General features: G+C 35.0%; 2 protein-coding genes and 1 pseudogene across 5 annotated transcripts in view; 1 reads left to right on the forward strand and 2 right to left on the reverse strand.

The window, feature by feature from the left end:
- Window positions 1-4,290: 4,290 nt before the first annotated feature.
- LOC128236901 (uncharacterized) lies at window positions 4,291-35,953 on the forward strand. 3 transcript variants are annotated; one of them, XM_052952034.1, is made up of 10 exons: window positions 4,359-4,428; window positions 20,616-20,771; window positions 26,361-26,900; window positions 27,518-27,721; window positions 28,357-28,578; window positions 29,195-29,734; window positions 30,353-30,574; window positions 31,187-31,408; window positions 32,024-32,563; window positions 33,181-35,953. In XM_052952034.1, exons 3-10 carry the CDS (start codon window positions 26,369-26,371, stop codon window positions 33,429-33,431), a joined length of 2,733 nt encoding a protein of 910 aa, XP_052807994.1. In that variant the 5' UTR covers window positions 4,359-4,428; window positions 20,616-20,771; window positions 26,361-26,368; the 3' UTR covers window positions 33,432-35,953. The 3 variants fall into 3 exon arrangements, with proteins under 3 accessions (XP_052807993.1, XP_052807994.1, XP_052807992.1); XM_052952033.1 differs by lacking the exon at window positions 20,616-20,771 and having other exon boundaries at window positions 4,291-4,428; XM_052952032.1 differs by lacking the exons at window positions 4,359-4,428; window positions 20,616-20,771 and adding an exon at window positions 23,487-23,588.
- Window positions 35,954-44,161: 8,208 nt separating this feature from the next.
- Window positions 44,162-48,149, reverse strand: LOC128237922 (uncharacterized; annotated as a pseudogene).
- A 3,346-nt stretch (window positions 48,150-51,495) lies between these two features.
- Window positions 51,496-52,105, reverse strand: part of LOC128239083 (uncharacterized) — a 4,523-nt gene continuing 3,913 nt past the window's right edge. For both annotated transcript variants that reach the window (XM_052955535.1, XM_052955534.1), the window contains exon 3: window positions 51,496-52,105. This exon is cut by the window's right edge and continues 1,051 nt beyond it. The gene's annotated coding sequence lies outside the window, so the exon portion shown is untranslated.

A 52,105-nucleotide genomic window follows, 5' to 3' on the forward strand; every position in this document is an offset into this window, starting at 1 on the left:
TTCACCTCAGATTGAAGTTCAAAGCACAATGAAATATAACAAACACGTCAGGATACGGAAAATTAAAAACATCTCGTGAGTAGTCATCACGATTTACGTATACAGTGTCAATGAAATATAGCGAAAGTCACGTTACGAGAAAAGATCATCATGGTTATCACAGATTAACGTACAAAACGTTAATACAATAAAGCGAAAGTCACGCTATGGAAATCTAGAAATATTCTGTCCGGGTTTACCTATCAGATTGGTGACACGGCGTTAATGAAAATAGCCGACGTCACGATTTTTGAATCTAACAACATCCCATCAGATTGAGGTCCATATAAAACCAATGTTCGATGATATTTTCGTATATGTATTTATAGTGTTGGTCCTATAGTGTTACGAAAACATTGTGTGTTTTGCAATTTGCCTTTAATTCATAGACAACACTTAGCAACGTTTTTTAACTAAATCAATTCAAATCTTTCAGTGCCACTTTTTTGTTCCCACACTGCACGTGGAAACTGCACCTTTTCTGTTTCATTAATGTATTATGTATTGAAAGTGTCAATACACAATGACTACTCACAATAATATGATGATCGAGTGTTTCCCCCTTCCCCCTTGATTTAAGGGCGGACACAGTGCAAAAGTGGGTGGGGAAGGTCAACAATTAAAACGTATAAAGGTTCATGTTTTATTTAGTTTTGAAGAACGATCTTTTTGATAGTAAGACAAACATTTCTGGTAAAATGTTTAGGAGAAGTAAAGAGTTGAGCAAATTTACAAAAGAAGATTTATCAGATTTTGGATAAAAAAGCATTCATATGTTTTCGACAGAGTCTGTCGAATTATTACTTTTATTGTATGTCAAATTGCCCCAGACTACCTAATCGACAATGTTCCGAGAGTTATTGATAATAAATTTTCAAATAAAAAAAAGTTTAAAAAATGATGGAAAATAGTTAATGATATTAATTTTCTGGTAACAAAAATGCAAGTATTTCTTGCATATTGATTTATTTAAACACTTTAAATTTGGTCATTCAAATGACGAGTGGCCGTTTGTGCGAGTCTTTTGTCCAACTTCGATGAAACCTATTTATCCGGTAATTAGTGTTCTTAAACATACTTACCTATACGTATCCGTTGTTTTCCGACCGAGGCTGCCCGTACTTAAACGTAGTTCAACGTAGGTCATCGCAAACCTGTAGAAGCTCTTGGCAAGTTGCCAGCCGCAGTAAAACGTAGTTCAACGTAGAACGCCATATCTATTCGTAATTATCCGCGTACTGTAGAATTGTGTTCCCCGTTTATCGCCTTGTTTGCCGTACTGCGACAATCTGCTACGTATCCATTAGAGCCCCCTACGGACCAATTCCATTCGCGTCGTACCTCAGAGCATGGACATGTTTAAGACATACAAATGCTACTCTATGCATGATATAGACAGTAAAGCAAATGTTTAATAGACACCAACAAATTAATGTTTTTTTTTCAATTTCAATATAATAATTATTTGTGAATTGCTTTTAAAAAAAGGGATTATTCACACTTGAAGGAAGAAGAATGTCCTTTTTGGTCTCAATGTTCAAACATTTAGTTGTATATTGATTAGAAGCTATACATCGTACTTGTTTGGTCACTTTAGTTTGCTCATTTGTTGCTTTTTGTAAAAGTGACGTCTTAAATATGTGCGCTAATGGTTATGTCATGTTAAAAACCAGGTATCTTTATAATCTTTTAAATAGCTTTTTTAACAATCTAGTCGACACATTTTAACTAAATCATAATGAAACTTGGTCAGGATACTTATGTTCTTGAAATCCACGGAGTGTGTACTATGTTTTTTTTTTGTTTTTTTTTAAAAAAAAAATGATATCTGTCAAAATAACAAATCGCTGTTTTTTACTGTTTTGAAATTCTAGCCGGCTCTCATTTCCGAATCAAAAGTCAGCACGCAAAGGGTAGCGACACAATTTCATTTCCAAAATGATGTTACACTCTCGAACTACTACTAAATGCCATTATATATCCTCCTTTTGAATACAATAAAAAGACATACTGTTTGTTACCCTTTAAGACCGCAAAATATTTCATCTCATGAATATCAAAAGTAAACATTTCACTGTTGGCTATCCCACTCGTGAAGAATAACACGTGGTGGTCACTCGGTGAAATATATTGCGATCTTTCAATGAAACAAGCATTTATCCTCTATGTAGGGGCTCAAGCAGTTGAAAACATATCCTCTAAATGACATTAATCCAACAGTCCAGTGTGTAGATACTGGAATGTTTATCTTGTTCTCTATTTGAAAGAAGGTACTTATTTTAGATCTAGATTGTATTATTAAGTGCGTATTATTTAGTGTGTGTTATAAATACGGTTTAAATACTTGCTGTGTTTGTATTGTTTGATCTTATGATATGGAAACATTGTTTCTAAAGAATGGACAGCTATTACACGTATTCTGTAATTATTAAATGACGTTACCGATACCATGCATTGCCATAAAACATTATTGGAATGTGTGTTGTTTTTTTTTAACATTTTCTGTTTATCACTATATATTCGAGATAATGTTCATAGGCCTTTTGAGTCGGCGGCATGCACAAACTTAAAACATGGCCACAACTTTAATCGAAACGGTTGGAAATGTTCAAATACACTATTATGTTGCATGACCAGTAACATAGTGAATCTCAAAGACAGCATATAAAAGCAAATTGTTAAGCAATTTTTAAAAGTTTTGTTTGTCTATTGTACGTTTGCATAGTACAGAATCTAGAATAACATCGTTAATTTTGTTATTCATAATGGCGTTATGTTATTTCCAATCGCGCTACTCTGGTCTTATTCGCATGAGATTGAATATCAACTAAAAACGCACATCTCGAAACAAAATTGTTTTTGCTTGGTTTTATATTAAAAATAAGATAATAAGTAAGTAGTAAAGTAGTAAAGATCTAACTTTAATGTAAAAACTGTTTATTTGGATATTATCACGTCAATATTTCAAGTGTGTACTGAAAAGTTGTCACTTCGATTCGACTACGTACTATTTTAAATTTGGGTTAATGACGTAAACTTCAACTGCCTCAAGACAACCTTAGTTTCGCTTGTATGCGGAGGGAATAGCAAATAATGCAATATAGGCGACTGTACCAAATGATGTAGACCGACAAAATACTCTTTACGAAAATTGTTTTTGTATTCACCATTAGAACTGCTCTGCATGATATTGAGCTACAGATTATTGGGTAAAACCTCGACTATCATTGACCCACACATATGTGCACCTAATGTATTAAGGGGGTTCCTCAGCGCAATAGTCGTTTGAAGGACCAAAACATAAAATAATCAAGTTTTGCGGTTTAATGTTAAGCAAGCATAATACATACATGCATACGTTGCAAAATGTTAAGGTGTAATTAAGAGTTGGGCAAATTTTACAAAAGAAAATTTTATCAGATTTCAATAAAAAAGTATTTCCATTTCTGCACAAATGTCTTTATGCACAATGTTTTGTTTCAAAATAGTCAACTCTACCAAATCAACAATGTATTGGTGCTTTTTGGTGACTGCAACAATTAAGAAGGTTATGTGCATTTTTTAATATTTAATGAATTAAATCAATTTTTCTTTATTACTGACTATTTTCTTTTATTTGAAAAGATATCACTAAGAAACAAGAAGGCATCGTTGATTGGTTAGTCTAGGGCATTTTGACACAACAACATAAATCATATTTTGACAGACAAGTTCAAATGGTTTTTGATCTGACTAAATCTTCTTTTGCCAAATTTGAATACCCCAAAACATGTTGCAAACAATGTATATTTTACTCCTATAAAGACGGTTCCTCAAAACTAAACAAAACTTTTGAAGCATATTAATATTTGGCCCATTTGTGCACTGAGGAAGCCCTTAAGATCAATACCAATGTCATGAATAGTACAGTATCAGAACGTGATCAAAAGGAATCATTCACGCATTACGAGTTCATTAAGTACGTGTACAGAAGCATGTTTAAATGTTACCTCTGTGGTGCTCACTCTTGCCAAACACAGTGTTTAACTCTATCGAAACTTAAATTATTATAGAATTTGATTTAAATAATATGTTCAAATGAAAATATTATTGTTACTAATTGGGTGTTTGTTCAAGCAAGTAAAATTAACAAAGTCTGCACATATCGTTATACATATAACGTAATTCAGTGAGTGAGTCACTTTAAATATCATGAACAAATATTCAACCCATAACAACTCAAATGTGTATATAATTAGATAGTAATTCGATATTTCGTCGGTCTCACAAATGAAATGCATTAAACGTCTATTGATCATGGGCAGTGTCAATATTTCGCTGTTACTTCCGCCTTGATTTCAATTAGGAGATTGATCAACTATACCTTTGTGCGTGGATTTCCATAAACAGGTTTGTTATTTAAGTGTTATAAATGTATGTCTTACAAGGGTCTGGCTTGATATATATTTCTTTTAAATCTATGAAGATTATCAAATGACACAGCATTACAGTATTTGCCACGTTCGTATTCACCTGTTTCAGTTTTCTCTTGATCAGGTTTTAACACGCTATATCATATCGACAACTCTACAGAATCTAACACATAATAATAGCCACCCATTTAAATCGATTATTCGCTTGGTTTGTTTGTAGGTTACCTTTTATATAGTAAATATATTAAACATTGTAAGAAAAAAAAATCCAAAATGCCCCCTTCTTTGACAGTCATCATATAGCATGTTTTAAAATAACTACTAAAGCTTCTTATGTGTGATTCAAAATTAAAATATCTAAACAAACATCGGAATTGCTAAACGAATATTACTTCATATATGTGTTGTTTACTGTAAATTTGTAATGGTTAAAGGTTGATAGTATGTTCTTACAAAGATAAATGGTAATGTAAATAAGTACATATACACTTACAATCTTTAACGTTTTAATTGGTTAACAATATATTGTGTAAACTTCCTGTTGATTGTGCCAGCCACTATTCATTTTTATCGCGTTGCTTGATTTAAATCAATAACAGCTCACTGCTGATTTACTGAAAGAAATGTATAGAAAATCTTGAGAAAAACGGCCTTCTCAGTGAATGAAACAAAATGTTGACCTCTTACAAAACGTTTTGCTGAACTCGTCATTATTCCATATTTAGTAAAAGAAGCGAGGACGTTACTTATATTAAAATAGTGTTCACTATTATAAAACTGTGATGAATTCTTTTTCGAATCGATAAAAGGTTTTGTGTACAGAATTTAGATTCCAAAGTTCGTGAATAACTTTAGTAGCTGGAACGATACTTTATTAATTCTTAAAACCACTCATTGTTATGGAATAGTAATATATATCATGTGCCTCCTGTGTTAGTGCGATGTTCGGCGTGAAAGAACTGATAAGAAAAATTCTTAAAGCACGGCTAGCTTGTAATTATATTTCAAGTATGCCTATTCAGGTTTAAAATACCAATATTTGAATGAAAAGCTTTAATTTGAATACAGTCATTATACGCTATTTCAATATTATATTATGGCAATAGGAAACGATAGAAAATAGTACGTCATCATTCTACATGCTGGTTATATGGAAATGATAACATCAATATTATGCAATCATGCAAATTTGACAAACATGTGATCATCTTTTTGACCCAAAGATAGGTAACATCTATTGCTGTGCATAACTCTAATAATTTCATGTTGTCTAAACAATTAAAAAAGACAGACGTAAATGTCAACTACATTTTCAACAGATGTTTTGTTTACCTGGTTGTTGTATCTAGTTTATTTCCATATATGTTGTGGTTCAATTGTAACGTCTAAGTTCTTGTGTTTTCTGCTGATGCTTTATATGTTTAACGTACGAAATTTGTTATCTGTTATGTAAACCTATGAGTAGGAGGAAACGTGTGGGTCTGGAACAATAGCATTGTGCTCTGATCTAACTGGTTCTGGACGAGCTGGCTGTTTCTTACCCACACACTTAACACTCCTCTCCTAATTTTATTTAAGGGCGAACCAAGCACTCGTACCTGCTTCTTTTAACACGGGTCACAACACCTTTAAGGTAAACCTTCAGTGAAAAGGTTTGCCCGTTAAAAGGGCTTTAACTCACAGCCTCCGGAACACTACCAAAACTACTGAGCCAACCGGGTGACTAGTTCTAACCTGCACTCTGGGCTAGAAATTAGCTATATTATGCTTTCGCATATGTTTGCAAGTGGTATTCAGTGTTAATTATCAAAATGACAAAAGCACTGGCAAAATCTATGTTATAAATGATGATATTAAATAACATTACCATATGTAGGCTGCTGTTTTAACATAACGAAATGAAGGTTCGAAAGTTGCCCATTTTTTGTCTGCCCCCAGACCCAGTGTAACCATCATTGAACCAATGACAGGCAATCATAATTATGTTTTATACTTCTGAGATTATAAAGCGTTTTACGAAATCACACCAAATAACAATACATCCAACAAGTTTGACAAATTATGTTATCATTCATTATATCGCTGATTGGTTGATATATGTAAATTATAGTCCTTATTTTAACCACTGAATACTATTTTCCGTATTCTATTGAAAACTCAATACACACATAATGTTGAGACTGAGACTCCAATCAACCAATGACAAAGCGTCACAACTAATGCAATGTTTCTGGTAACCGAATAGTCATGTTTAACAGCTGCTCTACTTTCAATCTGTGAAAAAGAAGGTAAATGTTACTTGCAATATTTAAATTTAAATCGTATTTGCGAGTATTCGATTACGAATTCGAACCCTGAAACACAGTTCAGCTGTAAGTTTAGGTATATACTAATTCATGTTGTGAATGTATTTTTCACCAAGCCCTAATTTAAACAAGAGGGCCAATATGGCCCTATATCGCTCACCTGAGTAAATCTTCGTGCTATAGAATTGTTGATGGTGAAAGGGCAATAACAGGGATTTGGCTTCTCTGATGTGTTATGCTCATTCACATTCTCACCAAACTTTGTGATGATTGGACAAATGCTTAAAAAGTCATTGATAGGACAAGAGCAATTTTAGGTTATTTCCATAATTGAAGCGCAATACCTCTCCGCTATATACAGCAATTTTGCTAATTATTAAACACGTTCATACACATTCTGATCAAATTGGTCATGATTTGACAAAGGGTTTAAAAGTAATTTATCGGACTACACAATGGATGGTGCCTGTCTACCCTTCCTTGCACCATAGGCGAAATTATGCCCAGTTTCTTTTAAACAGACGTGTTAAAACATGACAAATATGTATTTGTTTAAAAATATACAAAAGGCAATAACTCTGACAATATTTGGTTGGATTTACAGTGAATAGGTTCATGAAGTTTGAAGTTTGGGCCTTCAATGATGTTAAAGCAATAAATAACAATAAACCCCAGTTAACCCTTTTACGAACTTGAGCTAGAAATCAATGATACAACCTTTCTGACAAGTTTCCAGGATATTTGGGCTAACAAATGTTAGCTCTAGAGTGTTAACAAGGTTTTCCCATTTTGGGGTTCTGTGACCTAGTTTTTGACCCAAGATGACCCATATTTGCACTTGAGCTAGAAATCAACAAAAAAGCCTTTCGGACAAATTTCTAGAATATTTGGGCTGAAAATGTTACCCCTAGTGTGTTTACAAGGTTTTCTCATAGTTGGACATTGTGACCTAGTTTTTGACCCCAGATGAACCATATTCAAACTTGACATAAAAAATATCAAAACAACCTTTCTGACAAATTTCCAGGAAATTTGGGCTAAAAATGTTACCTCTAGAGTGCTCACAATGTTTTTTTTCTATATTTGGGCTCTGTGACCTAGATTTTGACCCCAGATGAACCTTATTCGAACATAAGCTAGAAATCAACGAAACACATTTCTGGCAAATTTCCAGGATATTTGGGCTGAAAATGTTAGCTCTAGAGTGTTGACAAGGTTTTTTTCCATTTTGGGCTCTGTGACCTAGCTTTTGACCCCAGATGACCAATATCGACCTTGAGCTAGAATCAACAAAACAACCTCTCTGGCAAATATCCAGGATATTTGGGCTGAAAATGTTACCTCTAGAGTGGTTACGGCTGAAAATGTTACCTCTAGAGTGGTTACAAGTGTTTTTTTGTTTTTTTGTTTTTGGGCTCTGTGACCTAGTTTTTGACCCAGGATGATCCATATTCGACCTTGAGCCAGAAATCAACGAAACAACCTTTGGAGAAATTTCTAGGATATTTGGGCTCTAGTGTGTTAAAAAATGTGTTTTTTTTCATATTTGAGCTCTGTGACCTAGTTTTTGACCCCAGATGACCCATATTCGACCTTGAGCCAGAAATCAACGGAACAACCTTTCTGACAAATTTCAAGGATATTTGGACTGAAGAGTAGCCTCTAGAGTGTTTACAAGATTTTTCAATTTTTGGGTCATGTGACCTTTTTTTTATCCCAGATGACCCATATTTGAACTCGCCCGAGTAATAAGTGGGTCAAACATTGTCTTTTAAACATTGTCAAGTTTTGTGACAATTGCGGCAAAAATATGACCATTAGAGTGTTAACAAACTAAGTGTTGACGGACGAGGAACGACAGACGACGGACATTCGTCGATTCTAATAGCTCACCCTCAGCCTACGGCAACAAATGACACTAGTAGTGGTTTCTAAACAGGAATCGGTTTCGATAGTGATATATATCAGTTTTAAGCTGTCTACATAATCAAAATGGAATTGGTATAAATTAGAATAAAACATAAAATCAAAAGTATTTGAAATTTGTAAATGGTTTACCCTTATTCAAAGCGCATAAGATGTGTTGGATTTAAAACTTGGTAAAGATTCCAAATAAAATGTATCCTTCAGGAAACAATAGTTGAATACAACTCATCGTTTTTAAGCAATTACTTGAGTATTTATTGGTGTAAAATGAGTTGTTGTTTTTTAAATATGAACAAAGGTCGTTATCAACAAAATTTCTGTGAGGAAATACGCTTTTATACAGAGTTAAACTGTGCACTATTTTGACATAAACAATAGTATCATTCATACCAAACGCCGCCCTTAAGTGGTAAATTGAATTAAGACTGATATTAAGAATAGACTTAAGTACTTTTGTGAAATATGGGAAAACGGACTTACAATAAATCCATATAAAAATTCAACACACGCCATTGAAATATTATAATATAGATATATGTGACATTTACGTTAATTCAGTAAGGTAAAGAACCTTAGCTTACAGTTACGTTGGTAACAAAGCTTACAAAGTAGTGACATGAATGTAAAACAATATTTTGCTTCTTTAACATAGCTTATGACTTATGGTGTGGTATTTGTGGAGCTATGTGCTGTTCTTCCATGTTTCTCCCACCTCAGATATGTAGATCCAATAATTTAACCATGCTAGATATTCTTATCTTGCCCACGGGCGAAGATAAAATGCCCGTATGGAAATCATTTTTAATGGTCACCACATGATTGTAACTACCTCCCTTGTTGAAGACTGTCGTCAGTAGCATCAAGGAAATCGTGTCTTATGGTAATATTTAGAACGCTAATTAATTATTTCTCGCTTTAAATGACACACCATTCAAGAAATAATGCTTCATTCTCCTTAGAACTATTTAAAAATTTGATTTGACTATTAACATTAACTGGATCATTACGCGCATATCCATGACAACCACGTGCTATCGCATATCCATACGCAATTTTCACTAAGCACAAAAGAGTTCCAGCAAAAATATATTTTACTTAATTTTGTTTAACTGAGATGGAAGAAAAAACATCTAACATAGCCGCTCGTGTAAGATAGGTTCATCCCGAACCTCGTTTCCGCAAAACACCCTACGCTCGGGTCGGAATGAACCTATCTTACACTCTCGGCCATGGAAGATACTTATATTCTTGATTGTGAGTTTTTGTTTATGCGTTCTATGTCTTTGGCGTTTACCCAGTGCCATTAAAGCGGGAATATATACTTTTTGCTACTGAGCTTGTTTCTGTAGTTTTTAAGCATTAAGCATTTCTATATAAGCAAACTGATACAACATAAGATTTAAATCATAATCATTTTAGTTTTTGACTAAACATGATTAGAAAACAGCAAAATTAAAACATTGAAACTCTCAAATATAGAAATGTCAATATCCGAAAAATTGCAATAATACTTCAAAGTATTCCCATTTCACTTTCAAACGCTTTGTTCCAATTCGTTTCCTATTAATCTATTTTCTTTTCAAAAGCATCGTCTTTCAAAGCGTCCATATTGTTTACATTTACAATGTTTAGTTTAACGCAAAGACCAATCAATATATACCTGCATGTCATGAAATAAGATTAAATCGATTAACATTCTCGACTCATTTTTAAATCAAGGAAACATTGAAAAGACCAAACAATTTGCTGTTTTTGAAATTTCCCTGAATACCATTCTATAACTTCCTATAGAAAATAACAAAATCAATACTTATCAATGCTATTATTTTGGAAGTCTCAGAGAAGCACTTGTGAAAGCAATTAACATAAACAGCATGAAATTGCACCATGAGCAAAGTATATCTAGATAACAACATGCTTGACAATAAATTGAGCTTACAGTCGTGGTCGACTGGCCGAGGAAAGACTGAAATAAAAACGTCCTTCTTAGGTAAACTTAGACACGTCTGCCAGTTCGTCATCCAGATTTACAGGATTTGTCTTGTACCACTAGATGTCGAGCCTCATCACCCTTAAGCTCCTTCACAATAATGTATATAACATATATAATCTACATGATTCATGTATACGTACTATATCAAGTTGTACAAATGTATATTACATCGCTATGTTCTTTGTAGACAAGTGAAAACAAATAAATCATTCATCTCATGAAACTGCATAATGAAAAAAGCAAACTTTCACCAAAAACATTTTCTTGTAAAATTTAAGAATTCATTGAGTCGAAGTGAAAATCTCGGTTCCCAAAAGCCGAATACCTTTACATTCATATGCGCACGAATAGCTCATGCTTTTTAAATACCAGCTGGCTTTATCATTAAAAACAAGATAAATAAATTTCCTTCTAATTCGTTTTACTCAACCTTTAAGAGTTATATTTCACCACCAAATACCGTTTATACCGATAAATTGATTTTTACCATGGTACAAAATAATTTCATCCAAAAGTATGATCGAAGATAACCTTGTGCAGTTTAGCTATGAACATCACGATAATTTCTGTTTTTAATCATATTCAATATTTACTATCCCTAGTATATAAATGGATAACATTTTTTTTAATTGCCCCATAATGACGCCTCCTTAATGACGTGATATATTAAAAGGGATAATTTAACCAAATATACTTAAGCAATGTTATTGTTTCTTAAATAACATGAAAAAAAATGATGAAAACTTCCAAAACATTCAAACTTACCATTTTATACCTTTAAAATCAAACTTTACAATTAGCAATTTTAGCTCGACTATTAGAAAGTTTTGGGGCAAGTTAGAATGTTACACAGTGAATATCAAAGATAACATATAAAAAGCAAATTGTTAAGCAAAGTTTTGTTTGTCAAGTGTACGTTTGCATTGTACAGATTCTGGACTGACATCGTTAATTTTGTTTTTCATAATGGCGATATATTCTTTCCAATTGCGTTCATCTGGTATAATTCGCATGGGAATGAATATCAACTAAAAACGATACTAAATTGTGCTTGCTTGGTTTTATATTAAAAAGAATATAAGAAAAGTAGTAGAAGATCTCACTTAAATGAAAAACTGTTTATTTGAATATTGTCACATAAATATGTGTACTATAAGTTGTCACTACGATTTGATAACGCATCTATTTTAAATTTAGGTTAATGACGTAAGCTTCAGCTGCCTCAAGACAACCTTAGTTTCGCTTGTATGCGGAGGGAACAGCAAATAATGCAATATAGGCGACTGTACCAAATGATGTAGACCGACAAAATACTCTCTACAAAAACATTTTTTTGTATTCAACATGAGAACTGCTCTGCATGATATTGAGCTACAGGTTATTGGGTAAAACCTCGATTGTCATTAAGCAAGCATAATACATACATACGTTGCTAAGTGTTAAGGTGAACAAATTTGACAAAAGAAGATTATATCAGATTTCAATCAAAAAGCATTTCCATTTTTCCACAAATATTTTATGCAAAATGTTTTGATTCCAAAAGTCACCTCCACCAAATCAAAAATGTATTTGTGCTTTTTGGTGACTGCAACTATTTAGAAGTTTATGTGCATTTTATTTTAATATTAAATGAATTAAATCAATTTTTCTTTATTACTGATTTTCTTATTTGAAAAGATATCACTGAGAAATAAGAAAGCATTGTTGATTGGTTAGTCTAGAGCATTTTGACACAAAAAAAAATATCATATTTTTGACAGGCGTTTCAAAACAAATTAAAATGTTTTTTTGTCAAATAAATGACTAATTCTTGTTTTGTCAAATTTGGTTACCCCCAAAAACATGTTGCAAACAATATCTGATTTACTCCTATATAGACGGTGTCTCAAAACTAAACAAAATTTTTGAGGCATTTTAATATTTGGCCTTCCCCGCCCATTTGTGCACTGAGGAATGCCCTTAAGATCAATAACAATGTCATGAATAGTGCAGAATCAGAACGTGATTAAAAAGCAACTCACGCACTACGAGTGTACTAAGTCCGTGTAAATTGTAATCAAAATTTTAATTTCAATGATAAAGCATCTTTAAAATTTCAGTGATATCTATACTGAACATAAGTATTTTTAAATGTTACTTAAGTGCAAGAATTTGATTTAAAATGTCTGTTTAAATGAGTGTATTCTTGATACTGATTGGGTGTTTGTTCGTAGAAGCAAGTAAAATTAACAAAGTTTGCACGTATTGTTATACATTGAACGTAACTCAGTGAGTGAGTCACTTTAAATATCATTAACAAATATTCAACCCATAACAACTAAGATCTTTATGTAATTAGATATTAATTCGATATTTCGTCGGTCTCAATGTATAACGTCTATTGATCATGTGCAAAATCTTTTCCTTTTTCGTTGCCTTAAATTAGGAGATTGGTCAACTAAACCTTTGTGCGTGGATTTCAATAAACAGGTTTGTTATTTTAGTGTTATTAATTTATATCTTACAAGTGTCCAGCTTTAAAGTTTTTTGTTTAAAGTCAATGAATTTATGATTTTAACTTGATATTAAGCGTTGGTAATCATTTAAAATGTAAAACGATAATAGCCACACATTTAAATCGATTCTTTGCGGGGTTTGTTCGTAGGTTGCATAGGTTATATAGTAAATATATTAAACATTGTAAGAACGAACTTCCAAAATGGCCTCCTCTTTAATAATCCTCATAAAGCATGTTTTAAAATAATTACTTGGGCTTCTCATGTGTGATTCAAAATTAAAATATCAAAAAAAAAACTTCGGAATTGCTTATCTAAATTTACTTCAAATATGTGTTGTTTACAGTAACTATGTAATGTTTAAAGGTTTTAAGTATGTTCTTACAAAGATAAATGGTTTCATGCTACGCAGTCGCATAACGATCTTTTGTGTAAGTAGCTATAATCTAACAATCTTTAACGTGTAAAGTGGTTAACATTATATAGTGTAAACTACCTGTTAATTGGGTCAGCCACTATTCATTTCTATAGCTTTGCTTGATTTAAATCTATAACAGCTCACTGCTAATTTACTGAAAGAAATGTATAGGAAAACTTGAGCAATACAGCCTTCTCAGTGAATGAAACAAAATGTTGACGTTTTAAATAACGTTTTGCTGAACTCGTTATTATACCATATTTAATGAAAACAGCGAGGACGATACTTATTCTAAAATATTGTTCACTATTATAAACATGTGATGGATTCGTTATCGAATCGATAAAAAGGTTTTGTGTATAAATTTTTAATTTTCTTAGTTCGTGAAATACTTTGGTTGCAGGGACGATACTTTCTGAAACCCTTAAACCACTCATTGTTATGGATAGTTATTATATATTATGTGTCTCATGTCTTAGTGCGATGTTCCGTATGACAGAACTGATAAGAAGGACTTTTTTAAGCACGGCTGATCTGTATTGTATAACAAGTATACCTATTCAGGTTATATATATCGATATTTGAATGCAAAGCTTTAATTTGAATACAGTCATTATACGCTCTTTCAATATTATATCATTGCAATAGGAAACGATAGAAAACAATACGTCACAGATATACATGACCGAAATGATAACATTAATATTAAACAATAAAATCATGTAGATTTGACAAACATATCATCATCTTTTGATGTATAAAGGATATATTGTATAAGAAATGCAGTTTGTGTAAAAAGAACTTTGATAAGCATAAGCATTGATTTTGTTTGTATACATTTCTCTTAGATCCTCTTGATAAAAATGCATATGGAGACAGATTTCATAGAAATTTTCAAAAAAACATTTTTATGTCTATCAGCGTTCATTTTGCTTGTGGAATGTTAAAAAAATCACATTTTGTAAACAGCATCTGTAAAATAAATTGTTGTTAATACAAATGACGAGAGGTTAATTGTGAGAAATGTAAATGAGTTATAAAAATATGAATAAACACTACCATATCGATCCAACATCGGAATCTCTGAAAAGAATTCCTTCTTGTCACTTTTCTGTGCAAAATGGCAATTTAGTAAAAATAAAAATTTCTATTTATTCATTTATTGACATTTCTTTTAAATTTCATATTAAGTATACGTATAGTGTACGACAGCCTTTGAATATATGCGCGATTTCCACAACGTAACACGTAATCCGTGTCTTAGTAAACAGACGACTTCAAACTTAAAATAGATACTTCATAACAGTTTGGAGAATTGAAAATCGGGTCGTTCGAAACACTGGTTCCCTCGAGGTTCAGAATCGGTCCCCGGCGATCGCAGTTTTACTGTAACTCCAACATTTTGTCTAAACAATTATAAAAGACTAGCGTAAATGTCATGTACATTTTCGACAGATGTTTTCTTTAGCTCGACTATTAGAAAGTTTAGGGAAAATTAGAATGTTCACTATCCTTCACCCTTCAATCAATTGACTCAATCCTTCATACAATTGTTGAAGGTCAGACAATAATACAATCACATTATACATATTCACTACACCATATAACCATGAATACAAATGTTGACCCCTGATTGACTTTGGAAAGTAGGTTAAAGCTTTAAGACACCAATAACCTTCATTCAATTCACTTAATGTTTCACACAGCTGTTAATGGCCATACACAATAAAGTTATATAACATCACTTTTTGACGAAAGCCTTTGGTAGCAACATGCATTTACGACTAATGATATGGAAACGTCACGATGCCATCTGAACGTTCCGTTAATGCTTATTGCCTAAAATACATGAAAATATTAAATTATGTTTATGGAATACAAACCAACTTAGTTATTTCATAGTTTTTCTTGGTGACTTCCATATAAACCATGGTTGCTTTTTTTGTAACACGCGCATGAGTATACATATATCTTATTTAAAAATTGTGGATCAATATAAAACTTTAAGATCAACAGCAATGTCGTGAAAAGAACAGTATAAGAACGTCCTTTAAAAGAAAATCTTTCACGTTTCTTAAGGCTGACCTCGAACTTCGTGTACAATGTAAACGAACTGCTAATTTAAATGATAAAGCATATTTCAATCTCTAACAAGATCTCTATTATAGATAAGTAAGTTAACTTGTGACATCAATTGCTCTTTTTACACAAAACAGTTTTAAACTCTATCGCAAATAAGATAATAATATACTTCGCTTTACAAATTCTGTGAATATGAGTATCTGCTTAATGTTGTTGGTGTGTTTGTTTATAAAAGTAAGAAAACAAAACAATTTCGCATAACGTTACAAAAATTAGCTCTGTGAACAAGTCCCTTTACATGTCATGATACTTTATTAATCGCATTACAACTAGAATACTTATATAGTTAGATTTAAATTTCATATTGTGAGGGTCTTACAAATGAAATGTATAAAGCGTGTATTGATCCTAAACAGTATGCAATATACAATACAATGTTATTATGCATGCTAAATTGGGCTCTTACGTTCCATGTTTTAAAGTGGGATAATGATAATTTGGATTTGCAGAAACATGTTTGTTATTGTATTATTAAAATGTATGTATAATAACAGTCTAGCATGTCTTTACATATGTATATACTTGTATATACTAATGATTTTGCAAATTGAGCTTATATGGAATATAACATGATACAGAATTACAAGCTTTGCTACTTTGATATCACCAGTATGATTCAAGGGGGACGTAATTTGGATTCATGCAAACATTAAGTGAGAAAATTGTTTCAAGGCAATCAAAAGGGCGGATTTCGAATGAAAAGGGCCGATTTGCGTTACAACGTTTGCCTGGTAGATGAACTGTTCCTTTAAATTTCAAATTAAAAGTCCAGTATGTGGCGAAAAACATATTCTTTGAATGACATCTTAGTTTGGTATAATAAATTTTAAGATAAAAATGTTATTGAATAGATCATGGGTTACGAGGCAATGTCAACAAATAATCGTGTTGATTTTATCCAGAAATATCGTATTTTCTCGGCACACAAGGCATATCTGTGCATGTTGTAGCTGTGCCTACATGTATATATTCATATTTTCCAAACTTCATGGTTAGCACATGACAGTACATATGTGTCCTTACCAATCTTATGTCCCTTAACCTTCCCACCACATCTTGTATATATATATATATATATACTTTTCTGGGCTAATCCTTATGTCCTTAGATGTTCTGTTAAAGACGTTAAACAACTCTTTTTGTACACTGTGAATCTAACTACTTTGGGAGTTGTCAACACACAAGCGCGTTTTTTAGCTGCGACAGGTTTACACTTTCTGTTTTTGTATTGACATATTTCTATGTCACTGCGATCTTGTAGTGTCATTTTCTATATAACGTGAGGCTCGTTTGCCTGCTTTATCGGGCCATGGTGAATTTCAAGTACGAAAATCTACAACATGCAAAGAAATGTCGTATTTGCCAAGAACATACGATTTTTTTTATAAAATCAACATGATTATTTGTAAACATTGCCTCGTAGGCCACAATATGTCCAATAACATTCACTGGACTCATACAAAAGTTCACCTACCAGGCTAAAGATGGAACCTGAATCGGTACATTTCATTCCTGATCCGCTATTTTGTTTGTCATGAAATACTTTTCTCACTTAATGCTTGCATGAAACCAAATAACGCCCCCTCCCCATTGTATTTTGTCTTGTTATCACTCATCGTCCCAACACATTCTATAGTATTACAAGACTTATACAAGTTATAGGAGAGTAATATTGAATGATTTTTAGAATACTATTTGATCGTCATCAAAATGAAAGAGGGGAATTTAAAGCCTTAAATTGTTTATTCGCATGGTTTCCTTTTAAGTCACCCTTTATGTAGTTAATAGGTTATACATTGTCAGAATGAAATTCCAAAATTGGCACTTAGATAGTTTAAAGCTTATATTAGCGAATCATAATCAAAACATAAAACAACTTACTTTAAATAATTGAGGGTATTTTTAAAATTTGAATATAAGTCCCATAGTGTTTCATGACTATTCGAATGTTGATGTTATCTTTTATAAAGATTGTTTTACATGGCTTAGGTCTTGAAGCTATTTTAAGCGATTCTATGCCTCAGTCACATTTCCCGACCGGTGGCCGTAGACCGGTGGTAATCGGTGGTAATCTGTGGTTTGAGTAATCGGTCAAGTAATCCTTAACACATCTGTCACAGCGACAGGCATATCCCCGCCGATGATCGTTCGGCGAGTGACTCCAGAGGACCAGCGTGGCACCGATGTTCGAGCGGTAATCGGCCGATGTATATTACATCGTTCATACATTGGTAAACATCGTTCGTACATCGGTCGTACATCGGTGTACTATAGGCCAATGTTTGGTCGAACATCGACCGATGATCGGCCGATGTCTGTTGCCCACAACTCATCCCCGCGATGAACTCAGATTCAGCGGACACTGGACGATGCACGGACCATTCATCGGCCGATACTTGAAAGATGTGTTAATGGTTGGTTGCCGACGAGGAGCGATGTGGGGCATCGGTGGAGACATCGCTGAATTTTAACTACAACTTATTTTCTCCCGATGACCCCCACCGATTCGCCTGATGGCCTCAGTCACCGTCCGATTACTACGGGTGTCCGGCCGGCAACCACGCCATTTTTATCAACATAAAAAAACGCATCGGTTGTCCATCGTTTACCCCATCGCTGGATAATGTGACACAGGAATGATTATCTATTTCTTTAAAAAGAGGCCATAACTCGCGGGTTATTCTACACTTATTTACACTTTTTCCACTTATCATGCTTAACCAATGTGTGTTGTTTAATTCAAAATACATTAAGAAACTAGGAACCAACGCTTCATACAAGAAAATGTAACAATAAGCCATTACTCTGTAGTTAGCTTAAAGAGAGCCATGGTTCTTTCACACTGCACGTCCTCTAATTGTGCTTTACCATTGAATGAAGTTTAATTAAATTTCATCACGTAGTTTTTTAAGCTACGTGACTGAGAACAAAAAGTGACAAAGGGCAAAGTAATAAGCTGAAAAAGAGTTATAGTTCTTGTAAACTGCAATTCCATTCATAGTGCTTTACCATCATATGCAGTTTATTTAAATCACATCAAGTTGTGTTTAAGTTATGCTCCGGACAATACCTATTGCAACGGACGGATCGACCGATGGAACGACCAGCTAACCGACCGACCGACCGATCAACCACAGGGTGATCCCAATATACCCATCAAATACATTGTTGATTTTGTATTGTTCACATTTGACTCATCAAAAAAGATTTTGTGAACGGATCTTAGTTTCATATTTCGTAAAAAAGTATAGCAGCAGAAATGGTTCTTTCTTAAATTCTAAAATTACAAATTGTTATGTGTTAAAAATACTTTTAATGTGTTCCGGTCCGGTTCGAAATATTATACACGATGGGACGCGCGTTAGCTTGAAGTCTTGCATTTTATTTTATTTTTATTCAGAAAATGTCAGAATGATTGTAATTTTATTTTCATAAACCATACAGTAAAATATTTAAGAAGTGGCGCCATGTTACGCGAGACACATGTGGCACGTTGTGCTATAAAATCTAAATTTGTACTTTATCACACGTATGTTTTTTCAGGTTGTAAAACCAAATATTAGAATGAAAAGCTTTTAATTGGTTAAATTGCATTATACACTTTATCAATATATTGTATCAGTGTAATATCATATGATAGGTCACTAATCTACATGGCGCAATTATAATGTTTTTATGGCCTTACTTTTTAAATAGGATATCACGTTTGTTCTTAATAACAAAATGTAATTTATGGAGAAGGTAATATGTATAATATACTGTCAACCCATTTTGCATTTTGTGTTAAACAAACTTAAATATACCAAATTATTGGTTTATTATAGTGTAAATACTTCACTTAGAATATTTTGGAAAGTATATGACCGCCGGCCTGTAAAAACGATTCTTATCGCATATTTTTTTCATTTTTTTTTTTTGCAAAAAAACAAAGTACAATTTCTGTGTGTTCTAAGAAAACAACTATAATGAAATGCATATTTTTTTAAATGCTAAATTTCATTATCAAAGACCATCACCATGCCGATCTTGGAACGTGAAATAAAACATAAACGAAGAAATACAATCATATGCAAGTTTACTGTCATGCAATTATTGGTAATAAATTAAAACTTTAACTAAATGGTAACAATAGAAAATACTTTCGGTAACTGCACAAACACTGTATAAACGTTGATGTAACCATGGCAACGAGGACTGCTATTTAGAATGAAAATATCGCCGGCTTATTTTTCAACAATTTTTGGTTAATTTTCTATTAATTAATATATTCTGATATTTGATAAAACATATTGAAGGATCTCCCGTAGTGATATTACCTTAATAAATGCTGTATACCCATATGATAAAAAAACAGTCCATATATGTTTTCCGGAGTATCTTGGTGTCTTTAGTGTCTTTTGGTGTCCATCGTCTTTAGCATTTAAAAAAGAAAAAACATTACGTTCAATATCTATGTGTACATAAACGATATAACATATATACCGTTACAATCTGTATTTTAACAACAAACATACAGCAGTATATTTCCACCGCGGAACACACAGTAGCTCGTCTCCTAGTTGTATTCTTTTTTCTTCAAAAAAAAATGATGCCAGGCGACTCAGAGGTGAATCGGAACTGCTGATATGACCTTCTTCCTTTTAGTGCACGAAACTGTTCCCCAAGAAATGTCTTCCATACCCGCCATTCATACATCGAGGTCCCGTCAGGTTTTTTGTAAAGGACAGCCTCATTTGTAGTTGAAGAAGATGCAACAACGTTTTCTGAAAATGATTAATAAAAATTACATTCACGATATAATTTCGATGTTTTTGTTCAATCTTTTGATTTTAATAAACATAAATCAGTCTGTTGAATGAGAATACTTCTTTTCAACTAACCTAGGTCGCTCAAGGTTTCACAGTCCGTTCGCCTGTAAAGCGCCTTGATTCGCCCGAACCCAGCGTCTATTATGCACCTGGCATGACCTGCTTCCTGCATCAAATAGCGTATCTCCTCGTTAAGGCCGATCATTGTCCTCCAGCAGAAGTACGCTAGCAGGTAGCGGTTTTTGTTTTGTCCTGAAAATTAATAAGTTTTAGAAATAACAAATTATACTCATAACTAAAATATATTCATTTATGTAGTTTGTACATAAATATTTACCCCCATTGTTACATATGATTGCCTTTATGGTTTCAAATATGGTTTATTACTGGTTTCAATTAGTGCAACTAATAGGCATCACTCGACATTCTTGCATCTTTATCATTGACTGACACCTGAATCACATAACGCCATCCAAATACATCTTCGATCTGTATAAATTTAAAGCTGAACTCTCACAGATTGAACATTTTGACAACTTTTTTATTTTTGTCTTGGAACGAGCCAATTTTTGCGTAAATCCGTGGAAACAAGTTATATAAGAGTGCTGACAAAAATTAGATCGCAGATTTAATATTTAAGTTCAAAAATTGATATTTTATGCAATTTTCTTAACCCGTTAGTAAGGTTTAAGCCATATAACATTAATTTTCGAACGGAAATATGAAAATCAGAGATCTGATTTTTTGTCAGCAATCTTTTAGCATTGGTTTGCAGGTATTTACGCAAAAAATGCCTCTTTCAAAAACAAGTTGTAAAATTGGCATATCTGCAAGAGTGCAGCTTTAATTACCGCCACAATTGTCCGCATGAAGAGAAGTCACTCGCTACCCGTGCCCAAACTCTGTCAGAGCGTAATCCAAGAGCGAATTTACAGCTTCTAGCCCGTGAATGCCACCTCCATCCTGCATCATAGTCTCAGCTTCGTCGATTAGAAAATTGTACTGAATCGGAAGGGCGTCGCCCCGAAACCCGAATGAATGAACTTTTCTGTCAATATATGTATTTAACATATTGTTAAATGGTCAGAATCTGTTTTCGGAAATCATCTATTAAGAGATACGATATAGTCACTTAAAAACGTGTGAAAACACTTATTTTGGCGCGAAGGTCGGAGTCCTTAAAAAATAATGCTTCTAAACGAAAATATTTGACTTATTACCTAGGAGTGACAAAGTACATAGGTCCCATCTGGCGACTGTGGTGTGGCAGGCACAAGTTTTGAGCAAAGTCGAACGTGTAATGTGCATGCTGAAAGTCAGTTGAGCATGGCTGGACTGGCTCTGTAGGGCGACCCATGCCTCTCAATTCGTCCATAGCAGCAGTAACGCAGTCTTTGTACACCTAATTTGAATACAAAGACATATAAATTTATGGAAGTATGAAATATTTAGCTCATTCAATACAATTGTTAAATAAATATAGTCTAATTTCAGCTACTGTTTTCATTGAAATTGCATCGAAGTACATTAGTTTAAACATATTTATTTTACAACGATTGTGAAACAAGTTATAACAACATTATATTAATATCTCTCGTTGGCCCGTTTTCACGAGGGAGTGTGGTCTTGTGTTGTGGGGGGGGGGGGGACCGGAGAACCCGGAAAATACCCACTTGTCCGCCTTGGTGACCACGAACCAAACTCACATGCGCCAGAGCCGGGAATCGAACTCGGGTCGCCTAGGTGAGAAGCGAGTGCGCTAACCACTGCGCTAACCGGACAACCCGAAGAAGTACATTAGGAGGGCAAACATAAATAGTGTAGCCTAACGAAGTTCTTCTTTCGATATATTTCCATTGAATAATAAACTTATCATAATTATAACATCAACACCTATAAAGTACCTAGTGCTTTTCTGGTCGCATTGATGTGTCTCTTGAGAGCTGATGCAGCAGCTAGCTTCTCGTCGTCTGTCGTGGCATCAGCGACTCCTTTCCGTGACATCTCACACGAGACACACACATCCTCTTGGGGAGTGGCGTTCTGTAAAAGAATTGAATAATTAAAAAAAGTTATTATTTAGGTTGTTAACGTTTTGTTTATCACTGAGCTAGAAACGAATACATTCACCTAGAATAAAACAAAATAACTATCGCATTCTTAATATAATACATACAGAAGATTCTTTGATGTACCGCTCTACATGATCATTGGAAAAAAACGCTGTTCTTCTCATGTATTTCTATTCTACACTGAATACTTCATTACATTTCTGTACAAGTCGGTGGATAGGCTTACCTTATAGAAACGTGCTTAACCAATTGATTGAAAAGATTTACATCCGTAGCACTACGTTAAGTGTCAATGATAGTGCACAATGTTTGGACAAAACATGTGCAAAAAGCTGATGAAATGAAAATGTGAATCACTTATGCAGCATGCTATGCTAAGTACTACTTACCTTGATGTTTGGACAAAGTTCATGCCACAATCTGCAGAACGTCCTATATTTAATACGTTTTGTGCCTGCTTCAATGCACGATTTGTCATATAATTTATGCATTTTCAACTTTGTGGTGGAGCTGTGGAGGAAAATTGGTGCGTCCTTGGTTCTCCCTCTGGGTTCTGCAGGCATGGGCAGTCCTTCATCAATTACAACATTCTTTAAAAATGATATTACATTTTCAATTTCTTGAAAAGTTAACGCATGAATCGGCCGCCGGCCTTGGTTTCCATGACAACGGGGAACATTTCCATTCCGATTATCATGTTTCAAGATGTTCTTGAGATGAGTTGGGCCGATGTCATACACATACATTACCCTCAAACGTATAGTCGTATCGCGTACGCTGACGATCACCATACCGGCTTCGTTTTTTATCTGAATGAATCCGGTTTAATGCTCGTATTAAATATAAGTCCTTTTCTTTCTTGGTATACTGCCTTATATTGTCAAGATGGGCTTGGGCAGCTTCACGGTCAATAGAGTCCATGCACATAGAAGTACAATCGCAGCCAGTCGCTAATGTGTCGCACGGTTCTACAATTGGTATGTCATCATCATGTTCCGAGATTACATGATCATTTACATTTTCTGATGCCACTTGATTGTCATCATTTTCATCATCATACGTTACTGTAATGAAAGAGAGTATCCCTAGTGAGTTAAGCATTATATTTGCCCCTTATATACAAACTAAAATAATGTATTGCAACGTTATATACCTTTATTATTGCGAATAAAGAAATAAGATCCACACTTACATCTACTGCAAAATAAATGATTATTTATTTAAATAGTGTAAATTCTTAAAATAGCAATGATGATTTAGTTTTCAAAAAAAATAAAATTTATCATGAAATTAAATTGTATTTCTGTTATTTGAACTTATTATTAAGCAACAGCCATTTAGCGTCAATGAACAGTTAAGGATACCTCTAGGTAGTTCAATTTCATGTGAATGTCTTGGTATCGTTGAATTGTGTCCAAAGAATTCGTCATAGAATCGCTGTATCTGCTTCCAAAAAAAGTTTCTAAAAACTAATGAATTAATAGTATATACCGGAATCGAACCTGGTACATATGATTACAAGACAAGCGCTTAACCATCAGAGCTATCTCCCCGCTTGCTCTTAAAGCAATGCATCGAGGTGATGATTTATCGTTAAGCGCACATACAGTATCGTACGGAGTTGACCGAACATGTGTATTTAAAAAATGTTTGTATTCTGTCCATTGTTTACTGAAAAGTACATGATAATCATTCTACATGTTTACATTTATCATTATTTAAACTGTTTATATATATAAATTAACTTTTATATTAACCAAATGCTTACCTTTCTGCATTATTATTTGAGAAAGCGTCTTTAGTTTTCATTTGCAGACGATTGAAAATAAAAGGAGAATAAAATCAATTTCAAGTATATTTCATGAATGGAATTATACTTACTTCTAAATCGTCCATCTTTCAGCCTTCTGATACATCGAAATATCAAATATTATGCTGTTTTCGCAATAAAAATTGACTTTTTCAAACAGTTACTTTCTTTTTATTTATGTATTTACTTCCGCATTTCTTCGGGAGGTTTTGTGTAATTCCGTCAATATCTCGGAAAAGCGATGTTTGTTTTCTCAGGCCGGCGGTCATATATTTTGTACAAAGTGTTCATTTAAAAAATGTTTTTCCAATTTTTTTCAAACGCTTTTCTGGGAGAGTACAAAATGCACGTTGTGTATAATATATGTTTAATATATAAGTTTTATCATATGCCCATCAATTTCCTTTTGAATATCCAACAGTGAAAATACAGTACGCCATATTGAAAAATCAGTATCACTATACTGTCGTTTTCTAAATCCGTATCATGCGAGTACCGTGTGTAATCTCGGAACTACTTACGCGTTGCTAAAATTAGCGTGACAAAAAAAACCGGTAAAACCTGCCAACCTTCATATGAAATACACAATACATAAAATGATCTAACTTTACTCACGCTCCAGAAGCATATACATATTCAGGAACATAGTTCTTTGAAGAAACACGAGGATAAGCACGAAGCAGAGAACACTTCCAATCTATCTATCCAAATCAGCCTAAAAGTTTAAATTTCCAAAGAGATCTTTTGGCACTAAAAAAACTGAACACATGGCATTCAACTCGCAATGGTTCCAAAGTCACGCGTGGCTTCACTATGAAGAGGTAAACGGCGCTAATTTGTTATTTAACATACATTGTGAGACTGTGCAAATATGAATAAATGCTACTAAACGATAATAGCTTTATATCTTTCAACTATTTTAGCCGAAAAAGGTTTAGATAAAAACATGAAAATAAAACGAAATCGAGTCTTTCAATGCTTAAAATTGAAAAAAATCTCGACGGTAGTGGACACCGCTCCCGAGCCCACCCGACCCCTTCCGCGGCCCCAATGTCAATTTCCTTCCTACCCGCCTGATCTAGGCAACTAGATGTTTGGCATTTCAAAGTTCATAAAATAGAATTATCATAAACGTGAGCAGCTCGCCTGGGGTTTCGACGTATACGCATTTACACACCGAACTCGAAGTGATACAGGTCACCAGAAAAGCGTCGTATCATATTATCCCATATATATATATATATGGGGTGAGAGTGGTCTAGTGGTTTAGGAAGTGCGCCCCACACCCAACTGATTAAGGGCTCAATCCCAACTAGGCGTACTTTGCCACGTCCTCTCAAAATAGAGATGGTAGCCATTGATAACATGCTTTCTTTCAACGTAGAAAAATAATGAAACCTTAAACAGTCTGAGGATAAAATTCAGAGTGAAGAAACTTTATAAATACCTGATACCTTTCCATATCGCACACACGAGCAAACCGTTACTATAAATTTAAAAACAAACGACAGAATTATTCCAAAATACTCATGGATGTTCTTAATTATTCTGTATGGCATGATATCAATGGCGAACAGAGCACGGAATGTGCTTTAGAAATACTTCTTTTGTAATATTTCACAAACCATTTAACGCACTTTAATGATCAAACCATCAACTAACAGTACTTATTCAATATGTCCATAATTTACTGAAGAATGACGGTATCATCATTTGAGCTCACTGCAACAACACACTGGAAGTTCATTAATAACCCTTCAATCAAATTTAAAAACTGGTGCTATATGAAATAGTCATTATTTGTAATTATATAAGTCTAGCATTTACGTGTAATTCGTGTTATGTCGCAATTTTAAATAGAACATAGAATATGACTTATTTACTGCTAGTCTTGATTCTATAATTTACATTTCTACATTGAATTATTCTCTTAACACAGGTAATGAAATGGAGATACCTGGAAAGATACTTCAATCGACTGTATCTGCCATCGACGAGAAGTGCTGCAAGCCCTGCTATGAGGATAGGGAATTCATCCAAGCTGAGGCCTACTGTACTTCCTGCAAGAAAGGGCTCTGTGCTACCTGTGTTATTGCACACAGGAAACAAATGAGGTCTCATCGCATTTTCGACAAGATATATGACGAAGAGAGCTATGAACCATGTGAGAGACATCCAAAAGAGGTCATCAAATATTATTGTCCAGAGCACGATTCGCCCATTTGTGGACATTGCTCAGTCTTGGAACATGGCTCATGCAAAGTAGAGATAATATCTGAGATGTGCAAGTCTGATTATGAAAGTATAAACGACGACAATGCCGATCTACTTACAAACAGTGATGGATCTGCGTACAAAATTGAAAACAACATTGACTTATTAACAGAAAAGGACACAACTGAGGAGCTGCTTGCGTCCGAAATCGAACTTGGTACTATGAATGAAAAACATGTAGTCCCAGGGAAAGAACAACTATTCGGTATGCTTACGATATACTAAGAAACCTAAACAAGTTAAGGCCCTTCTACAGTGCAAAGGTTAATCTGAAACCTTAAAAAATCTGAGGATAAAATTCAGAGTGTTGAAACTTTGAAAATACCTGATACCTTTCCATATCGCACACACGAGCAAACCTGTACTGTACATTTAAAAACAAACGACAAAATTATTCCCAAATACTCATGGATGTTCTTTAAATTATTCTGTATTGCATGATATCAATAGAGAACAGAGCACGGAATGCGCTTTAGAAATACTTCTTTTTTATAATTTCACAAAGTAACCATTAACGCACTTTAATGATCAAACCATCATCTAACAGTACTTATTCATTATGTTTATAATTTACTGAATAATGATGGTACCATCATTTGAGCTGACTGCAACAACACACTGGAAGTTCATTTATAACCCTTCAATCAAATTTAAAAACTGGTGCTATATGAAATGGTCATTATTTGGAGTTATTGTATTCTAGCATTAACGTGTAATTCGTGTTATATCGCAATTTTAAATAGAACATAGAAAATGACTTATTTACTGCTAGTTTTGATTTTGTAATTTACATTTCTACATTGAATAATTCTCTTTACACAGGTAATGACATAGAGGTACCTGGAAAGAAGCTTCAATCGACTGAATCTGCCATCGACGAGAATGCCGATCTTCTAACAAACAGTGATGGATCTGCGTCTAAAATTGAAAGCAACATGTATTTATTAACAGAAAAGGACACTACTGAGGAGCTGCTTGCCTCCGAAATCGACCTTAGTACAATGAAGGAAAAACATGTAGTCTCAAGTAAAAAAAACAACTATTTGGTATGCTTACGATATACTTTGAAACCTAAACAGGTTAAGGCCCTTCTAAAGTGCAAAGGATAGTCTGAAACCTTAAACAGTCTGAGGATAAAATTCAGAGTGTTGAAACTTTGAAAATACCTGATACCTTTCCATATCGCACACACGAGCAAACCGTTACTGTACATAAAAACAAACGACAAAATTATTCCCAAATACTCATGGATGTTCTTTAAATTATTCTGTATTGCATGATATCAATAGAGAACAGAGCACGGAATGCGCTTTAGAAATACTTCTTTTGTATAATTTCACAAAGTAACCATTAACGCACTTTAATGATCGAACCATCAACTAACAGTACTTATTCATTATGTTTATAATTTACTGAAGAATGAACGTACCATCATTTGAGCTGACTGCAACAACACACTGGAAGTTCATTAATAACCCTTCAATCAAATTTAGAAACTGGTGCTATATGAAATAGCCATTATTTGGAATAATTGTATTCTAGCATTTACATGTAATTCGTGTTATATCGCAATTTTAAATAGAACATAGAACATGACTTATTTACTGCTAGTCTTGATTCTGTAATTTACATTTCTACATTGAATAATTCTCTTTACACAGGTAATGAAATGGAGGTACCTGGAAAGATGCTTCAATCGACTGAATCTGCCATCGACGAGAATGCCGACCTACTTACAAACAGTGATGGATCTGCGTCCAAAATTGAAAACAGCATTGGCTTATTAACAGAAAAGGACACAACTGAGGAGCTGCTTGCGTCCGAAATCGACCTTGGTACAATTAAGGAAAAACATGTAGTCCCAAGGAAAAAACAACTATTCGGTATGCTTACGATATACTTTGAAACCTAAACAAGTTAATGGCCTTCAACAGTGCAAAGGTTAGTCTGAAACCTTAAACAGTCTGAGGATAAAATTCAGAGATAAAACTTTGAAAATACCTGATACCTTTCCATATCGCACACACGAGCAAACCGTTACTGTACATTTAAAAAACAAACGACAAAATTATTCCCAAATACTCAAGGATGTTCTTTAAATTATTCTGTATTGCATGATATCAATAAAGAACAGAGCACGGAATGCGCTTTAAAAATACTTCTTTTGTATAATTTCACAAAGTAACCATTAACGCACTTTAATGATCAAACCATCAACTAACAGTACTTTTTCATTATGTTTATAATTTACTGAGGAATGAACGTACCATCATTTGAGCTGACTGCAACAACACACTGGAAGTTCCTTAATAACCCTTCAATCAAATTTAAAAACTGGTGCTATATAAATTAGTCATTATTTGTAATTATATTAGTCTAGCATTTACGTGTAATTCGTGTTATGTCGCAATTTTAAATAGAACATAGAATATGACTTATTTACTGCTAGTCTTGATTCTGTAATTTACATTTCTACATTGAATTATTCTCTTAACACAGGTAATGAAATGGAGATACCTGGAAAGATGCTTCAATCGACTGAATCTGCCATCGACGAGAAGTGCTGCAAGCCCTGCTATGAGGATAGGGAATCCATCCAAGCTGATGCCTACTGTACTTCCTGCAAGAAAGAGCTGTGTGCTACCTGTGTTATTGCACACAGGAAACAAATGAGGTCTCATCGCATTTTCGCCAAGATATATGACGAAGAGAGCTATGAACCATGTGAGAGACATCCAAAAGAGTTCATCAAATATTATTGTCCAAAGCACGATTCGCCCATTTGTGGACATTGCTTAGTCTTGGAACATGGCTCATGCAAAGTAGAGATAATATCTGAGATGTGCAAGTCTGATTATGAAAGTATAAACGACGACAATGCCGATCTACTTACAAACAGTGATGGATCTGCGTACAAAATTGAAAACAACATTGACTTATTAACAGAAAAGGACACAACTGAGGAGCTGCTTGCGTCCGAAATCAACCTTGGTACAATGAAGGAAAAACATGTAGTCCCAGGGAAAGAACAACTATTCGGTATGCTTACGATATACTTTGAAACCTAAACAAGTTAAGGCCCTTCTACAGTACATAGGTTAGTCTGAAACCTTAAACAGTCTGAGGATAAAATTCAGAGTGTTGAAACTTTGAAAATACCTGATACCTTTCCATATCGCACGCACGAGCAAACCTGTACTGTACATTTAAAAAACAAACGACAAAATTATTCCCAAATACTCATGGATGTTCTTTAAATTATTCTGTATTGCATGATATCAATAGGGAACAGAACACGGAATGCGCTTTAGAAATACTTATTTTGTATAATTTCACAAAGTAACCATTAACGCACTTTAATGATCAAACCATCATCTAACAGTACTTATTCATTATGTTTATAATTTACTGAATAATGATGGTACCATCATTTGAGCTGACTGCAACAACACACTGGAAGTTCATTTATAACCCTTCAATCAAATTTAAAAACTGGTGCTTTATGAAATAGTCATTATTTGGAGTTATTGTTTTCTAGCATTTACGTGTAATTCGTGTTATGTCGCAATTTTAAATAGAACATAGAACATGACTTATTTACTGCTAGTTTTGATTTTGTAATTTACATTTCTACATTGAATAATTCTCTTTACACAGGTAATGACATAGAGGTACCTGGAAAGAAGCTTCAATTGACTGAATCTGCCATCGACGAGAATGCCGATCTACTTACAAACAGTGATGGATCTGCGTCTAAAATTAAAAGCAACATGTACTTATTAACAGAAAAGGACACTACTGAGGAGCTGCTTGCCTCCGAAATCGACCTTAGTACAATGAAGGAAAAACATGTAGTCTCAAGGAAAAAACAACTATTCGGTATGCTTACGATATACTTTGAAACCTAAACAAGTTAATGGCCCTTCTACAGTGCAAAGGTTAGTCTGAAACCTTAAACAGTCTGAGGATAAAATTCAGAGTGTTGAAACTTTGAAAATACCTGATACCTTTCCATATCGCACACACGAGCAAACCGTTACTGTAAATAAAAACAAACGACAAAATTATTCCCAAATACTCATGGATGTTCTTTAAATTATTCTGTATTGCATGATATCAATAGAGAACAGAGCACGGAATGCGCTTTAGAAATACTTCTTTTGTATAATTTCACAAAGTAACCATTAACGCACTTTAATGATCAAACTATCATTTAACAGTACTTATTCATAATGTTAATAATTTACTGAAGAATGAACGTACCATCATTTGAGCTGACTGCAACAACACACTGGAAGTTCATTAATAACCCTTCAAATTTAAAAACTGGTGCTATATGAAATAGTCATTATTTGGAATAATTGTATTCTAGCATTTACGTGTAATTCGTGTTATGTCGCAATTTTAAATAGAACATAGAACATGACTTATTTACTGCTAGTCTTGATTCTGTAATTTACATTTCTACATTGAATAATTCTCTTTACACAGGTAATGAAATGGAGGTACCTGGAAAGATGCTTCAATCGACTGAATCTGCCATCGACGAGAATGCCGATCTACTTACAAACAGTGATGGATCTGCGTCCAAAATTGAAAACAGCATTGACTTATTAACAGAAAAGGACACAATTGAGGAGCTGCTTGCGTCCGAAATCGACCTTAGTACAATTAAGGAAAAACATGTAGTCCCAAGGAAAAAACAACTATTCGGTATGCTTACGATATACTTTGAAACCTAAACAAGTTAATGGCCTTCTACAGTGCTAAGGTTAGTCTGAAACCTTAAACAGTCTGAGGATAAAATTCAGAGATAAAACTTTGAAAATACCTGATACCTTTCCATATCGCACACACGAGCAAACCGTTACTGTACATTTAAAAAACAAACGACAAAATTATTCCCAAATACTCATGGATGTTCTTTAAATTATTCTGTATTGCATGATATCAATAGAGAACAGAGCACGGAATGCGCTTTAGAAATACTTCTTTTGTATAATTTCACAAAGTTACCATTAACGCACTTTAATGATCGAACCATCAACTAACAGTACTTTTTCATTATGTTTATAATTTACTGAAGAATGAACGTACCATCATTTGAGCTCACTGCAACAACACACTGAAAGTTCATTAATAACCGTTCAATCAAATTTAAAATCTGGTGCTATATGAAATAGTCATTATTTGTAATTATATTAGTCTAGCATTTACGTGTAATTCGTGTTATGACGCAATTTTAAATAGAACATAGAATATGACTTTTTACTGCTAGTCTTGATTCTGTAATTTACATTTCTACATTGAATTATTCTCTTAACACAGGTAATGAAATGGAGATACCTGGAAAGATGCTTCAATCGACTGAATCTGCCATAGACGAGAAGTGCTGCAAGCCCTGCTATGAGGATGGGGAATCCGTCCAAGCTGAGGCCTACTGTACTTCCTGCAAGAAAGGGCTGTGTGCTACCTGTGTTATTGCACACAGGAAACAAATGAGGTCCCATCGCATTTTCGCCAAGATATATGACGAAGAGAACTATGAACCATGTGAGAGACATCCAAAAGAGTTCATCAAATATTATTGTCCAAAGCACGATTCGCGCATTTGTGGACATTGCTCAGTCTTGGAACATGGCTCATGCAAAGTAGAGATAATATCTGAGATGTGCAAGTCTGATTATGAAAGCATAAACGACGACAATGCCGATCTACTTACAAACAGTTATGGATCTGCGTCCAAAATTGAAAACAAAATTGATTTATTAACGGAAAAGGACACATCTGAGGAGCTGCTTGCGTCCGAAATCAACCTTGGTACAATGAAGGAAAAACATGAAGTCCCAGGGAAAGAACAACTATTCGGTATGCTTACGATATACTATGAAACCTAAACAAGTTAAGGCCCTTCTACAGTACATAAGTTAGTCTGAAACCTTAAACAGTCTGAGGATAAAATTCAGAGTGTTGAAACTTGGAAAATGCCTGATACCTTTCCATATCGCACGCACGAGCAAACCGTTACTGTACATTTAAAAACAAACGACAAAATCTTTCCCAAATACTCATGGATGTTCTTTAAATTATTCTGTATTGCATGATATCAATAGAGAACAGAGCACGGAATGCGCTTTAGAAATACTTCTTTTGTATAATTTCACAAAGTAACCATTAACGCACTTTAATGATCAAACCATCAACTACCAGTACTTATTCATTATGTTTATAATTTACTGAAGAATGACCGTACCATCATTTGAGCTGACTGCAACAATACACTGGAAGTTCATTAATTACCCTTCAATCAAATTTAAAAACTGGTGCTATATGAAATAGTCATTATTTGGAGTTATTGTATTCTAGCATTTACGTGTAATTCGTGTTATATCGCAATTTTAAATAGAACATAGAACATGATTTATTTTCTGCTAGTTTTGATTTTGTAATTTACATTTCTACATTGAATAATTCTCTTTACACAGATAAGGACATGGAGGTACCTGGAAAGAATCTTCAATCGACTGAATCTGCCATCGACGAGAATGCCGATCTACTTACAAACAGTGATGGGTCTACGTCCAAAATTGAAAGCAACATGTACTTATTAACAGAAAAGGACACAACTGAGGAGCTGCTTGCGTCCGAAATCGACCTTAGTACAATGAAGGAAAGACATGTAGTCCCAAGGAAAAAACAACTATTCGGTATGCTTACGATATATTTTGAAACCTAAACAAGTTAAGGGCCTTCTACAGTGCAAAGCTTAGTCTAAAAAACCGAAACACATTATCTTTTCAGTTTTGAAGTTTAATATGTATCAAGCAAAATAGATACAATTTAAAAACCTGTGTTGGTTAAAAGCATAGCTTTTTGTGTCAAGATATTAAATACTACCCAATTAAAATGATTTCATGGCTTTGGGTTTATTGCTTTATTTGTAAATGGACATTTTGATACCATTTCATTATCTTTTACTATTTATTAGGGATGGCAACGAGTACCCGAGTACTCGTGTACTCGATCGAACGTCCGAGTACTCGAGTACCAAATCACTACTCGAGTACTCGAAAAAAATCTATAAATATCACAAAATACACGATTTACAGATAAAATATCAGATCTGGTTAGTTGCCAAGAGGACAATTTACGGTCCCTCTAATCCCCGCTGTGTACACAATTGTCCTCAATAAATTAGTTGACAGTTAACAGTGATAGTTGCAAACTGTCAACAAAGGACCCCTATTTTAAATTAACACTGATGTCAATTAGCGAAGTATTGATAGCGGTACTTTCACCTACAAAATTTTAAAGCATACCAAATAGAGACCTTTCACCAAACAATATATAAAATATATAAAATCTATTTGAAAATATATCTCAAAGAAACCACACGACATTGTTTACAATTTAGTAAGTGGCATAATGCCATACACATTTATTTGGATTGTAGACGGATTGTTTCGAAAAAATGCAAATGCTTTTCGAGCCAAAATTTCGTAGAAAAAGTATGCTGTAAAATTTGCTTCACTACTTTTGTCACTAAAACAGCTTGCAAAGGATAATTTATACTCATGAAAACGTTCGTCCATTAAACTTATTACAACATGAACATTCTAATGTTTGGCCTTTTCCTTCAACAATTGCAAATTGGGAGGGCCTCTTTGAAGCCAGTTGTTATCTTTACTTAACCCATTAACCTCGCATAGTTTTCATTTAATTAGTCACGTACAAATTCAACAATAACAAAAGGGGCTAGAATCAAGAGATAATACTGCTATTAAGGGATACATACACTCGTATGTTCAGCATTTTTAAAGACTTATTTTATTTTTATTGTGATGTCTAAGCTCTCCACAAGCGAATCTAAATGAGTGAAAACGGTGCACCCCCTTAAATATTCTAAGTTTATTTTTAATGTCAATATCGGAGAAATAAAAAGATATGCTCAAAATAAACTGTTTCGTATTACATTTTTTTCATAAGGGAGTACCCCCAATTATCCTGCAAACATTTTAAACAAATTAGGTTTTATTCTAAGGGATGGGCGGGAGTAAAGAAAGTTACGCCCCAATGTTACACGACCTCTTACGTCAAATCCTGGATCCGCCCCTGCTCTCCTGACAAATTTAGCCTGTGTATTCCATTGAATAGGCAGTTCGAAACCGCATCAGTTGGTCTGTTAACTATTAACCTTGGATCTTATTCTAGGGTCATGAACAATTTTATAATAGGTAAATGGTTTTTCGTCATATTTTCAAAGCAAACTTTAGCCGATATGTAGCGCATAAATTAGTTGTTGATTCTCATGTCAGTAGTATTCTACAGTAACACGTATTATCATAACTTCTCGACAAAGCTTCAGATCTTGGACCAGTAGTTTTTAGTAATGCCCCCTTCATGTATCAGAACTAGATTTAGTGTATTTTTATTTTGCACTATGTCAACTCTCTGGTACCCTTATTACTAGGCCAAACATCACATGATATTTATGCAGAATTTATTAAAATTATTACTTCCGTCTTTGTTTGGACCATGTGTGAATGAAGGTTTTGTATAGTAAAATCGTAGGACAGCTCAAAACATAATAATACATAATGAACACAATCGAAACGTGATGACCAGAGATCCATATATCAGGTAAGCGATTAAGGGCTCTCTTGTTAACATATTTGTTTAAAGAATAGTCGAGCAGTATGGAATGTTTTGTCGGGAATAAATTCGTGCTTGTTTATCCAAGGATATGGTAGAATGAGATTGTCTGTGTAGCTATTAATGTCATTGTTATTGTTCGTGTATCATAGATAACTTTGCATTCATCATTCGCTTGGCAAAGGTATTGTCGGGTAATGTCCCTAACAATTGTGCTTTCAATTAAAATATCAATGTCACAGTAGAGGTCAATGTGGTCAAGCCAGTTTATATAAGCACTGTATTTCAAAGTCAAAACTTTTTTATCAAACTAATCTTACATACTTAATTTTTACAGCATCCTAGGAAACTGTTTTACAAATACGGCTAAAATTGCAAGATCATTAATTTGGCAATGATATGAGGATTTTATGGCAACATTATAAAGATATTATGATATTTAGTATTTGATTAAATATTATTATATTATGATATACATATGACTTTCCATCTGACATGGCATACGTTACGTCCCTGTGACAGTTCCTTTGTTTTTCAGCGAGCTGTATTACGAAAGAAGTTGTCCTACTAGTTGCCATTGTAATTATCGGAATTATTGTCCCGGTGGTTGTCAATAATAAAGGTAAGTGAAAGTAGTCATTCAAACATAGTTGTGGTATCTTCATACAGCTATGTAGTATATATGTTACCTATGCAACATACACATTTGGTAAAACCTCATAAAAATGTTTGAACTAGGTTTTTAAATCTTGATAGTTTTTATTGTTTATTCGCCTCTGAGTTGAAAGTAATTTTAAATAATACAACTGCTAAGGATCCATTTTTCGCATTCACAGGAGATTACACTCCCGTTGAGCTCACCAGTATTCGATACACTCGAGCTCCAGACATTCCAGTTAACAGCTGGACGAGTGAAATGATCCTTCTTCCTGGAGATAGACTGCTTATTGCTAATCGGCGTAACAATAATTCGCAAATGGTTGACCTGCATACCAACAACCTGATGTTCGAGGTAAGTCTGCCAGCTAGTCCATGGAGCATGTGTATCCTCCCAGGGGAGAGGTTGGCTGTAAGTTTACCAGATAAAGGACATATTCAGTTCCTGAAGACACGGGGACAACTCTCCCTTGAGGGAAACATCAAGGTGGATGGTAAATGTTTTGGTATTGGTTACCACAATGACAGGTTAATAGTGTCTTACATGGGAGGAAAGGTGGAGGTAATGGACATGACTGGGAAAGTGATCAAAAAGATTGGCAAAGTTGGCAGTGGACAGTCAATATTTGGCAATCCATTTTACCTGCGAGTGGTAAGTGAAGCTCAGACAGCAATGATATATGTATCCGACATTGCTAAGTCCACCATCACCAAACTGGACATGGATCTGAAGACCCTCCAGACATTCCAGGACCCTGCGCTGACAAACCCAACAGGCATCACCGCAGTGGGAAACCAGCTTCTAATATGTGGTTATTATAGTAACAACATCATGGTTCTGGACCTGCCCAGTGGCCAGATGACCCAACTGCTGGGTGAGGTTGAGGGGATAAAAGATCCTGTTACTGTTTGCTACGTTCACAAGCAGAACAAAATGTATGTCACCCTTGTTAGAGACAGATCAGTAAAGGTTTACAAGGTAGATTAAACACTGAATTGAAATTATGAACGTTAATATTGCTAGATATATGTTTTCTTTCTTCTTTGGATAGAGTGTGTATTTATAAAGGTCTTTTTTACTGAGGTGGCTGTAATAATATTGTTATGATTTATACCAGTTTGTTTCTTACGAAGGGTTGAAAGTTGCTTTTATGACACATAATACGACACGTTGTAGATAACTATTTTCTTTGAAAACCAGGTTTCATTTTTCGGAATATTCATGACAAATGGGAAGCTCTCTATTCGTCGAATAAAATGGAGGGCTATACTACTCGCCCTGGTATTTGCATCGTCGTCCGGTTAATGTTTGAGAGCAATTCGGCATTTTTACTTATGAAACCATCTCACAATAAGGTAATATAACTCCATATCACCCTATATACGAGACAATGGCACCTGATTGACTTAAGTTAAAGATTAGGGCGTATTATGTCAAGTTAAAGTTTTGGGCTAAGTTTGCAACTTCAATACCCTTCAGCCTTCATACAGATGTTCAGAACTATCACACGATCCACCCGGAACTCCTCGGCCATTTTATTTGAAAACAACCTCGAATGTATTTTGACCGTTTACATACTCAAAAAGCGATACGATTAAGTCCGCTACAAGTACATCGCATAGTAATTTTATTTAGCAGTATAACTTATTGACTTAACTCTTGTGAATCGTAATTATGTTTGCAATATTACACTTCAATTGCAATCAATTTAAACTTAGATCAATAAATTCAACTCTTAAACACTACATTTAAATAAAGAAAAAAATCATGAACCATATCAACTGATGTACCGGCATACATCCGAGGTTGTTTTTAAAAAATGGCCGAGGAGCTCCTGTCACGACAGAACCAATTTTTATGTAAAATTGTTAATGCAGGGCCTCAATTGCTGATATTTTGTATGAGTATCTTAGTTACATTTGTGTAATTTACAGTGGTGTCGGTTTAAACCTTTATATTTTGTAAACCAGTGTTAGGCATACAATTCGGTACGTTAAATGCTTAGTTTTGATACCTGTTTCACATTTCTTAGTTCAGTAATAATAAAGTTTGGATTATTTTATCTTAGTGTAAATTTTAGACATTTGTGGATGACGGGCCTCTATTTTTACACTGTTATTCTAACCTGTGATTCATGCAGAGAGGATTTTTGTTTATCTCAGTGTAAGATCGTATTTTATTTCACGAGTGTCATAGAAAAACATATTTTCACGAGTGGCGAAGCAACGAGAGAAAATATAGTTTTTCTATGATCACTAGTGAAATTAAATACGATCTTACACTGAAATTAACAAATTTTCTGTTTCTTTTATGATTATTTTCGAAATGTTTATGTTTTTAAAATGTATTTCTTAATAACACCCATGGGTGGTATTGGCGCCGCTACCCGTGGGGCGCCCCTCACGCAAAATTATAGCTGTCAATTTTTCTATTTCCGATTTGATGAGAAATAGTTCTCTCCTAATTTCTTATAGTTTATTATTCGCTCGTTTTTATAGTACAGCGCTTTAATGAAAAGTAATCAATGGAATTTTATAAGTGCACATATGTTCTAAAAAGTAACGAAAACACTTTTATTTTAGGCAGGGCACGAATTCACGTATAAACCAAATTACTACGCCGCCATTTAATGAATGAAAATATGTAAGGTCAAATGTGTTCGCAAAACAAATGCGAATAATCAATGGATTTTAAACAGTTTTCTTAGTTTTAGACGGTGTTTCATGATACATGCATATTCAGTCATCTTACTGTCAGAAACCAGTCTGTTTTGCTTGAAAATAGGTTTGTTTTCCAGGTAAAGAGTAAATGCCACGCTAGTTTGTTGACAAATTTTGAGGAGTGGGTTGGGTAAAAAATATCAGGTTATCTGTAAATTGTTGTGTGAATTTTCCGGAAGGCTAGGTTTACGTATTTCAACGACAATCAGTTCAAATTACATTAAACACGATGATTTAAAATTCTATTTATGTTCGAACAGTCGTTTTCTTCTGTAATTTGTTTGGTAGGAAAGCAAGTGTTCGAACATTCAGCTTCAAGATAAAGAAAACGTTTGAAAAACGGGATAACCGGTAATAAACGATAAGTTGTTAATTTCCAAATATATATATATATATATATATATATATATATATATATATATATTTAAATTTATAAAACATTTCTTTAATTTAAAAAACAAAACAAATGCCAACATTTTTTGGTTCAAAGTGAATTGTTCTGTTTTGATCAAGGGGATGTTACTACAAAGGATTTTAAAAGTAGTTCTGAAAGTTGATATTTTCACTCCTTATTTTGCACTGTTGTTATTTCACTGATAATACCCCATATTTCATCAAAAAGCATTAAAGAAATTTGTTTATTGGTCAATTTGGAAATGTGCACAAGGACTTCGTGCTCCACGCCGTGGCGCAATACTAGCATATCGTATATATACGGCGCCCAGGGGCTGAATAGACCGACAGTTACATTGACATGACTATGCACCAGCTGCAATATGTGGAAGTGTCCACAATATACGGCATTTTGGGTGAGTTATTTTTATTAGTTGATGTAAGTTTTTGTTACTCTTGAAAGAGGTAAAATTAAATTAAATTGTTTTATTTTTGTAATAAATATGTCCAGAGTAATAAATTAAATTGTTGGTTAAATTTAGTTCAACAATAGTACAATTTTATTGGTGGAATATTGCATTGTTGTCGAGAGCGTGTACATAAGCTCGTGTTTTGTATGATATATTTATGTCCATGTACATGCTACGTAATGTCTGTGTATCGTATATTGGGGAGAATTATGCTGTTACACATAGAGCTATCTATATAGAAAAGTGGAATTGATTTAAATCAATTAAATATCACATCGTTATATATTGTGGTGTTTTGCTTTTAAGTTAATACATTTAACTGATGTTTAGTTGGTGTAGTTAAAGCACATTTCATATGTGCTGGGCATTTATCATAACGATCCATGCAAATAGCAAGAATGTAGCAGAAAACTAGTGCATTACTTAATGCAGGTGGATTTAATAGCCTCAAGTGACATTGTACTTTATTGTACCTTATATAGTGTCGTATGTTTTAGCCGTTCCAACTTGGTGGTAAGTTTGGCAACGTAGACGTCAGGTCAGGGACGAACCGATAGCGTTTCGCCAAGGCTACAAGGGCCACGTCATGTCTACACGGCGTCATACTCGTTGACATAGACTTCGTCACCTCGTGAGCTGTTAGTTGGGCAAGGGCTCGACTAGGGAACACCGTCGCACCGGTATACGGCCGGTCACTTGACATATGCTGACTTAGTTATTTCCGGGCTATGCCTGCTCGGTGTACGGCATACATTTCTACACTTCCGGGCATTGGTACAGCTCGGTACTACGTGTTGATTTCCGGTCTAGCTTGGACCGATACTTTCGGGCTTTTAACAGCTCGGATCGCTACGCGCTACGTGGGATCGCCTTCGCGTCCAGGCATCGCTCTTGGACTGTTACAGTCATTGACGGCTGGACTTTAAACCACTAGATATTCAGTTTCTACACCAGAGGCATTGGTCCACGGATAGTCTACGTTTACTTTAGTGCACTAACACTAAAACAGCTTTGATTAAGTAATGGTTGATAAAGTAATTTATTCATTTGTAAATATAATCATTCATTTGTTTGTAGTATGTTTGTAAATTGTTCTTATAATCTTTGTTGGTATATTCGAGTTGTTGATGAGTTGTCGTCCCTCGTCAACCATGATCGTTACAGCTCCGAATGCACACGATCAGATATGATACTCCATAATATCCGTTATACAAAGTATTGCCCCTGATGGACTTTTCCGAAAGTTTTAGTTCATATTGTGGATCTGGTTTAAGTGCTAGTAGATGTTTTCATTTATAACTCACATGCCCTTCATTTTGTTTAAAGTTATACTTTACACAATTGTTAACAACCATCATTCAATTAGGTTACATAATTTTATATTTTTCTAAAACAAATAACGGCCCTTGATCGACTAAGAAAGTTTGGTTTAAGTTTTAGGGCAACCCGGGTTTTTAATTCAAATCTCCAATACCGTTCATCTAATGGACTTCATACATCATTTGTTCATCGCCATCACACAGTAAGGTTAGATAATTCTATACGATTAATACGAATTCATTTTTTTAAGATTGAGGGCATGTTTTGATGTTAATTTATATCTCGAACTATTAACCCAAATTATGCACCAGTCAATCGTAGCCACGTCCCAAGGTCCGGGGGTATACTGGGGATAGCCGGGGGAAAGGGCCTTGAAAGTAACACGCATTTGACAAATATCTGGATGCCGTTTCTTCAAGTGACATTACATTATACCTCATGTTTTTAATAGATACATAATATATCATTAATGCATTCATTTCTATGACAAAGTAGTGTATAGTCAAACGCGCTGTCATACGACAGCTCTTTTAGTTGTTGATTTTGATGTCTTAATTTGAAATATTGGCTATTTCTGAATAATATTGATCATTAAAATAAACTGACTTTCACATATCAAATGTTAAGGTGTGATTGGATATATTTTATAAATGTATCGTGTACATTAGAATATGAACTTTGAAATTATTGGTATGTCTTTGTCTTTCTGAAATATGTTTGACATATCAAATCTCACCCTCAAACTTATATAAATACTACCTCAAATATAAGCTACTGGTAACCAAATTGCGCTGGTTAACCATTTAAGCAACAAAGCAGCTATTTAAACAAAAATAATAAATAAATAATAATTTCAAACAGAAAGCAGTTTCCGATGTCCATGGTTCCATATTTAGATATTCTTTAATCACAAACCAAATATAGGCACATTTACAATATGTGAAGAAAGTACATAATGTCCACAAGACTGGTCCAGTCCAATGTATCTATAACCAAAGTCATTTCCACTAAAAGGGGGGTTGACACTCTGTCATGGCCTCTCTATGGCAACAGTCAAGTGTTCCATACTAAACTCCCATCAGCACGGGTTTGCAGTTATGAAAAATCACTATGACTACAAGATAGAAATTCAGTCTGATGGTGCGAAACAACATGGTCACAAGCAATGTTTATATAGCGGTTGCACGTTAAGAAGCGACTGTATATTCCTGGCACTCTTTAATATGGCACTCCAGACAGATTCAGATGGCGATTTGTGATCCGTTGTTTCCCGACTGTTTTAGGGTATTCTCTGTCAAAACGAACGCCCCCTGGAGGAACATCAATCCGCCATAGCGTGCATGTGGACCAGACTCGAACCGCCGCTGCGATGTATAATGTAACATACAAAATACGAAAGCAGCAACACATGAACGTATATTTCTAAGCGGCAAAATTTAAACTTAATTACTTTAAAACTTATATAACAGGTAAATTCTAAACAAAAAAGTAAAGGGGGAAAACAGTCTACGACGTGAGGCTGGGTGGGTTTTTTTAATTTCGGTCCTCTCCGCACGAGATTTCGCTAGCAAATAAAGATTCCTGGTTCATAGACCGGTTTAATTTAATTCAAAAGTGCATCAAACTAGTGTCAAATATCGAGAACCAGTCCGCATTGACTTGACCGATAGAGGCCGAGAGTGTTCCGATTGCTTAGCATTGGAACAACAGATCTTAAATTCAATCTCTCGCGAAAATGAAATTTATTTTTAAGAAAAATACTTATATTACCAGTTCGTTGAATAGAAACCAAATAAACAACGTTGACATTTCCTAAGTTTTACTTCTGCATAGCAAATAGTATAAACGTATAATAGCCTTGCTACATAATAACAGCAATTGGTACAACAGCTTAACAAAACAATAAAAGGATTGGCAAAATATGGCCGTGAAAACGAACGGACTCCATGATAGGTCATAGTGACACACGGCTGGAAGTCCGGCTGGGAAAGAACCACCAAGCCGAGAAAGGCTAGGCTGAGCCGTTGTATTAAAGTATATTCAAAGTGTACTATATTAATACTATAGTGTCCTATGATATGCCCGTGCTGAAATAGACTGTTAGGCAAATTGCGACAACCTAGCAACTACGGTCTACGTGCAAATGCTCCTTTTGCCAATAGCAACTGTAAAACCCCCAATATACCCGCAATCATCTCCTAGCAACGCAACGCAACGCAACAATGCAACCCACAATTGCCAACAGCAAATGTAACATCCGCAATATATCTCCGCAATCTCATGACAACGCAACGCAACAACGCAACCACCGGGGCGCCAAGTATTAGGACGTTCCCGGCCTTGAGCAACAGACATGCAACAGACTCCTTAAGAACTTGTTATTCCAGCAACGGGATAATAAACGTTATTTATATCTATATTCATCCTAATTAATTTTTTTTAGTTTATAATTCCCAAATTCACATGTATAGCCCTGTTGTTGATTCCCATACCGAGTGATAACTAGCACCGAGGTGCTCGACCAAGGTAAAAGGTCTCAACAAGCCCAAATACATCTAAATCATAAATTATATATGTATGCAATTTTAAATTAAAATGGATGACAGCCTAGCCAACTCTCGGCTTGCGAACTTTTTTCCCGCCTCAAAATTGATTAACAATTTCACCCCATAAAATATGTTTATAAAATTATACGTAATTCGTTATCGAATCCCTTAAAGTGTCAATATAAAAGTCAATCCCCAGGAAGCCGAGATGTACTCCATCCGGGCGGAAAAACCCGGTCCTCGTGCGAAATATCTATATTTAGTAACCCTTGAGCCCCTGTGCGGCGAGCCTCAACCTTCCCAAAGCGATTCACCCGCTTTCTTTCTTTTCCAACGGCGAGCCTTGTGGCCACACCAACCTTGGCAGTATGTTTACCCAGAGGAGTGTTGTGTTTGGGAAGGCAACTCTCAAGTAACCCACTTCCCTTCTTAGCAAGGCAAACAAAGCACCCAAATGAACGCCTGCCAGATCATTCCCACCAAGATGGAGATATATCAACTTACGTGTGCTAACGTGGAAGAGTTCATTTGTCTCAATCTTCTGTCTTATAGTCCGGATTTGTGCCCCACGAAAGCACAGCCAGGCCATCAAAGTCGTCAATCCCAGGCTGGGTTACCCCCTACTGGTCGCCTGGCATCCCGCCCAATAAGGTATAGAATCCCCTATTATCCAAACGTCTGTAAATTAAACTAAAGTTATGCAAAATTCATCGAATATATGTTTTATAAGCGTCCGACTTCCAACGCCCCAATTGCATACTTGTTGACGAAGACATGCCCAGCCAAGCTAAATCGGTTGCTCTGCCAATACGAAAACTATGGCTTTTAAAATTTTGAGATGCATATTTCGTCAGTATGAGGCCTTTACGCAATACTGAATTGAACTGTGTGCGTGTAACAGCTGCACCGTTGCGGTGGCAGAAAAACGGACCTTTCACTTGCGGACGAAGTCCTATGAAAACTGATATGGCTTTGTACGGACATAGGTCATTTATTTCCTTTGGTAGTTTTATAACAGAAGGGGGGCCTTTTTTATTTTATTTTAGGGATGCAAACGAATGGCAAAAGTGATATTCGAATATTCGGTAATTCTTTCGAAACACCAAAATGAACCTTTAAGAATTGTACTAAAATAATATTATTCACTAACGTAATAGTGGGGGCCCTGTTACCCCTCCTGGTCGTATTCGGTACACGCGACGGACCATTATTGTTCCACAAATTAGCCTCTGAATTTCCCCATTTTCAAAATATATCCCAAGAAAAAGCGATATATCTTTGAAAAAAAAAACAACCTCTGCGTTCATTTTTGTAAACAATGCAATATAAGATCAGGGAATTGCGTTTGTCACGGTTAAATGACGATATGTGCCAACGTGGGACTTGCAGCCTCGTTCTGGGATTGATATTTACGAAATATATTTATAGAAAACGACACCATGACTTAACGTCGCTTTTGCCTTAGGTATTGTACAACAATACAGGACATATATCCTTAAACGTTAAACCATACAATTAATTTTTGAACGCAAGAGCGTTATATTGAAAACATGGAAACAGTTTAAAGCACATGTCCTTCATATCATCAAGGCGATTTGAGCAATATCGCCAAGCTTGATAAGCAATGAAGACAAAACATTGGTATAAAGGCCGATCTCTTAAACTCTTAATTGGCATGGTCATTTAAATGTACCCAAAATAATTGGAATGTGTTTTATGTCACTTGTCTAACAGCCAGTAAATGCAAAATTACGGGGACTGTTTATAGTTCCCGGCGATATATCCGATATGACGCGTGTATAGTGTCATCAAGTTCACACCTATGGCATAAGGGGTCCATCGTTGTAAAAACAAGACAGACGAAGATGACAGTTGTAGGCAAAAAAGTTTATTAATTTACTAATTCAACAAAAACATCGAATATTCGAATACCTATTTTGACATTCGAATACCAAACGTTCGATCGAATATTCGAATATTCGAATATTCGTTTGCATCCCTATTTTATTTCAATCTTCTAATAGTAATTTCTACTTTCTATTCAGACACATTTAACAACACATCAGACTGTTGTACTGTGTTGATAGCTAAGGCGATTGATGGCACTATCAGTTCGCTTACTCTAAATAGCCCAAAATACGTCAGTGTTAACAATGCTGGAATAAACACAGCATGAAACAGGCCTCGTAATGATCATAACATGCATTTGGTAGCGCTACACAAAGTTCTGAGAGTACTGGCTTTGTGAGTGGTTGCCTTGCATCGGCTGACTTTTTCTTTGAACGATGGCAACCCTCTCGCGTTTTCTTAACTATAAACATGTCCTCCAAACTTTGACCCCCGTTCATTATTTGAAAGTAGTTTACGCCTGAAAGGTATGTGCTAATAGATGCTAGACCATTTTCAAAACAAAAAGCAATGAACAAAACTGCCGTTTGGTCTGAAATTGGCCAACTTTTTGTTATGTTATATTTATCCCTAAAGCGATCAAATGCTCTTAACCCGGTTATGTATGTCGACTGGGAGTTTATTGCCGTTCCTGTGGCTGTAAGTTTCCCAGCTCTAGCGCAAATATATTCCAAAGAAAATCCGGGATCGTATCTGGAGTTGGATTGGCTTCCGGTGAAAGTTTTTTTAACTTTTCCATCTGTAAGCGAGACAATGCATCACAAATATTATTCTTCACGCCTTGGGCATGACTAGTCTTAACTATTATGTTTAATTGCATGCATCTAAGCGTGGGTACCCTAACTAGTTTCATCACCATTTTGGACATTGATGTGAGTTTATTTAGGATGTGTACCACTGCGATAATATCGCAGTTGAAACGAATCTTTTTGTTTGAAAGATGTTCCCCCCAAACAAAAAGTGCAACAACTATAGGGAAAAGCTCCAGAACAGTGATATCAGACAAAAGCCCATTTTCTACCCAGCAGACAGGCCACACTGCTTGACACCAATGAGACTTAAAATCACACCGAAGCCTAGCTTTTCGTTGCCCGAGCTATCAGCAAACAATTGTACCTGTTCTTTAGAAAACCAGAACTGATCGTGAAAAATTGATTTACCATTATGATTCGTGAAAAACAAGAGCCACATGGACAAATCTCTTTACATCCTTAGTGATTCTACAATGGTGTCATGCCCATTGGTATTGTACGGCAACAGAAATTTAATGAACCGATAAGAGACTGCATTTCTTTAAGAGTTATTTTATCTTTAGTAAGCATGGATTCGATTTTTAATCTTATTTGTTGTATTTATTCTAATGGAATGCGAACTTCCATCTTATTACTATCAAGTTCAATACCCAACAACACTAAAATTTCTGAGGGGCCTGTTGTTTTCTCTTCAGCTATTGGTACACCTAACTCTGACGTCACTTCCCTGAAAATGCGCATTTTTTCTACGCATTCCGGTTTTGTTTCAGCGATCCCGAGAAAGTCATCTAAATACTGAATTAAATCACCTGAAGCCATGCGCTGCCTGATACAATACAAAAGAAATTTCGCAAAGCGTTCAAAAATTGAGCACCTTATGCTTGTCCCGAAAGCCAAAGCCTTGTCGAAATCAAATTGACCATTTACTGAAAAACCAAGCAAGTGAAAGTCCGATGGCGACACCGGAATCATTCTAAATGCTGATTTATATCCATTTTGAACACTCGCAATTCTTACCAAACTTTTGAATCAAAATAATTGCCTCATCGAAATTTGTGTATTGTACCGAAGCCAGCGCTGGGTCGATGAAATCATGGACTGTTTTTTTATGTCTGGGTAAGATAAGTGGTGTATTAACCGAAATTCCCAAAGGGTTTTGTTTAGGTACAAGGCCAAGGGGCGAAACGATCAAGTTGTTAAAAGGTTTTACCTTATAGGGCCAGGCAATCCTACCTGCTTGAATTTCAGTTGTAATTTTTGGCATAAGAATATCTGGTCGCTCTATTGAGGACTTTCTAGAATCTCTGCCCTCTCTTGGACCCTTATACTGCAAAGAAAACCCGTAGCGAAAACCGTTTGTCAAGAAATCAGCATCCAATGGATTATAGTCTAAGTTTTTCAACATTTACCGGGGAATGTGCTAGAGTGTTTGTTGAATTTTTGACAAGCATGTCTTGGTTTTCAACGGCTCTGAAATCTGAAACCACTACCCATACCCCGAAAGGGCTGCTTGTTTCGAGAGAAATTTGTGTTTGCATGGGTTACATTTGCATGCGGGTTTGAATCTCAGCACGCCTTGCACCACACCGTTAACAGACATGGTTAAATTTACACATGGCCCATGAGCATTTCCCTTTATTAAAATCAATGCACGCAAAACGTGTAGACGTGTTTGACTATGGTTTACCGGGACCGATCGAGTTCCCTGGGACGTGTCACGAACAATCATACAACGCCACCACAGATCATTATTAATTTTGGACCATGGTCACGGAGTTATGGCCTGGCGTTGTCTGAAATGCGCATCATATGAGCGCCAAGCAAAGCCGCCTTGGCGTGAAGCACCCTCTCTAACATTGTACATATATTGTAACATTTCGTTTGTTTTATGGTGTTGCAAAGCCAGATAGATGGACATGTAAATCAAAAATGCATCAGTCCCCTTTTCGATGGATTGTACCTTTTCCTTACACTCTTTTGGTTTGGCCTCAAGGGAGCCATCTAGTGTTATTGACAGTGTGGAACTTTTACACATATCGTTCAATTCAATTGCCCCTTTTAACAAGATAGCCAAATTTATGCATTCTCCCCGCATTATTTGTTGCTTCAATTGCGTTGGTACATGTGATGAAAGATCATCGTTCGCTAACCTATACATGTCCATGCTACCATCAAAATTTGCACCCATTTGGAACTCTCCACCTTGGCCAGACCCCGCCAAGCCACACCCAGTATCTGAAGGACTTTGCCTTTTTTCTATAGGAACCACAGTTTCTGTGGTTAAAGGGGGCAAAATATTAGACCTAGCAATGATATCATGGAAGTCAATTACATTACCCTCATTGTTGTTTCCCAGCTCCGCGTCTGGCAAGGGTATGCGGTGCCTGTGGGAGTTGTGCTTCCAAGTTGACACGAGGCGGTTGCCTTAGCCGCCGTGCACATGGCTGTTCCTCTTGCCTTACTTCTGCTGCTTCCGCCACCTTCCTTTTCCTCACTTTAGGGTGTCCTCTACCCGGCATTGTTGTAACAGGCGTATTAAACCGCGAGTGTAAGATATTAAAGTACTAAAGTTTCTTATTTTTTTCATTTTTTCAAGAGCGTTTTAATTTCGGTCCTCTCCGCACGAGATTTCGCTAGCAAAGAAAGATTCCCGGTTCATAGACCTGTTTAATTTAATTCAAAAGTGCATTTTAAACTAGTGTCAAATATCAAGAACCATTGGCTTGACCGATAGAGGCCGAGAGTGTTCCGATTGCTTAGCAACGGAACAACAGACATTAAATTCAATCTCGCGAAAATAATAAAATTTATTTTTAAGCAAAATAAATTAACATTATTTCGTATACAGCGTAAATGAAAAGTAGCGGACGTCAAGATATGAGAATCCAACAAAATTCCGTTCGGGGTCACCTAATATTGTGTTACACAACGTAAATGAAATGTAGCATAAGCAACGCTCAATTAATCTAGAAAGTTTGTTAAGGGTCACCTATCAGTTTGACTAACACAGCATTAATGAAAAGTAGCGAACGTCACGTTTTTAGAATCTAACATCATTACGTTCGGGATCATCCCAGATTGACGTACACAGGGTTATTAAAAAATAAAGAGAACGTCACGATATGGGATTCTAGAAACACTCCGTTCGGATTTACAACAAATTGGCGTATGTAGCGAAATTCTGACGATACAAAATTTAAAGCATTTGGAATTTCTTTAGAAAATAACAAATACATAAGGAATGCTCGTTAATGTGTTCATATAAATACAGTGTTAATATTATTGGTCCGTAATATAAATATTTTCCAAAAACATAGTTTTCGCAATTCGCCTTTAACTCATAAACAAAACTTTTGCAAACTCTTCTAACTAAATCATTTCAATTATTTCAATAACACTCACTTGTTCTTATACTGCACTTGAAAACTGCGCTTTTCTGTTCTATTGCATTTTCTTTTATATTTTGTTGAAATTAGACTCCCCACAATGATAATAATCGTTGTTTTTTACCTTTCCTCCTTTGATTTAATCTCAACAAGACATACTTGTATGTGATATTTGAAATTTATTATATCACAGTCTTTCACAATTGGCAGATTGTTCAGAATTTTTTTAAAGTAACATTTGTTAAAGATGCACTATTACTCCAAATAAACATTAACCATAATTAAAAATACTGTTTAAGTATTCAAAAAGCGATGAAGAAATATCGAAAACAATGATTCTTATGAAGGATATCGAGTTTAATTTGAAAGAAATGAGCATAAACACGGTATTTCAACCGTATGAGATAGACTATAGTAGACGAGAGACTATAGTAGACGAGAGTAAATCTTTTAGCATTCACCAATCATTTAATATTTTTGCGCTTTCTGCTATTAAATACATGGTAACAATATTGTTATCAGTAATTAAAATTGTCCATAAACACATTATTTAGTGAGTAGTTAAAGGTTTATCAGTCAAAATTGATATTGGTTATACATTTGAATGTAATGATTTTTAATAAGAGTATCACTTTAACTTTCAAATCGTTACACTTGTTTCAGCTATACTTAATTATTTTAAGATATAAAGAAATGCTATAATTTCTATAAAGATATTTTGAAGTTGCACAAAATAGCATTAAACGTTACAGTTGGTTTTGTTAAATGGCCATATGTGTGTTTAACTATTGCAAAAGGTAATTTGTTTGTAATATTGCCTTGGCACAATTGTTCAATAAAAACCGTCAATTTTCTTTGTAGTTCAACGAAACTTTGTATAATTCAGTTCTTTATTATAAGGTATAGTCAGCTATGTGTAAACTTACGCCATACAATATGTCCTTTAAAAATCTCAATTTTGACTTGTGAATGTAAAAAACACTTAACCTATTCCAAAACCAACTACAAAATAGAGAAGGCGCATTTCGTTTCGAATTCTGAATGACCCAAGTTGCCGTTAGGCGCATCGTATGTGAATGGAATGATATGAAACGCGATACTCGATAACGAAAACGCGATACTACGTCGCGTTTTCACCATCGTAAAATCGCGTTTTCGTTGTACGATGATTATAACGCGATAGTACGGTGAAAACGCGACCATACGATATTGATAACGCGACAATACGATAATGATAACTGGACATTATGATGATGAAAACACGACAGTACAATGATGTAAACGCGACAGTACGATACTACGATAGGAAAAACGCGATAAGGCAAAACTACGATAACGAAAACGCGGCAGTGCGATGACGATAACGGGATAGCTGTCGCATTTTCATTATCGTACTGTCGCGTTTTCGTTCTCGTAGTTTCGTGATTTCGCCTTTTCACTATCGAGTATCGCTTTTCAGAGCGACACATTTACAGGCGATGGCCATAACGGCATTCCGTACATTTCATATTAAAAAAAAACTAATTTGATATTAGAACGTTTTTTTCTAGATGTGTATTACCCTAATTACCGATCCGTCTCAGACATTTTTCCTCACTATACTTTTATAACTAATATTTATTTTTATAACTAATATTTATCAGTTATTCGCGGGCAGGCACGGAAGTTATTCTCACTACTACATCGGTTCACATACAGTCGAATCCCGTTGGCTCGAACTCGCTTGGCTCGAATTCATCATTGGCTCGAACTTGATGTAAAGGACCGATTTCATTATACTGAATGTTAGCATTGCCGCTTGGCTCGAAATTTCCGAGGCTCGAGGTATTTACGCCGGTCCCTAGGAGTTCGAGCCATCGGGGTTCGACTGTAGTTCATAATAGATTCCTCGGCATCAACTTTGTTGTGTATTACCGTTTCAATATAATTGATTGAACAAGCTAGCATGTTAAGTAGATATAAGTAAAGAGACACATCAAAACCTTATTTATTTTAGTCTTTAAAAGTGGTAAGTTTATAGGATATATATCAATAATTTAACAACAGTTTTGCAGGTTAGATGTATGATTATGATTTATTAAACTCTAATATTAGATGAATCCAAAATTAACGAACGCTACAGTTTGACAACAGAAGTGTCCGCTCTTTCATATAGATAGTCCTCTTTTCAAAACTAAGTAGCATTGGGTATGTAATATATAGAAATCCTGTATCGGACTATTTAGTCTAGTGTACAATATAAGCCGTAAGGGTACAGCAGAATAATTACACGGGCGATGCACGGCGACCCGCGACGCCCCTTCCGTTTTTTTTCCGTTTTACATGTTGTACGGGGGTTGTGAGAAACTCGCCCGGATATCGTAAGATCTTGGAAATCATACAGGTGCCATAACGTTTTAAGGTCCGGAGAGTTTGTCCAATAAACGTACTACAGCCGTTCAAATGCTTTGGCAGCCCGTGTGATGCTGTTAACGATGTATCAACGAATAAACGGTCAGTAACATCCGCGCTAACACTTCTCCCGATGTGCCCTATGGTATGGAAAGAACGCAATGGTGCGCGTGTGCTAACGACGCCATCCATGCGGCCGCCCTGAATGTTTGCA

Source organism: Mya arenaria, chromosome 6, assembly GCF_026914265.1.
Source record: "Mya arenaria isolate MELC-2E11 chromosome 6, ASM2691426v1".
NCBI classification, from domain to species: Eukaryota; Metazoa; Mollusca; class Bivalvia; order Myida; family Myidae; genus Mya; species Mya arenaria.

Excerpts from the sequence above, each read along its gene's own strand:
- LOC128236901 (XM_052952032.1), top strand. The coding sequence starts at position 23,531 with ATGCACATAGAAGTACAATCGCAGCCAGTCGCTAATGTGTCGCACGGT. Across the intron at positions 29,735-30,352 it reads AGGGAAAGAACAACTATTCG|GTAATGACATAGAGGTACCT; the intron begins GTATGCTTACGA and ends CTCTTTACACAG. Across the intron at positions 30,575-31,186 it reads AAGGAAAAAACAACTATTCG|GTAATGAAATGGAGGTACCT; the intron begins GTATGCTTACGA and ends CTCTTTACACAG.